Genomic DNA, 72,089 nt, shown 5'->3' on the forward strand with positions numbered 1-72,089 from the left:
ATTTTCAATCTTGTTAGAGATAACCAAGAACTATTTCCTTGATACCACCATATTTTGTCTTCCAGTCGCCATGGGACTTGATAAATCCTTCCAGATAAAGGTCCACAGTAGCAATTTTTAATTTACTCCTATATAACTACGATGCATAGAGTTGTGAAGGAGGGTTAGTGTTGTATGAGAACGAATAGAAACATGGATAGTTGTGTGGAGAAATGTCTATACATATCAACAATTAAGCGTCACACTCTCAGTAGTAGAGAATGGTTGATACAAACACCTCTTTTGAAGTAAGGACTTATTGCCAGAGGTATAATTATAAAGGTTGCCTTGAAACCTTAAGCAATATGGTGCGCTATAATTAAAGTACGTAAATTGATTAGTAATGTTCATTGCATGGAAATATGAGATATGTTCTTTAGGAAGGCCAACAGAGAGTTATGTCAGGGAAAGTGGTATTCAGATGCAAGGTGCCAATTTATAGTTATACTAGTCAAAGATAACCGGTTAACATGATGACTTCAGAAGAATTTCAATGACGATTAGAGTGCTAAATGTTGGTTCAAGTAGTATATTACCTTTGGATAGATGGAAGTGTAGTAGAATGCTTTAGTCGACATGTTGCGATTATATATCTTGGGCATTGATGTAGTCAGGTCAATCAAAGTTCTATGTAGAGCTAAAGTATGATAACAGGTCATTATCAGCATGCAGTTTTACAAGATATAGAACAGAAGAAAACAAAGGACCTTTATATGTCGATAAGAGTTAGTTAGTTAGTGTGTTACAAAGGAAGGTATGACTCAATATAAGATATCAGGATTTAGAAAAGTTGAATTTAAAGATCAAGATTACCCGGAGTAACACTCGTGAGACTGTGAAACAATTAAGTGTATGTGAACGCTGAAAATGGTAGTAGATAATGCTCAATCTTATAAATTGAGCAGAAGACAAATGACCTCGATTAGAAGTTAAGTACAAAGAAATAACGGTAGAATTTACCATGAATAAAAGTTTTAATTCAAGAAAAGAAGTTGGAGAAAACATTTTTGTATAAAGAGCCAAAGAAAGATGTACCTTGAGACTTTAGTTTCTGTCTATTATATTTTAAAGGATCAGTAATTTCGAGGACGCAATTCTATTAAGTGTGGAAGAGTTGTAACGCTCTATTTCTCATTAGTAATTTCAAAAATGATTTTATTAATTTGTAAGAATAATTATATGATAAGAGATTTATACTCCAATGAATTGTATTAGTGAATGATCAAATAAAATACTTTTGATAAATTGGAGGTGGTTAAATAATAAATAAAGAAAATAAAATGATGGTAATAATAATAATGTAAACATATTAATTAAATAAATGGATATTTCAAGAAAATATAAAACCATTGAGAGTAATAGCACTTAGGAATCAATAAAGAAAACTATTAAGGGATTAGGGGTTAAAAGTGTCAAACCAAAACTTTTGTTGTCAAGGATTTTGTTTAGAGGATAGGAATTGCCATTATGGGAAAGATCAGAGGCTGAAATGAAAAAACACATAAATTTATAGCAATTGATAGGATTCTTTTTGGGATCATTTTCTGCGACCGAAACCGTCTATCTCGGACCTTATTTAGCCCCACATCAACCCTAATCGACCAAAGATTTGTCTCGTCCATTGGCAACCTGCTCTTTATTCGGTGTGTTCGGCAGCCGAGACCAAAACGGGAAAGAGGGATTTGGCAAGAAGAAAACGCTTAGAGGGAGGCTGAGATCGGGAAGAAGGTTTGAAGCCAGCTGCCATCAAAGGAAGATGGTGGATGGACCATGTGTTAGCCTCACTTAACTTGAAGGTAACGAAACACTACAATTCTTTTCATCTTTTTCTGTTTTACCTCGCCAGTCACCTCCCTAACATCGCCACATGCAACCTCCTGCCGCCGACGTACCTTTTCTGCCACCTTAAACCACCATCAGGTGGCTATAGTCGAGTGGGTAAGTGCAAGTTCGAGATATCTCCAGTTTTCTTTACTTCTCTAATCATTAACTTTCATGTATGGGTGTGAATATCTAATTTTATTGCCACCACAACCATGAACCACAACCGGTAGCCTCCTGCCACCGATGAGGGGCTCCACCTGCCACCACAGGCCACCATGAATGGGTGGTAGTGGGTTTCTTGGTTTCTTTTGTTGCTACTGACTTTTAACGCTAAAATCCATGAATTAATTATTTTTCCCATTCAAACCAAAATTAGCAATGTACTTTGTGTTCTTGGTGGTTTGATCACCATTAACCACCATAACTCCACCATTAGATCACCGATTAATGATAAATCTGTGAAGGATTCGAATTGCCATCTATGTGGTGTTTTAAGAGCTTATGGGTTATGTTGGTAACTTAACCCTAATATGAGAACAAACTGATATATTATTGAAATTCCATAACTTTGAGACCTAATTAAGCCATGCATTAAGTCCTTTAGGAAAACTTCATTAATACATCTTGTTAAACCGATTTGTAATCAATTATGATATATAAACTCCTAAGGTTAAACCTTAACCATTAAGTCCTTAATAAAACACCAAAAGTGAATGAAATGCTAAAAAGACATGTTTTTCCAATTCTTTCCTTCAAATTTTAAAATCCATTCGAGGCAATTCGAACATCTAAAAATCATGAGACTTAATTTTGTGGAAAGAGTATTATATCTAGTTTCTTCAAAAGTTGAATAACTTTTCAAAATTCCAAAACCTTTAATGGTAAAGTGGTCAATCTTCTCATAGTGGTTTGTGTTCTCACAGATTTCATGTGTCGTCTTCTAAAAATCATAATAAATTCATCATAAATCCAAATGCCAAAATTCCAAAGCCTGTAGTTAGATATGAATGTATAGTTTCTTCCATATCCATGACTTGATTCAATTCCTGATAGATTTTTACAGTTTATTCCAAGAGTGTAAATTCGTACAGAAATCTACTGAAATATTACATCAAATTGTGATGTGCACCATTAATTCTACAATACTTCAATTAATGAGACGTCGAAGGATATGGTTAGGGGATAATGTCTTTGATACCATGAATTTATCCTTTGATTTAAATCTTGATCCTCTTAGAGTAAAAGTTACCACCTTTGCATGTGAGTCTAGAAAGTAACATCTCAAGATGGCTAACTTGTAAAATTAATTTAAATTTAATCAAAAAATGTTAAGATGAGATCCTTATATTACCGGGAAGCTTATAGAGGGAACTATATGAATAAAACATTATTAGAACCTAATTATGTATCTAAGGTCAAGAAATCAGACCCCGAACAGAACACTAAAACCAAAAAAGAGTTAAAGTAAAGCACATGAAAGGAATTTAAAGTATAGTTATGAAGCACAAGTTTAATAAGTGTTATAATTGACACATGGCACCACATAGAAAATGCACGTCATCACTTCCAACCAAATTCACGTTGTGCAGGAAACCATGTGTGCGGTGTGTAGTCAAAATTCAACCATAAATACGAGTTGAAATCTAATTGATTCCATACCATTCAAATGTTCCTCTCTTGAGTTTCCCTAAATTTTGAGCCCATTTTCCATTAGTTTTTCGAATAGCGAAGCCCCAAGTTCCCAGAAAGCTCGAAATCTTGAAGTTAGGAGGCCGAAGTTTTGTGAGCATAATTCTTGAACTTTTGTCTAGGGAATCTCTATAAGTTAAGCTACACTTAGTTCATTCAAGTGTAAGTTATAATTATAGTCATAGTCCTTATTATGAACCTCTAATTAAGATTTATAGGTGATTCCAAGTCTTTATACTAACTGAGCTACTTACGGGGGTGATGTTTAGGCTAGATTTAGTGAGGTGTTTAATGTGGGATTTCCAAACAGTATATCCTGTATACCAAACGAATGCTACATCCGATATGATCATACCAGGTTGTTCCTTACCTGATAGATCTTTATGTAGACATTGGGATTAGTAACAAGTCTAGACTATCCTTAGTTGCTCGGAATATTAAGCTAAGTGACATTCGTAACTAGGTCATGTCACAAGAAAATTTAAGGAGTATGGTGGAGCGATGACGAATTCTCTAGTCACCCACCTAAGTCAAGTGAGTGCATAGTTACTTTCATAGATAAAAATTATTTAGATGATTAAGTGTTATGTGTCCCTATTATCTGGTATGGGAAACTTATGTGTTATATGAAATTATTTGAGCCAATTTTATTTTACCATATATATATATATATATATATATATATATATATATATATATATATATGTATGTATTTTTATACTTTTAATATATGGCGTAGTGAAGGGTAAAGAGAAATTAAAACAATGAAGAGTGGTCAAGACTTTTATAGTACTATCAGATTAGTAATGCAGTTACCTAGTAGGGTATTTCTAGGGACCACAGACTATTCTAAGTCAAGTTAGGTCAAACGTGAGCAGGTACACAACCGGTAGATGTTTATAAGTTATATACGAGCAAGATTACTTCATGTAGGTGTCAGTCAATCTTACACGAGGCTTACCACCTGTAGGTGTTAACAGATAGTTATGCATTCATGTCTATGACCTGTAGGCATTAACAAATTGTACACGGTGGGTATATGATCTTTAGGTGGTACTGAGCTAAACATTGGCAACTATGGATTTAGTGCCTATTACTTAAACACTGCCAGCTACCGATTTAGTGTCTATTAGATAAAGATTGGGAACTATGGACTTAGTGACTATTTTATAACCACTAGAAGCAATGGACTTCATGCCTAATCCTTAGGAACAAACCTTAAGAACGAAATTAGAACGAGACCTACTAACATGTTGAAGAGAAATCCCTATAACAGTACTGTCAGCAACAATGACTATGATAACCCTTAGGATAGACCCTTACAGGATAAAAAGTAAGAAAATGAGGGTGGGTAATTGGGTTAGTTGTTTGATAATTAAACATATTAAATATATTATTATGGGTTGAAAACCCTATGTACTCATTAAATTTCCCAAACTAATGAGGGAATAAAGGAGATATAAATCTTTAGTATATTGAGATTATGTAAGTCTCCGTTTAGGCTTATGTTTCTTATATTGGTCATGCCATCCCCAGTCTTAATAAATCAATGGAAAATTTCTTTGGAAATAATTTTACGAGACCAAATTCCGCATTAATGAATAAACATTGTATTAAATAAGCATAAATAAAAAGTTTAAATATAACCATGAATTTGGGATGTCACAGTTTGTATCAGAGCATTAGTTTAAACGAGCTAGAAATTTTATGATTTCTAGACTTAAACTTAGAATTCTAAACAATGATTGTGAGGTGAGTGCCTATTTTATTTTAGGTACTATACCTAAATTGACACAAGCAATAAAATACATTAGGGGACATTCCTTAATTGCTACCATGTACTAAATGATTTATATTATTACATGCCTTAGGTTGCCTATTTAAATTGTTATTATTTGTTTAAGTTGAAAGGTTTGTTGCCGACCTCGGATTAGGAAATTTTATGCGTTTACGTTTTTAAACGTATAATTACGGTATTAGAACTGGCACATAACTTTTCAGAGTAATAAGGAGGATCATGTGTCAAAACCTTCCTTATCTATATTATATTCTCGATACACTGAACACTTGTTTTGGTGTATAGAACGCTTGTTTTGCTGTATAGAACATCATGATAAGGACGCATATCAGACTTTTTTGGTGTATCTATCAAAAAATATCATAGGTAATATCTATAGAGTGGTATCTTGCCTTTAGAATACGTAAAAGCATTATAGGTCTTAAGTACACCTTCAATTGGCGGGATGGTTGAACTTTTGGTGTGATTCCCAAAGTTGTCCCATCGTCTGGCGTTTCCACCACCAACTAAATTCAAGTAGAATTACTATTAAGGATATGCTTGGAAGAGTCCTAGTGTAGTCTAGGAAAATTTTTATGATTGCATTGACACATTCTTATGTGTTAAAAATAAGAACTTTGGGATTGGGAGAAAAATTTTAGGATATGTATGAGTAGGTGTTGAAGGTAGTATGAGTCCATACTATTGGAAACACAAGATCCATACTTGAACCAGGAGGAGTCATAAATTTACTAAAGCACTAGTAATTGATTTTGACTTTTTCATGTCTGTTGTTACCATCGTTTCTGTAATGACTAAGAGAATGAATGTATTCACACTATATCAAAATTCACAATGACAGCCCATCAACATCTAGCCCCTAACTCACGCTATGAGTCCAAATTAGGGTAAAAGTTGTTTTTACGCTTCTCAAGATTGGCCCAAAGCCAAGGCCCAAACTAGATGACCAAAGGCCCAAAATCCAAAACAAACATCTAAGGCCCAAATATGGCCCACTTTTCCAATTTGGGCCCAATTCCTTTTGTGAGCCTTCATCCAAGAAATTCTAGCAAAATAAAATCCTAAACCATAAAATCCAAATGACCCAACATAGCCCAAGATAAACAGAGCCAAAAATCGAAGCCCAAACGAAGAGGCGCAATATTTTCGTGTACGCATGGTGTACTCTAGAGGTATGCATAGCGTACATGAAGCTGCACAGAATCCATCATCAAGGTGGTAGATTGGGTACAAGGGGTGTACACCTCCTTATGCGTGGTGTACCGTCACAAATATCCTTTTTTTATAAGTGCTTAATGGCTTCAACACTTAATCTTATGCTTCAAATCCAAGGTTCAGAGGCATACTATGGTCATAAAGTCTCTAACATTATGACCATACATGTGGATAAAGCTCTTAATGCAAGTTCTTAATCTATTAAAACCTTATACAAGAAGTATATAGCCAAACTCGCTAAAGGGACCTCATTTTTATGGCTTCAAACCCCCCTCCCCTAGGGTCTGAAAGGATAGTCCAAAATGACCAAAGCCAAACATGCATAACAATGGGACTTTTGGGACAAAAAGAACATCATAAAGCTACGAAAATGAGATCCAAGCAAACAAAGCATATAGGTAGCAACTTTTATCTTCTAGAGCTTCCTATGAAGGTGATGATCCAAGATCTACAAGCTTCCTTCAACTACTAATCTCCTAGATGAAACTCCTTCTTCCTTAAGCACATAAAAACAGACTTTTAGCTCAAAACACTCTCTTATGGGGTTAAGGTTTTCCAAAAATGACTCAAGGGCTTGGAGATTGAAAAGATGAGGCTAAATGATCCATAAAGGTGCTTATATACCCCATAAACCCTAAAACTTAGGGTTTCCTTCAGACAAGAGTATGCGTAGTGTACATATGTGTATGCCTAGCATACTTGGGCAAACCCTAGTACCCTTAGCGTACTCACATTTATGCTTAGCGCACCACTCTTTCCCCTAAAATTACGATATTGCCATTAGGGCTTCTTGCGACCATTTCCTTCCAAAACAAGGACCAAAATGACATACTTTAAAACCAAGAGATGAATTTGAAAACTGCCTGAACATTGTGGTATTACATTGAGATCTTTGGCCATTATGGGTGATCTTGAAGAGCCTATTTGGTGGTTTTTGATCCATTGAAATGGAAGAGCAATCTTATGGTGATTCATTTTGGAAATCTAGCTTCTACCTCTTGGTCTTGCTGAGCTTTTGGACCTCTGTATGTCATAAAGCTATTACCTTTTTGCCTCTTGCATGCTAGATCAAGGTTTTGGAGCTTTTCTTTGCATGGTTGGGTTGTGTAGCATGCATGGGATGCATAAAGTTGGAAACTATATGAATCATTGAGTCATTTTCTGTATATGAGGCTTTGCATATGTGTTTTGGTGTTGGTTTTCGACTGCACGCATGAGTCTTGAACTTTTTACCTTTCTTTTGACCTAGATAGTATCTAAGTCATGAACTGGACATGCATGAATGAAAAGATAAGATTTGTATAGTCCTTTGGGTCAAGGAAGGTCCTCTGAAAGGTAACAAAGAATATCATAAAGGATTAAGATCTTAATGCTCAAAGTTGGCTAAAATAGGTCACATGATGTGAAAAATAGGAATCACATGAAGTGAGAAATGAGGTTGTCCCGATCTAAGAAATATGGTTGGATGAGTTGGGACTGTGTCGAATCGTAGAGTGGGGTTGGGTCGAGTCCATTCTTACAACATAACCAGAGAGTAGGTCACGATGTGAGGGTGAACTGATGGGAATGTTGACCATTGACCTTAGGCGTTGACTTTTAATTAGAGTTTACTTTTTATCAACTCTTGGTTTTGAAGGGTAGACTAAAGGTTTTCCTTGTATGATTATATAGGTATGCTGTAGCACTGGTGTAGCTGACCGTGAGATAAGCAGTAGTTGATTATCGATTGAGATGTAAGTTTGCTCACTATATTGTACGACACTAGGATATGTTATGTTCTTGCAGTCTTTGTGACTCATGTTGTATATGTTATATGTATGTGTTCTTGTTTTCTATATGTATGTGAAATAGACCAGGTACAGCCTTGAGCTGACATATGAGTTGAAAAAGACTCGGGGTGAATTAGACCTGGGGGTGAAATAGCCCCGATATGTCTTTGGGTCGACACATGAGTTGAAATAGACTCGGGGGTGAAATAGACATGGTGGTGAAATAGAGCCGGCACAACCTTAAGCTAGCAGATATGTATGGTATGCGGTATTTCGGGGAACTCACCAAGCTTCGTGCTTACGGTTTTCTGTTTATGTTTCAGGTACTTCCGGATCGAAGGGTAAGAGCTTCAGATGATTGCATCACATACTCCATAATTTTGTCTTATTTCACTTTGATGTATTAAGATGATTGATTGATATACTCTTATTTTCATTTATGGTTTTATGAACACATTTTGGTTGAGGGTTTTATTGTTATGAAAAATGAAATTTTTTGGTTTTGAATTTTAGGGATGTTAGAAGTTGGTATCAGAGACTTTGTTTGAGGGATTCAGGCATACTATTGGGTATTCCTAAACTCAAACTGAGGATTTGGTAGATTTTTCATAAAATAAATGTTTTACAAAAAGAGTTTTTCTAATAAAAGAAGGGGGTGTGGTGCATGCAATCGACCGAGCTCAAGTAAGTTTTCCTAAAATACACATCCATGTTTACGTTATGCTTTGAATTGTGAATATATGAATCGCATGCCAGATTAGGGCTATGGATCAGCTCAGGATTGCATGATAAAATGCTAGGAGAGATGACTTTGTATGCCCGTAGTATGAGCTTGTAGACTTACATGCTAGTACTGATAAGTTAGTGTTATGATGGCACGTTTAGGTTACGCTTGATTTTGATTATGCAAAGCTCAAATGTTGCTTTCTTTGTGCTTTTTAGGAGTTCCCATTAACATCAACTAACTAGTAAGTGAATATGTTAAGCTACATATTATTAAACCATATAAAATTAGAAGGTTAGGTTTTAACTCTATTGCACAGCTCTTGTTTGAGTCCAACTGTTGTAGCTCGAGACCTTTCATTCAAAGAATTTATGGGTGTTAGTGATATGTAATTCTATTCGTGAGCTAGTTAGAAGGAATTAGGGGGAGTTCCTTTTGTAGCTGATGGAGGAGAGTGGTGTGGTAGTTTCCCTAGGAAAACCTAGGAGACAGTTCAATGCCTAGATCCTTCTCTTTTTGAGGGTTCTTTGGATTGATAAGGGAGTGACCTAGAGAATTCGGTGCGATCCTTGAGGAAAGTATGGGTAGATGTGGAAGCTAGTATAGGCCCATACTACTGAAAAAACAGACCATCCATACTCGAATCAAGGAAAGTGATGATACCAGGAAGCTTGTAGAATGTGGGATTTCATGAATATTTTCTTATGCTTTATATGGCTTATTTTCAGTATGGTGGTCACTCAAGGAGGTTTTGGTAGCAGCTCTGGTTTTTGTGATGGTTCGGGTTTGTGCTCTGGAGCTGGACATCTAGATGATCAGATGCAGGAGTTTATTTTAGCCGAGATTACCCGCAATATTCTTGAACAAACTCCTATGATCTTTGGCATTGTCAATGAGGGTATTCTAGAGATTCTCTATGAGCACTTGGCTGTTTTTCGTTATGAGATAGTGGTGATGGTGGGATTACACTCTTTTACTTTTCGTGAGTTCCGAGCATGTGGGGCTCTAGAGTTCTTCGGGAAGAAGGACCCGATTGCGAGTGGGCATTGGTTGGCAGACGTCGGGAACGCTTTTTGATCTAGCCTTTTTCTAGAGGAGGCAAAGGTCAAATTTGCATCATGTCTTCTAAAAGACAGAGCTCGAGACTGGTGGGAGTAGGTTAGACATGCTTTAAGAGGTGAGGCGGTTGATTTGATGACTTTGGAGGATTTTTTATGAGGTTTCAGTTTGAATTTGTGCCTGTGATTGTGGTCTAGCATTTGGAGAGGGAGTTTCAAGACCTTCGCTAGACTACTGAGACGGTGGCGAAGATCACTGCTATGATCCGTGAGAGGGCGTTATTAGTTCCGCAGTATGTGGCGGCCAAGGAGATGAAGAAAGCGAGATACCACATGATGTTGATTAGCGATACCAGGCAGTTCATGAGTCGGTCCAGTTGCAAGACACTGGATGATATGATAGCACGAGCTAGAGACAGGGGGGTTGACTTGGAAATGGAGAAAAAGAGAAATTCGGATCAGGTTCAGAGCTCAGAGGGTTCGGACAAAAGGCCCAACGTTATTGATTGGAGATTGAGAGGCCAGTACGGTCGGGGCCGATGTGGCAAGTATGGCAATACACACGATAGAGCTTGTAGGGGTTGTGGTTCAGGCTGCTATAAGTGCGGCAAGACTGGGCACCTCAGTTGGGATTGCACAGCCACTACCCCGGGATAGAGTCTAATTTTCTTCCATTACAAGTAGAGGGGCCATAAAAAGGCTTTTTGTCTGAGTCTAGCTGCGGTAGGACCAGTTGCAGCTCCTGCTCTGACAACTTTGAGGATCACGGATGGCCGCCAGGGCAAGGAGGATACAACTGTTGTGAAGAGCAGGGCTATTCAGCTGACAGTTGAGGAGGCTCGTGCAGCACCTGACATCGTGATGACTATGTATCTTCTCCTTATCTCTTTATTTATACCGATTTTTCTACATATATCTGTATGTTTTGTTTTAGGACTGTTCCTTGTGAATCGTATCTTTACTTTGGTATTGTTTGATTCGGAGACTGCCCGATCCTTTGTAACTCTTGTGCTCAGCAAGAGGTTTGCCGATGCTATAAGGGAGCTGGATTGTCCATTAGTGGTTGAGATTGCTGATGATCGTCTTGTGTGAGTATCGAGGGTTCATCTGGGTTGTGTCTTGGAGTTGTTCAGCGAGCGGTAACCAATTGATTGGTTCCTATTCCCTTAAGTGAGAGAAAGTTTATTGTAAGGATGGATTGGCTAAGCCCCAATAGGGTAATGATTGATTGCAAGAAGTAGTTAGTGTGTGTCAGGACCTCAAGTGGGGGAGAGTTGGTGATTCAGGGATAGGGTGATCAGCGCAGAATGATTTTATGTTTATCAGCTAGGGTTAGGCGCTCCTTTTAGCAAGGTTTTTTTTGGATTTGTTTCCTAAGTGATGGATACTCGGGAGAAGGGTAAGGAGGCTGTGGATGAAGTACTAATTGTTTGGGAATATCCGGAAATGTTTCAAGATGACTTGCTTGGAGTGCCTCTGGAGAGGCAAGTGGAGTTTCGGATTTACTTGGTTCCCGACACGGCTCTGATAGCCAAACCACCATATTGATTAGCACCTACTGAGATGCAAGAGTAGTCTACAAAGATGCAAGATCTATTAGACAAAGGATTTATCCATCTGAGTAGTTCATCATGGGGAACATCGATCTTGTTTGTGAAGATGGATGGGTCGCATTGGATGTGTACCGACTATCTGGAGCTGAATAAGCTAACGGTGAAGAACCGGTATACGCTCCTGAGGATTGACGATATATTTGATCAACTTTAGCAGCATCTTGGTTTTCCAACATTGATATGCATTCGGTTTATCATCAAATGAGGGTGAGAGAGGAGGATACACAAAAGACGACATTTTGGACTCGTTGTGGTCATCACGAGTTCGTGGTGATGGCCTTTGGGCTCACCAATGCTCAAATAGCATTCAAGGATCTCATGAATCGTGTATGCATGCCTATGTTGGATCGGTGTGTGATTGTATTTATTGATGACATCCTCGTATATTCCAAGACCCAGGAACAACATGTGGAGCATCTGAATGAGGTAATGTAGACTATAGGGAGGGAGAGATTGTTTTCAAAGTTCTCCAACTGTGAGTTCTGGTTGCGTGAGGTGTATTTTATGAGGCACCTTGTCAAGCAGAGTGGTATCCCAGTCGATTCGATGATGAGGTGGGAAATTTGAAGGTCTTCATCTGAGACTCGGAGTTTCCTTGGATTGGCAGGATAATATCGGATATTCATCCAGGATTTCTCCACGATAACGGTTCCTTTGCCTCGGTAAACAAAGAATACGGTCACATTTGTTGGGGGCGTGAGTAGTAGGCAGCTTTTGAGTCACTGAGGCAGTGATTATACGAGGCTCCGATTCTTAACCTATCCGAGGGTGGTGAGGATTTTGTTGAGAGAAAAACCTGGAGACACAGTTGAACAAAAGTTAGAACAAGTATATTGCGGAATAGAATTAATCTTAAAGGATCTAAAAGCTCAACAATAATATAGTTAGAGTTAGGAAGTTAGTTGCGGAATTTAAAGAAATATAAATGACAACAATTGTAATATCAAGAATACACTTAAGCTGATTCGTAACAAGGAATGCGTTCACTCCAAGTTAATAAGGAAGATCAAACTTAGTGATTAAGTCTTATAGACTTGCTCTGGAGAGAGGTTATATTCAGATATGTTTAAGTAATGGTTGAGAGTAAGAAGAGTAAAAGATAGAGAAATGAAGAAGATAACTTAGAGAAATATATTAAGAATAAGTTCATAAGTTATCAGTAAGTAGTAAGAAGTGTATTCGATACAAGAGAATGAGTCTCTATTTATAGAGACTCTGAACTAGACTAAGACTCTATAAGCAGCCGTGCAAGGCATACTGGATAATAGAGTGAATTACATAAAAGTCAAGTAAAAGTAATCTAGTAGACTGCGGTAGCAAAAGATTGGTTGCGGTTGCAGTTGCAGAATTGACTCCGGGTGATGGATTAGCTGCGGGTGCTGAACCATTACGGTAGTTGAGTTCAAGAGGGTCACTTTTATGATTCAACAATTTCCCCCTAAGTGACTTCTTTAACTCCGGTTCAGCTATCAAGTTTGAGGAACTTGATCAAAATCCACTAAAATTTCTTGACATTTTCAAGCCATGTAATTCTCCTTGTAATCTCAAACTTGACTTCTGTAGTAGTATGCTTTGATTTTTCCACTGCGGTCCGGCATATGTCAAGTTGTTTCTTTGGCAGGCGATGCATGGCATTCATTGAAATCAAGTATTTGACGTTGTCTATTTTCCGTTTGAATATGATGCCAAGTTCCGGGAAGTTTGTTGCACCTAGTGATCTTTCTTCGTAGCCTTCGGTAAGCATTGGCACAGGTTCAAGTGGTGGAGGTTCAAATCTCTTGGGGATGGTGGGGTAGATGTCCGCGTCAATCTTCGCAAAGTCATAGACTGTGTCCCTTAAGAAAGAGTTGACTTTTTCATGTGCTATTTGCATCTTGGGGTGCTTTTCTACCTTGTTCTGAAACACCCTAGAAATAAGAAAAATTTCTTCTGGATTCATGCATGGGAAGTCTACCTGGGAGCGGATGTAGTCATGCTCCCTTCTGGTGAGAGTATACTGGACAAAATCAGCCTTCATGAACTTCCACATTTTGTAGTTCTTGACTGAGGATGGTATGTCGTTAGACCATATTTTTTCAATGGAGGAGGAATGTTTGGCATAGAAACGGTTTAATCTCTCAAACTCCATCGGTAGTCTTTTGTTAGTAGGAAGGTTGTTGTCAAAGGGCTCAAACACTGCAAAGTATTTGGCATTTGGTGAAATTGGAATGTCCCAGTACCTATAACAGGGGGTTCAACATATGTCAGATGCGGTGTATAGTCTTCATCCAGCAGCCAGCGGTGCAGATTAACCCATGAGTTAATTAGTGACTTAACAATCATGGTGTCGAATCCGCACTCTCTCAAGATGAGTTCGACTAACTTGGCTGCTTTCTAATCTTGTTTTCTTTGAGCTATGGCAGGGGAGTCTGTGGAGCTTTTGGATGACATGTTCACCTCCAAAGTTTTGAAGTGAGGAGGAGTCTCAGGTTTTTTGGTTGTGTCTTTAGGAGGTGAAGTTCGGGGAGTTGGAATATGTTGAGATGGTTACGGTGAAGGCCGGGGTGTTGGAATTTTTTCAGTGGTGATGGGGGGACTCTGATGGAAAGATGCGTTAGAGTGGTGGACTTGTTCTTCTTCTTCACTTCCCCCTCTTGAGAAACGCAACCCCGATGCATCCTCAAGTCATTGCTTTAGTCCATCCACCTTCGCACAAACTTCTTGGAATTGAGCTTTGAGTGTTTCTGCCAATTAGGAATTATTTGGAATGGTAGGGTTGAAGAGCAGCTTGTGTATGTCTTTTGTAAGCTGGAGGATCTCAGGACCATGGAAGTTGGAGGTAAGGGATTTCTGCAGTCTATTAATTGTAGCATGAAGAATAGAGATAGTGGACTCATAATGAGTATGAGTCTCATCTATCACTCTCTGAGACTATGCAACTTAACCCACGACGACTACTTGAAGATCCTTTTTAATTGCGGTCACCTCAGAAATGAGGCGTTCCGCGGCAGCCATGAAGTCCTTGTGGTCAGCCTTTCGTGAGTTGTCAAGCGACCGGATCCCTATCTCTACATTGACAGAGATGCGTTCAGCAGCCATATGCTCCCTTGTCTCCCGCCTTTCAATTCTTTCAATCACTGACTGCGGTCCTGGAATGTCTTCAGTTTGAGGGGATTTAACCGCGGCCAAGATTTGATCCACTTTGGCTTGAAGGCTTAGGAACTCCTTCCAAGTGACAACATTCTTCTTCTTTTTCTTCTTTGCCTTAGGCTTGGAAGTCGAATGCTGTGAGCCACTAGACTCCTCTTCTTCTTCTTCTTCAAACAGCATATGATCGTCGTCTGAAGGATTTGGCTTGTTGATTTCTTGGACATCTTCATCGTCAAGACTGAAGGTAGGGGCTGAGCTGAGTTCAATTGCGGTCCCTTCGTCTTGAGATGGATTTTCTGTTGGATTGGGAGGTGGAACTGGAGTTGGAGTAGGTGGAACCTGGGAAGTACCCGCGGTTGCGGCCGAAGCTTGAGCTTTCAACATATTTTCTGCGAGCTGATCCATCAGATTTTGAATCTTTTGCATAGTAGCTATGGTATTGGCATTATTGATGGCATTTACCCAATACCGAGCGATGGATTGAATTTCTTGTTCCTTTAGTTGCTGTTGCTTGACTTGTTGCTCCTTGCGAGCTTGGAAGGCCCTCTTGAAAGCTTCAGATTTCTTCTTGTCTAACTCAGTGACTGGATTGTACTGCAGCCATGAGTCATCTGAAGTATCACCTTCAAAACCTGTAACACGCACCGAAGTGTCCTTCGGGTCCACAGATCCTTGCACATTAGTGCTCACCGTGCCTAAACCACCTAATAAAGATGTAAGCAGAGTAGGATTTCCTAGGCTTCCTCGGTCTCCTTGACCCGTGGTCAAGTCTGGCGTCGGCCCAGTTCTGTCATGGGCAAAAGAAGTGCCCTGCGGTTAGGATGATGTTTGTAGTGTTTGGGTAACTGAAAGAAGGATGGAGCGCAACCCCTCAGGGGAAAAAGTATGCAATCGGGAAGCCCTAGAGACTTTAGGGCGAGAACCAGTGTCATCCTCTTGGGAATTCGCTGGGGGGAGTCTCCACGTAAATGGGAATCAGACTCAGGTTCTGAGTCTGAATCAAAAAGGATGGTGGTGTGGAATGGATTTGTGGGAACCCCAAGGACTACTGGATCCTTTTGGGAGGCTTCAGCATCTGTCCGGTCATGCATATGGCTAGTGAATTCGGTTGTTTTCCTTTTCTTGAGGATAGAAATCGGTTGTCTATCCTCGTCACTGACAGATATGGTTGGGGAAGGTTTTGACTTGCGTTTCTTGGTAGGTGTGGTTGGTTTAGAATCCCCCTTGTTGGGTGTGTTGTGCTTCCCCTTGGAAGCCAACTTCTTTCTTCTTTGAGAAAGATTTGATATAGTGGTGGCAGAGGGAACTGCGGTACCCTCGGGGTTAATGGATGAAGAAGGAAGAGGTGGGGTAGAAGGGTATGGGATAGTACCCTCCGTGGCCTCTATATGATCTTAGACATCAGAAGTCTCAAGACCAAGAAAGGTAAGAATGTGTGTGGGGAGCCTGCAGATAGGACCAAATAAAGTTTGATCAGAAGAGGGATTGTACCTTTTGAGATCCTTAGTGACAAAGAAGTTGATGTCATTGCCCATGTTGAGAGCAGCATCCACATGTAGATCAGAAATGCACAAAGACCAGAATTGAGCAAAGGTGAGCTCGGTTGGGTTCTCTCTGGGGGTGCTCTTTGGGAATGTATTGGAGGAAGTCATCCCAAAGAATCTGGCCATAATTGACATCGTGCCCTATGAAGATGCTCTAGACCAGTTCTAGCAGCTTTAAACCCATGTTGTCGATGCCTCTAGTTCTGCTGAACAGACAACGGATGACAAAGAGGCATACAAACTGCCAAATCACATGCATTTGGTTTTTCTTGGACTCACCAATCCCTCGGATCAGTTTTTGATAACCCATTTGGTAGAGTGCGGTGGTGATGTTAGATAAGGATGGTGTGAAGATCTTGATGGAGGGATGAATCAGAAGGTTTATGCCAGTTAAGAACTTCTCTTTGGTCAAGATGACCAAACAATCATTCATAAGGTTAAGATACACTTCTTGTGGGTTTTCCAGTGGTATGTATGCAGAAATAGCACACTTGAAGAGTGTAGAAACGGGAACAACGTGAGTGAATGCGTCAAATGGGCCAAACAAAATATGGTTCTTGAGATACGTGATCATTAGTTTGGTTGGGGCATTGTACGACTAATGATCTTCAAACACTGCTCTGAAGTTGCTTGAAGCTATCGTTGGAGACGTCGAACCAGTTGGATTCATGGAGCCTGAAGCCTTGGATTGCTTCTTTGATGCACCTGATTTCGCCATTGAGAGATGAGAAATTAGACTTCTTGTGAGCTTTTGGGAGTTTTGGAGAGTTGAGAGAGAACAATCGATTAAATAGAGAGCGTAAATGATTTTAGGGAAGAATATGGGTTTGTAAAGGAGGTAAAAGGATTTTAACCCTAGGTAAGAAAAAAGGGGGGTAAGAAGTTGAATGGGTTTTTTTTGGGGGGAATCAATGATTCTGGGATTGAATCTCAGCTACACGAAGATGAAACGGGCGTATTAGACGCATGGTAAAACGTCAGGTAATTGTGGGTTGATGAGAGAGAAAGTTGTAACTAATTGGACGTGGTTGGGATAGGAAAGGACAAGTTGAGGATGGATTTATTTAGGAATCATTCTTTTTGTCATCATCCCTAAAAGAGGTCTAATACGGGGTTTATTCGAAAAGGGAATGTGACAGTTACTAAAGGGAATGTTTTTATTTAATTTAATGAAGGATCATTAAATAGCACACAAAGATTCGAGAGTTAATGATTCTGTTGGAATTTATTTAAGATGATTACGGATGAAGTCATTATTGTGGTTGAGAAACTTCATCGCGGATGAGCAAAGAAAGATTTCAGAGAGAATCTATGAGAAAACACTTGTACAAAGGTTAGAAATAAAAGATCATTAAAACCCATGAGAGATACGTATGACATATGGTTGCGGTACCTAGATTGCGGTACCAAAATTATCTATCATATCTAATTCTCATTTAGAACCGCAATGGAAACCAATGATGGTTTGCGGTAGCTAACACTTCATAAAGAATTGCGGGTCCGGATTCATCATTCCGAACATTTGTAAGAATGCATTGAGTTTTGTAGAGTCAAGAACTTTTTTGAAAACATCAGCAATCTCTTCATGACTAGGAACAAAGATGAGTTCAATATTACCTTTAAGAATATGATCTTCGATGAAATGATACCATAACTCAATATGTTTTGTCTTGGAGTGCTGAATAGGATTATGAGAAATTGCTATAGAAATTTCAAAGTCACAGTAAATTGGTATCCGCAGAATTCTGTACCCATAGTTTAGCAATTGTGTCTTCATCCAAAGAACTTGGGAACAACAGTTGGCTGTGGCCACATCTTCTGTTTTTGCAGTAGATAGGGATACACACGTTTGCTTCCTTGAGGACCAGCTTACAAGTGTTCCTCCTAGGAATTGGAATCCACCAGATGTACTTTTTCAATCGAGCTGATAACCTGCATGATTCGCATCTGTGAAGGCTTGAAGACTGAAGTCATTGCCTGCGGGATAACATAAACCCATTGATTTTCTTCCTTTAAGATACCGAAGAATTTGTTTGGCTGCGGTCATGTGAGACACTTTTGGATCATCCTGGTATCTTACACATACACCAGTTGCCAAGACAATGTCAGGTCTGCTTGCTGTGAGGTACATTAGTGAACCAATGATACCTCTATAAGTCTTGTGATCCACAGATTCACCGGTGGGATCAGCAGAAATCTTATAACCGAAGGCCAGAGGCACCTTAGCAGATGAACAATTGTCCATAGAATACTTTTTTAACAGTTCAGTAGTGTACTTCTCTTGATGAATAAATATGCCTTGCGGTACTTGTTTCAAATGATGACCTGGAAAGAAGTTAATCTCTTTATTCATGCTCATTTTGAACTGGTTGGTCATGAGCTTAGCAAATTCATCTACCATGCATTGATCAGTAGACCCGAAAATGATATCATCCACATATATTTGTACCATCATAAGGTGGTCACCGTTTGCTTTTCTGAATAATGTGGGATCAATCACTCCTCTTTTATACCCTGATGAGACAAGAAATTCAAAGAGTGTCTCATACCAAGCTCTTGGGGCTTGTTTCAGGCCATAGACTACTTTTTCAAGCTTGTAGCAGTGATCAGGAAATTCAATATTTTCAAATCCTGGAGGTTGCTGAAGATAAACCTCTTCTTTTAGTTGACCATTGAGAAAATCACTCTTAACGTCCATTTGGTGTACCTTGACATTTTTTTGGGCTACGTATGCTAGGAAGATTCGGATTGCTTTTATGCGTGCTACTGGAGCATACGTTTCATCGTAGTCAATGCTTTCTAGCTGACTGTAGCCCTTAGCAACAAGTCTTTCCTTGTTTCTGATGACTGAGCCAGATTCATCTAGCTTATTCTTGAAAACCCATCTTGTACCAACAATAGTATGACCTTGCGGAAGAGGAACATGTCACCATACTTTGTTTCTATCAAATTCTTCTAATTCTTCTTGCATTGCAGCTATCCAGTCTAGTTCAAGCAATGCTTCTTTGATCGTTCTAGGTTCAACTGAAGACATAAATGCTGCATAATGGTAGTGATGAGATAAGTCCTTGGAAGACCATGTCTGGATATCTGCGGATGGGTTGCCAATAATTTGACCTGGTGGGTAGTCTTTTGTACATACATGAAGATGTGGCATCAGATGATCAGCAGCTGCGGTAGAAGGGATATCTTCGATGTCAGAGGAATCTGCGGTTAGGGATGGCAGTTCCCCTGGATTTGAGAGCATCCTGCTGAATCATCTTGATCTATTCTAGCATAATTTTCTTGACGAATCAGAGGTTGAGGTTCCCCTTGGAATGCGGATGGGAGTTCCTCTGGAACCTAAGGAGGTTCCCCTGGAATGTAGATAGGAGAGTGACAATTCTAGGATCGGTTCACGTGTCAATATTCTCTACGAGTTCATCATCTGAGTCCTCTGAAGGTTCGTTTGATGGTGAAGCTTCACTTCGGGCAGGAATGTAATCAACATCAGGTATTGGAATCTCAACGGTTGCAACAAGATCTGGAACAGAGCTTTCACCCTCAACAGGAGACGAGGAAGTATTGAGCGATACTACATCAGATAGAGATGATCCAGATACGTCAGCATGTTGTTGTTGAGCTGCGGGTGACATCAGAACTTCAAATAATCTCGCTGTTTCAATGGGATCAAATAGATCATCATAGTTGACTTCAACTAGATTCAAAGGTCCGGAAGCGGTTGGAATGTCACTTTCCATGATTGCAGTAGTTTCGGTGGACGGATGTGCGATGCGGATGTGAGAATCATCATATTTCACATCAAAGCTTTCAATGATCAACCTTGTTCTTCTTATGAGCACTCGATATGCAACCTTGTTAGTGGAATATCCAAGGAAGATACCTTCGTCAGACTTTGGTGCAAACTTGTTGAGTTGGTTTCGATTGTTGATCACGAAGCATCTACATCCAAGGATATGAAAGAAACAAACATTGGGTTTAAGATTGTTGAGACCTCCATATGGTGTTTTATTGAGATGCTTGCACACGATACTCCGGTTTTGAACAAAGCATGTGGTTGCTACTGCTTCCTCCCAGAAGTAGAGAGGAAGTTGGGCGAAGTTAAGCATGGATCTGGCTGTTTCAATGAGTGTGCGGTTCCTTCTTTCTACTACACCATTTTGTTGTGGTGTATAGGGCGCTGAAAAGTTGTGAGAGATGACTTTGGAAACTAGGAAACTGTTGAGAAGATGATTAGTGAAATCTGTTCCATTATCACTGTGGATGCATCTGACTGGAAGCTTGATCTGAAGTTCGATTTCTTTGATGAAGTTAATGAAGATTTGTGGTGTCTCTGATTTGAGTCTGAGAAAGAAGGTCCATGTGAAGCGTGTATAGTCATCAATAATAACTAGTATATACTTTTTGTGGTGAAGACTGGCTACGGTTGAGGAACCGCAAAGATCAATATGTAATAACTCTAGTGGTTCAGAGATACAAGAATCCATTATCAGAGGATGATTTGCTTTTGATTGTTTACCGCATTCACACGTTGGACAAAGGGTATCGTTGCTGAATTAGAGAATGGGGAGACCACAGACTAGTTCTCCTGTGACGAGGTTGTTGATGTACCGAAAGTTGAGACGAGCTAGCTTGTGATGCCATTGCTTGCAGACTTCGGATACAGCTTTGGACAGAGAGCACAGATGCGGTTTACCAATGATGAGAGAAACATCTAGAGGATACATCGTGCCTTCGGGGGCGAGATTTAATTAAGGAAGTACTTCGATCACTCGTCATTATGTAACAGAATTGATTGTAAAATTCAACGTGATGTCCTGCTTTACATAGTTGGCCAACACTGATAAGATTGTGTTTAAGGCTTTCTACATAAGCAACCTTCCGAATTGAAAAGTTCCTCGTAGTGAGAACACCGTAACCTCGAATGACACCATTTGCATTGTTGCCAAACGTGACATTTCCACCATTGCATATAGTCCTGAAATCCCAAAGGTACTCTAACCTTCCGGTCATGTGCAAGGAGCAGGGACTGTCAATTAACCATTCTTCTTCTTGTTCCTCCTTACACAAAGCCTGAGAATTACACGGTTAGTTTAGGCATCCAAACAAGTTTGGAGCCAGGGACAATTGATGTATTCTTAGATGATGCAATGTCCGAGGTTGCATGGACAAGTCTTTTGCCAACTTTTAGGCCTAGTCTTGGGTGTTTGTTCAAATTTGGATTCTTGCGAGGTTTTTGAAAAGTATGAGATTTCTGACTTTGATTTGATTTGACATGAGATAAAACCTTTTGACAGTTGCACTGACATTTACAAAGAGAAAGTTTGTCATTAAATCTAACATTGTGCTTGGTCAGCGGTTTATAGAGTGAATTGGACTTGGTATTAGTCCGAGGTGAGTAATTCTTGAAAGATTTGACATTTGGTTTCTGAAAAGATTGTTTTGAATGAGGTTTAGCACGTGTAAATCTTTGAGTCCATTTTGGTGATTTTCGTAGGATTCCCTTCCACTTGTTTTGATGTGATTTTAAAAGTGTTGGAGTGGGTAAAATTCCTTTCCAATTAGGGTCATTTCAAGAATAGACTTGAAAAACGTAGTTTCTCACAAGTTTGATGCCTTTTTGGATGGTGTCAGAAGTAGTAGGAGTGACTTTTGAAACTGAACTTCCCTTTGTTTTCATGAAAGAAGTGTTTTTTGAAATTCTCACATGTTTCTTATTTTTTGAAAAACTTTGTCTGCTTCTGCCTCGAGATCTAATTTCTTCTTTGAAAGCTCTTTTTGCCAAAAATTTTGGTGAACCGCAGTCATTGTTATTCAACGGCGGTTTCCTGAGATTTTTTGAATGATTTTGAAAGCATGGACTAGAATCATCAGAACTTGAGGATTCAAGAATTTGAGAGCATTGACCTACTTCAAAATTTTCTATAGGTAATTCATGAAAAATTGGCTGAAGAGTGCTAGTTCCTTGAACTGATAGTTTTGGTAAAGATGATTTGACTATTGCAGAGTAGGTTTTAGATGAGACTACGGTAGGACACTTCTGGGACATTTGACTATAGTGTGGAACACTGTGGTTTGAGGACAAAGATGGAAATTCCTTTGAGATTTTGGGGCCTTCAACAACAATTTCTTCATCAACTACGGATGAAGTTTGAGAATTTGAATGAGTGGTGTCACTGATGGGACTTTGATCACATGTGTGACTCGAATCCTCAGACACAATTTCCTCAATGACACAATTGTTGTTCAGATTGTGTAATCTACTGAAGTGAGTTTTGATATATTCGGGAAAAGTCTTGTCATTGACAAGGTAATGAAATTCTCTATTAGGAGGGACATACACTCTGTCTTTGTTGAACAGGGGTGAGGAATCCATTACGGTAGGATACCCATTTGACCAACCCAAATTATATGTATTGTCCACGGTTCCATTGTTTACCAAATTTTCAATAGCCTCACTTTCATTAAACAATTTTTCAATTAAGATATTTAAGCGTACAATTTCTCTCAGAGCTAAATCTCTCTGGTTCAAAGCTATTTCTAATTGGGTTTCACTTAACATTCTAGCATCTTTCTCTAACTCTAGATCCTTCTCTAACATTGCCATCTTAAGTCTCTTGTTATCTAGTATTCCTCTCACATGGAATATCTCTTGGGATGCAATGTTCTTCTCATCTAGGGCTTTGTTATAGTCTGTAAGGACGGAAGCACAAGTGTCATTAAGATCATCTATGTAGGATTGACAGTCATGCATGCTATAATTTAAATTTTGGATCATGAGTTTTACCTATTCAACGTTGCTTCGAGTCCCATCCTTTACCATGTAGCATTAGTTTTTTTCAACATTGCTGACCCATCATCATCCGCAGTGGCCAGCATGCAGATTTTCCCTTTTCCTTTAACACTGTTGATGGTCTCTTCTTCATCCCCTGATGACCAAACTTGATGATCTATTTTAACTTGTGCCACATATGCCCTTGCCTTATCTTTTTCTTCCAACTCTTGAGCCATTCTAAGATAGAATGCTATGTCCTTAACTACATTGGCCTTATAGTCTCTTGCAAAGTGATTTTCTTTATTGCACTTGTGACAAATCACAACATCAGTCTTGTCTTCTGATTGAGTACCAAATTCATTGTTTTGAGGAGACTGCGGTACCTCATTTGGTTGATTGTTCTGAGAGCCTTTAGGATATTGAGAGTGGTTGTTCTGAGAACTGAAGTTACGGTTGAATGGACGTTTGTTGAATTGTTGATTCTTGTGGAAAGAAGAAGGTGGTAGGCGGTTGAATTGTTGACTAACAAGAGTAATAGCTTTCTGAAATTCTTCTTCATCATCATACTCAAAATATGCTTCGTATGAATGTGTTGAGGTATCATACGATGAAGAGTAGGCTGATTGCGGTGGAGCTTGTGCTATGAGAGCAAGTGGTCCTCCGAAGTCAACACAATCTTTGAGTAAAGTGGATTCTTGTGTTTGGAGTTCTCCATAGAGTTTGTAGAGTGATAAACAGTGAATCTTCCTGTCACCTTGGACTATCATCTTGGCTGTAGTCCAATGTCATCCTAAGCCATTAAGGAAGTGTAGATTGGTTTCATGGTTCCAAACTTTCACCCGCATGAGCTTTGAAGTTGTTGAAGTCGTTAAGTTCGGTAGTGAGCTTCTTATCTTGTGCTTGTTCTGAGCCTTCGTACAGGTTCTTGCATACATCCTAGATCTCTTTTGCTGACTTGCAGTTTATGATAATATCAAAGTTGTCAGGAGCAACACCACAAGAAATTTCATAAAAAGCAACAACATTATTTTCCATTTTATCGAGATCATCCTTGGTGGGACGGCTCATGGTTGGTTGACCTCCTCCTAGCCTGGTTGTCGCACCGTCAGTTTGGACTGGTGTAAGGACTGGAATGTGTGGTCCATCTTCCACTAACCGCCATACATCTCTACCCAATCTTCTTAAGTACCTCTCCATTCTTTGTGACCAGTGATGATATTCATTTGCTACTAGTATTGGAGCTCTGTTAGAACCACCAACACTATTGGAGACATTCAGAGATAATGATTGTGCCAATTTTTTTTTAGAAATGTGCTTTAGTGGTATAGAAGGCTTAATGAGAAAATCAGAGTTCCGATATTCAAAAAGCAACCACTTCGGCTCTAATACCAATTGTTGAGAGAAAAACTTGGAGACACACTTGAACAAAAGTTAGAAAAAGTATACTGCGGAATAGAATTAATCTCAAAGGGTCTAAAAGCTCAACAATAATATAGTCAGAGATAGGAAGTTAGTTGTGGAATTTAAAGAAATAGAAATGATAACAATTTTTATATCAACAATACACTTAAGCTAATTCGTAACAAGGAATGCATTCACTCTAAGTTAATAAGGAAGATCAAACTTAGTGATTAAGTCTTATAGACTTGCTCTGGATAATAGAGTGAATTACATAAAAGAGAAGTAAAAGTAATCTAGTAGACTGCGGTAGCAAAAGATTGGTTGTGGTTCCAGTTGCAGAATTGACTCCGGGTGTTGGATTGGCTGCGGGTGCTGAACCGTTGCGGTAGTAAAGATAGGGTTGCGGTAGTTGAGTTTAAGAGGGTCACTTTTATGATTCAACAGATTTTATGGTATATTGTGATGTGTAGATCATAGGATTGGGAGCAGTGTTGATCCGCAAGGTCATGTTATTGCTTACGCTTGAAGGAAACTGAAGCCTCGTGAGCCGAGTTATCCTACACATGATTTGGAGTTGGGGGATGTGGTGTTTTCCATCAAGATCTGGCGACATTACCTCTATGGGATCCGCTGTACTATCTTCACATATCACAAGAGCCTGAGGTATTTGATGGATCATTCAAATTTAAACATGACGCATCGTAGATTTTTGGATGTGGTGGATTATAATTGTGAGATTCTTTATCACTCGGGGAAAGTCAACATGGTGGCCAGCGCTCTAAGTTGCAAGGTAGTCGCGGCTCTGATCAAGGATATGTGTTTGAGGATGTCGGTGATTACTCCATTTTTAGAGCAAATTCGTGAGGCTCAGGTTGAGGCTATGAATGAAGAACATTAAAAGAGTGAGCTCATAGTGGGTTAGGTGGCTTCCTTTGATTATGATATTCATGGGTTATTTACCCTTGATCGGAGGATGTGGGTTACATTTTGGGTGGTGTGCACCAGGTTTTGATGGAGGAGGCGCACAAGTTGAGGTTCTCTATTCATCCCGGAGCAACAAACATGTATAGGCATCTCAGTCTTGACTATTGGTGGCCATGCGAGAAGCGAGATATGGCCTGGTATGTGGAGAGGTGCTTGACTTGCATGAAAGTTAAGGTCGAGCATTAGCGACCTCATGGAAAGTTACAGCCGTTAGACACTCCTATTTGGAAATAAGAAGAGATTACTATGGATTTCATCACAAAGTTTCCATGGATAGCGCGCGGAGTGGATTCGATATGGGTCATCATGGATAGATTGACCAAGAGCGCAAATTTCATTCCGATCCAGGAGAGTATCTATGTAGAGAGGTTTGTTGACATTTACATCAAGGAGGTTGTAGCACACCATGGCTGCTAGTTTTAGTGGCTTTAGAAAAGGATGTCCATTTTACCTCCATATTCTGGAAGAGCTTTCACGAGGAGTTGGGTACTCATCTGCATTTCAGCACAACTTTCCACCCGCAGACTGATGGACAAAGTTAGCGGACTATCCAAACCTTGTAGGATATGCTTTGGGCATGTGTATTAAATTTCGGTTGGAGTTGGGATATGTATCGCCCTTTAGAGTAGTTTTCATATAACAAAAGTTATCACGCCATCATTCATCGACCTCCTTTTAAGATGATCTATGGGTGGAAGTGCATGACCCCAATATGTTGGGGTGAGTTTGGTCAGCGAGTCATTGGGAGTACTAAGGTTGTACTCAAGACTACTGAGATGATTCAACAGGTTCGGGGTAGACACCAGATCACTGTTGCAAAACTCAACGAGTTGTCCAATTACTCCTCTAAGTACTCGCTACTAGACCCCTTACCGAGGTGAGTTACAAAATCCCGAGTACTCCTGATCGGCCCGGAATTGAACTGAGCAGTTATGTAAACCACAATCAACTAGGTGATTAACATGTATAATATACTTAATGATTTATTATTTAACACGCACACACACACATGTGATTATTACTACATATATATCTTAAATTTTCAATAATTATTCACGAAATGAGACCATTATGCATTTTTTAGTTTTTGTGTATTCACATGTATCTAATTTTGTTATATATTTCAATCAATCTATGATTTTAACTTATGATTTTGACATATATAATTTCCCTAAAAATATTTCTACATGAATTACCAAACCTGAGTACTCCCAGAGTACTCCTGAGTACTCCTGAGTACTCCCCGAGTACTCCTGAGTACATCCTTACCGTAGTCCCCATTCAAAAGTTCATTAACCTTTCAGACAACTCATCATGAAATGCTCATAGAACACTTTCAATGTGGTCAATGTTCCTAGAATCCTGAACCATCTAGCTCGGATGAGTTAAGTCATCGTTTTCAAAAACAATCTACGGATTCAAAGAAACCGCAATTCAATCTCACTGACTGCGGTACACCAAAAACTTTAGCAAAATGGCTTTAAAAAGGGAACTCCAGTTCTATAACCAAATGAAGAAAAGTTTTTCGAAGAGACAAGTCGATGTTTCAATATTCAAGAGTCCAGAAAAATCAGTTTTTTCAAATCTTTTTAAAATCTCGACTATCAAAAAATCATGCAAAAAGGAATGTACAATTCCTCTGACCTTTCCAAAGAAATCTGACAAAACCCAAAAGTGAGAAAAGTCTTTTCGAAGCAATGGTTTTATAATATATTCCTTAGACAACCCAAAATGGATAGGAATCTTGCATACACCAACCCACCTCAAGTCACGTCAGTTTATTGCAATGACACATCCTTGGAAATAGTCACGTGCACAGACTGTAACAAGGCACCCTGACTCAAAAAGAAAAGGAAGAAATGTTAGATCTTATCATCAGACCGGTCCTAAACATAATCCCACGTCCTTTGGACCGTTGACTAAAAAACGCTCATATGACTTTCATCAAAATGGATTTTCTCGAGCCCAACCTCGTATTTTAAAAAACCTTCCTTTGTTTAAAGAACCTGTACTTGTCAAAACTCACATAATTTTCAGAAACCTCGTATCTATCATAGATCTTGTAACTTTTCAAAATCTCACAACACTCCAAAAACTCACAAGTACCCTAGTCTAGGACTTTAAGTTGATACTAAATCTGTCCCAGCAACCTCCGGTCATGCATCCATAAAAAAATTCATATGTAGCCCCGACCTCCAAACTTGTTTGGATGCCCAAACTAACCGTGTAATTCTACGACATTTTGCAAGGAGGAAGAAGAAGAGGAATGGTTAATTGATAATTCTACTCCTTGCACATGACCGGAAGGTTAGCATACCTTCGGGACTTCAGGCCAACCAGCTATGGTGGAAATGTCACCTTCGGTAACAACACAAATGGGATAATCAGAGGTTATGGTATCCTTACTATAGGAAACTTCTCTATTCAAAAGCTTGCTTATGTAGAAAACCTTAAGCACAATCTCATCAGTGTAGCTCAACTATGTAAAGCAGGCCACAGCGTTGAATTTGACAATGAGTACTGCTATATAATGACAAGTGATAGAAGCAACTGTTTAATCAAACCCAAATCCGAAGGGACCATGCACCATTTGGATGTCTCTCTGATCATTGGAAAACCGCAGTTGTGCTTTCTATCAAAGGAAGTAACAAAAGTCAGCTGGCTATGGCACCGCAATCTAACTCATCTTAATTTCACATATATCTATAACCTCGTCACTGTAGAACTTGTCCGAGGTCTCCCAATTCTTAAATTCAACATTCATACACTCTGTCTTGCCTGTGAATGTGGAAAACAATCCAAAGCAAGTCACCCAATGTTGATTGATTCCTCAATCTCTAACCCTCTAGAGCTCTTACACATTGATATTTTCGGTCCATCTACCGTACCCAGTCTTCTTCACAAAATATACATACTGGTTATAGTTGATGACTTCACTCGTTTCACATGGGTCTACTTCCTAAGAATCAAATCTGAAACTCCACAAATAATGATCAATTTTATTAAAGAAATTGAACTTCAGATCAAATTACCAGTGCGCCGCATCTGAAGCGATAATGGAACCGAGTTTACCAATCATCTCTTAAATAGTTTCTAGGTTTCAAAGGATATTAGTCACAACTTCTCAGCTCCCACACACCACAGCAGAATGGGGTAGTAAAGCGAAGACACCGAACTCTGGTAGAAGTAGCCAAATCTATGCTAAACTTTTCACACCTTCCTCTCTACTTCTGGGCCGAAGCAGTGGCCACAACAGGCTTTGTTCAAACCGAAGTATTGTTTGCAAGTGCCTCAGTAAAACTCCTTATGAGGGCCTTAACAACCGCAAACCAAATGTCTGATTCTTCCATATTTTTGGGTGTAAATGTTTTGTGATCAACAACATAGATCATCTAAAGAAGTTCGCATCGAAGTCTTATCAAGGCATCTTTCTTGGATACTCAACAAACAAGGTAGCTTATAAGGTTCTCATAAGACGCACAAGGCTAATAATCAAATGATTCAACGTCAAATTTGATGACTATTACGTCTACAACATCACTCCATCAACCACAACCAAAGAAATCCTGGAAAGTGATGTTTCTGCCTCTTTGGGTCCATTAAACATAGTTGAAGTAAAATATGATGATCTCTTTCACTCTGTAGAGACCGCTAAGTTATCCGAATTTCTTGTGTCTCCGGAAGGTCAACAGCAGCATGTCATTGTATTAGGTCCATCTCTATCCGATGCAGTATCATTCAATACTTCCACCTCGCTAGTTGAGGGGGAAAGCTCCACTCAGAATGAAGCGACAACCATCGAAGTTCCAATACTTGATGATGTAGCTCCAGTTCCTATCCGTAGAGGATCTCCACCCTCAAATGTTTCTTCTGACTCAGATGCTGAAAATATAGAGAACATTGACACAAGAACTGACCCAAGTATTATCACACTTCCAACAATCCAGGGAGAACCTTATCAGGATCAAGGGGAACTACCATCTCCAACCACAGAGTCTTCAGATATTGAAGACATCCCATCCACCTCAGTAGCTAGCCATCTTCAACCACAACTAGACGTATGGACGAAGGATCACCCACTAGTTGAAATCATTGGCAACCCATCTGTAGGTATATAGACTCGATCTTCAAAGGATTTATCTGATCACTGTCAGTATGCGGCGTTCATATCATTTGTCGAGCCTCGAACTATCAACGAAGCTCTATTGGAGCCTGACTGGATATCCGCAATGCAAGAAGAACTAAAAGAGTTTAAAAGAAACAAAGTGTGGCAACTCATTTCGAAGCCAAAAGGTCACACTATTGTTGGGACCAGATGGGTGTATGATAGGCTATACTTTTGTGGTTTGGGCTATAAATTCTAATGTATAGGTCTTGGTAGGATGCTAGAGTGTGTTGTGGTGGTCATAGCTTGTTAGTGGGTGTATGCGGCCATAAAGGTGTGTGTGGCCGCACATGCTATGTGCGGCCATACACGTGTGTGTTGCTACACACTTCTGTGCTGCTTCATGTGGTATAAATAAGTTGTGTCAATGTGTCAGTAATAGTGACGTATGTGTGCATGTCTTTCAAGGTGTACCTGACATTTATACATTATAGATGTGTGCATGCTTGATTTTATTCTCCTTCTACTCCTTCTACACTCTATTTGATTGTTTGCAATTCATTGATTACTGATTTGGATCTATAGATCGGGACTTACAATTGGTATCAAAGCGAATTCAGTGTCAACTTGAAGAATCATAGAGTCTGCGGTTGAAGATTATTGTGGTTTTTGAGGTGCATTCGTACTTTTTGGCTGAGAAACTGCTACTAATCATTGTTTTTACTAGTTTGAAATCGAAAGTCATTCAAAAATCTTGTATTTTTTGGGTGTGCAATTGGAACTTTGAAGGTGTGCGGTTCAAACTTTGAAGGTGTGCGGTTGGACTTTGAAGGTTTGCAGTTGAGTCTACGGTTAAAAGTGTGCGGTTGAGTGTGCGGCTGAAAGTGTGCGGTTGGAGTGTGCAGCTGAGTGTGCGGTAGGAGTGTGCTGTTGACATGTGCGGCCACACTCATTTTAATTAACGAAACTTTTGTTGTTCAAAATGGAATCTCAAAGCATGTCTGCTCATCATGAATTGGATGCTATTATGGGTACCTCTACTTCCATTCCCTGCTTGTTGTCAGCAGAAGGATTTCCTGAATGGAAATATCGGATTGACAAATACATCAAAATGAAGGATTTTAAAATTTGGGGAAGTATTCTGAGAGGTCCAATCCGTATCACAACAACTCTGGAAGATGGCACTATAATTGATAATCAAGTTGAAAACTATACCGATGTTGATTTCGAGAGAGTTGAGGAACAAAAAAAAGCTCTTGCCACACTCACTATGGCATTATCCCCAGAAATTGCTCAAGGTTTCCATTAGTACACTTCAACAAAGGCATTATGGGAAGCATTGATTGAAGTTTACGAAGGAAATGAAGACATGAAACAAAGTCACCAAGACATGTTGCGACAGAAGTTCAATATGTTTAACTATGTCTTGGGGGAGACTCTTGAAAATCAATTGCAAAGGTTTGTCACACTCACAATCGAGATGAGTTATGTTGGTGTTATGGTTACAAAATCTGAAATCAAGAAGAAGCTTTTGAATTCTTTATGAAAATCTTGGGATATGAACGTCTCACTGATAAAGAAAACAAAATATTTGAACCGTTTGAGTTTAGCTGAAACAATGGTGATAATTAAAGCTTGCGATCTCGATGATACACAAAGAGAGATTAATCATGTTAATTCATACTCTTCTGCAAATCTTGGAATCCAAACCACCAACAACACTCCTTTCTCAAGCTTCTCTACTTCTTAAGTTTCACAAGTATCTCATGTTCCTCAAGTTCAACCCTATGTGACTCATCAACCTACTTCATACTTTTCCCATCAATGCAAAGCATTCAAGTTTCTCAACCTCAATCCTTGCTTCAACAAGTTGTTTCTCTTGTTGTTCCATCCTCAAGTGCACCCATTCAGGCTCATTGAAATAATCCTCAATCTTTATCTCTGAAAAAAAAAAGATGAAAAGTTGGCTCTCGCCACTGGTCTAGTGAACTGTTACAATGCTTTTGTGTCCGGAGAACTTTCCCCATAATTATCATTTGTTAACCTAGATCAAATCCATCAAGAGGATGTGGAGGAGATGGACATCACATGGCAAATTGCTATGGCTGTTTTTAGGGAAAAAATTTTCTCCAAGATAACTGGAAAGAATAAATGGAGTGTGAAATCTAACAAGAAATTAGGCTTCAACAAGGCAAAGCTGAGGTGTTATAATTGCGATGAACCTGGACACTTAGACCAAGAATGTCCAAAACCAGACCGAAGAGATAATTTTAAGCGAGCTATGGTGTCAGTGAACAACAACTAGGGGTCCTCTGCAAACAGTCAACCTGCAAACTTGGCTATGGTGGCTCAATCCTCTGATTAGGAAGACCAGATTCAGGCTCTGAATATATTTCAAGATATAAAAATGCACATCTTGCCCGGATCAAGGATAGTGTGGAAGAAGAAGTAGAGAAGGATCCTTAAGAGGAAATGATGAATCTTCAATTTTCATTCATGGTGCAAACCACTCTAGAGCCTGCCAAACCTGAGGTCAGTGAAATTGGTTGCTCTCAATCTTGTATGAAAACTGTTAAATTCTTACGTGACTAAATTGAACTAATTAAGAGAGAGAACGAGGACCTTAAGTACGAAGGCTATACTCTTAGAAAAAATCAAAAGCCTTTGTGTGACAACCCGAAATTTTCATTTGTACGAACATCATCTATTCAATAGAAGCTAGTCCAATTTCTGTAAATTTCAGACTTGTCCGAACAAGTTTGTGTACATTAGGGTTTACGTTTCTGGACATATCCAGAGAATGGATGCTCCTATGATCGTGAAACTTGAACATTTTAAGTTTCACAATGTTATAGTCCGACTTCCGGAATAAAAATATTTTCTGTCAAAATATTCCAGGACTATAAATAGTTTTCTGAACTAAATTAATTCATTATTCACAATTCCAACTAGAGAAAAGCCAATTCTCTCTGACGGATCTTCGGGTTTTCATCCCGGATTGTGAGTCTGCTTTCCTAAACATGTTTTAATGCTTGCTATATGCTTTATAACATCATTTATATGTCCAAAACACAAGATCCGTGAGTTTACCGCCCAAGAACGTTCTTGGGGAGTAAACTCCAAAACGAAGCCAAATGGCTTCCTAGTCCTGATTCCGTCTTAGACAACGAGTAAAGGACCTTGTGTATGATCTTTATGGACCAAAATGCAACCAAAATCAACAAAGTTAGAGGAGTTTACGGCCAAAGAACTCTTGGGCCGTAAACCCCTTTTTAATGGACAAACATGCCCTAACTTGCCTCCTTGAGCCTAAGGACTTTAACCACTAGTACTTGTGCTTGTTTTGGACATAAAAACACTTCCAAATGAAAGAGTTTTAGGAGTTTACGGCCAAGGAAAGGATCTTGGGCCGTAAACCCCCTTTTCCTGTGTAAAAATCATTCCAAGCACACCTAAGGCCTTAAGACAAATTACCTTGCATACTTGGGACTAGAATGGAGAGTAGAACACATCAAAACAACTCCTTGAAAAGAGTTTACGGCCAATGAACATATCTTGGGCCGTAAACTCCAAGTGATGCCCTAAATGTGTGCATCTTGTCCCCATAAGCCTTAGACAAATTCATGGAAGCCATCCTTGATATTTAAGAGCCTCAAATCAATTTAAATCCAAGAGTTTACGGCCGTAAACTCTAGGGTGAATGCCTTTAGGCCGTAAACTCCCATATGGAGTGTTCTAGAGCCTTAAACTACTTCATGTGTTATTCCAACAAAGCTAGGAGTGAGCTAGGACCAAGATAGCACCACAAAACACCCTAAACAACCCTTTGAGGAGTTCACGGCCATAAACCCATGAGTTTACGGCCGTAAACTCCAAGATGTGGGGTTTGTTGGGTGGTAAACTCCTATACAAGGCCATTTGATGTTTCAAACCCTTTTGCCTTGTCCCGTAACAACTTAGATGCAACCATTTGAACCTTAAACACTCATAAGAGTGCTTACATGTTCCTAATTGTATTAACTTACTTTGTTAAGTTATTATGTGGCTAATTAGTTATATATATGCTTATTATATGATAACTAGGCTCGTACGTGTGAAGAAGTCTCCGTTTGACACTTAGCACGGTACCCGATACCTCAATTCAAGCGACTCACCACAAGTGAGTTCATACCCCTTGAATCAACCTTTGAAATGATTTTAAATGTTTTAAACACTTTATGGGGGGGATACAAGTCAAATACTTATAGTTATTGCTTCAATCACATGTGATTGCCTTTAATCACATGTGATTAATAACTAGGAAAACAACGATTTTTACCAATGTTCAAACTGTTTATCAAACTGTTTCACTTCAAACGTTTTACAAACTCTTTTTACTTATCAAATGCTTTTATTAAACATTGTTCTACTTCTTATAAATTGCATGCCCATATACGTATAGATGTATAAATAATGTTTAAAAGGCTTAGGAAAGCCACCTATCCTATTTCCTTTTCCTCGATTTGGATGTGGTCTGGTGGAGCTTCGGGTGACCATCCGAAGGTCGTTTCAACATTAATTATATATAATATATACATGTATAGGCATAAAAGTACTTCCATATTCATATTTATCAGTACATCATAGCTTGCTACCATCGGGGTAACACAGTACAATACATATACAATGATGCTAGAAACAATACATATACATATACTAGAAACAATACATATACAATGATACTAGAAACAATACATATACAATGATACTAGAAACAATACATATACAACGATACTAGAAACAATACATATACATATACTAGAAACAATACATATACAATGATGCTAGAAACAATAGATATACATATACTAGAAACAATACATATACAATGATGCTAGAAATAATACATATACATATACTAGAACGAGAAACAGTACATATACATGAATACTTTATTATTGTGATTTAAATCGGAGCATGACTTAACTGTCATGGCTCGAGTTGTAGCCAGAATTCTCTTGGAGGGAGAGCGTTGAGTTTGCGTATAGATCTATACTGGATTGACAATCCTACACCTTGCTGCTAGCTACAGCCGGACCTGCAGGTCTGCGGGTGCCAAACGTCATTCCGTTATTACGACCATTCATTTGTCGTTGTTACTAGTCGATAGTATGGTGCAATTTATCACGTAATGCCTAAATAAAATCTGGTTTAAGGTAATTAGTACCGCAGTAGTTCTTATAATACAAAGGCTACAGTACTACATTAATTTACCCATTACATATTTTAGTGATAACCTCACTTACACGTTTATGTACAAACTATATTTTGATAAATGATAGTTACATTTGTGGAGATTACTCACTTTTACATCAAGCGAACATACAAAACAGTTAAGCCTTGGTAGAAGACTTCTTTAATAGAAAATATAGGTTTTTCTGAGAGATTCAAACTTTTACAAACAATTGCAAACTTTTACATACATTTTACAAACTTATACTTGATACATGTTCAAACATTTTTGAATGACATATACAGACACTAAAATACTTATGAGCTCACCAGCTTAATGCTGATAAACTCTTTCAAAATAACTTGTATTCTCAGGTCGTCAGTAGACAGGTACCGAGACCAGCTTTTGAGAAGATGGAGCGCATTCAAGACTCATCTTATTATTTTGATATACGTTATTTTTGGTGTCTATAATGTACAGAACACGCTTGAATTAAAATTATATATTTAATGCAATGGATGATGTTGTTTGCTTATTTACATTTACTGTGTTGTGATACTTACATGACGTCCTCCGCCCCAGAGCGTTTCCGCCGTTCTTGGTTTTGGGGTGTGACAGATTGGTATCAGAGCATTGTTTATAGTGAATCAAGTATATCAACCCATAAAAGATATACTAAACTATAAAACACTCTGACCAAGAGTCTATACTTAAAATACTAAAATATTTAATTAAGTATACTAGTCTACATTCATACTAAAACCAGTGTCACAACGACAAGAACAAAAGTATTACGATTGTTAAATATCACAGGTAAGCTCGGGGATATATGGTCAGCCCTGGGAATGGCATAGCCTGATCAACTATGCTGGTCCGAGGAGTGATTAGCATATGCCCTAGAATGGTTGTGATGTGTTAACAAGTCTAAAAACTTACCAACAATACCACAAGAAGATTCAATAGAACTTAAACTTAAAATACTATAGGTGTATCCTCTCTTCTCGCGTAGATTTAGATGGCTGGATTCCATCACGGCGACCCGTACTTTCCAAATGAAGGTAACGCAGGATGGATCGAAGCAGAGTCTGACGATGAACACCCAATTCCATTGGATGATCATCAAGCTGAAGGCTTCTCAGATGGATCAGACTCTGAGCCGGAAGTCAACAACCTACCTCTAGTAGGTCAAGCCCCGAACAACAACCCTCGACCAGCTTTTCTAGGTCCCACTCCCTTGTGAGTAGATAACTTGAATCGCTGGAGTGAAGAACAGGGTCAACCCTTACCATACTTTGGGGACCGAACCTTTTACAACGTCAGCGATGGTGGCTCTGCTGACCGAGCTCTACCTGTCCTTATCCGTAGGATATCTCGTAATGTCGAGCAAGGTCGAGCAGCCATCGACCGAGTCGTGGAGATTGATGCCAACTCTGGTGTCAACACAGTCCGCATTTGCCGTCTCGAAGAAGATATGGAACGGACCCGGAGAACCAATGAAACTCTACAGCAACGTCTGGTTGCCTCTCAAGCTGAGGTCATGGAACTTCGAGCTCGTCAAAGAGCTCATGAATGACACCTTCAAGAGGTGGTACGTCAAATGAGAGACCTCAGGGTTCTCCCAAGGAATACTTATCGCCATTAGATGATGTCTAGTACATCATTATCTTTTGGGTTAAGGATTAGTCTTTTAACATCTGTGCTCTAAGTAGCACTTATCTGTAAAATATTCCTAACTTTCAGTACTCTAACTAGGAATCTAGGAACTGTCAAACTTTCTGTATGATATGATGTAAGACCTACTGTTAGGTCAATTTTCATTAAACTCGTTACATTAGTGATACCAGTATTATTTGACAACTACCTACTCTGTGGGATAAATCTTTGCATTTGGGTTTTCTTACACATCATTCTGGTTATGAACACAAACACTCATTCAATTGTTGGGCTATGGTTAGTTAGTCCATGTTCATTCGCACATTTCTTACAAATTGATTCTTACCACTTTTCTCATCTTTATAAACTTATAGTTGAAAGATGCCTCCTCGTAAATCTCACAGGGCTAGGAATAATCCTGTGCCTCCACCGCCTCCTCCACCTGCAGCCATCGATACTGCCGCTCTGAACGCTGCCGTAGCTACAGTAGTGGCAACTGCCATGGCTCAGTATCACTCATCGGATGCTAGCAGAGGTGGAACCCCGGTTAACTCCATTCCGGTGGAAACTCTTGTGCGCTCGAGAGAGTGCTCTTACAAGGATTTCACCAACTGTAAGCCGAAACCCTTCCATGGGACCGGCGGAGTCATTGCCCTTTCGCAATGGTTCGAGAAGACTGAATCAGTCCTCGAAATCTGTTCTTGCCCTGCTGCGTGCAAAGTCAAATATGTCGCATGCACCTTCGAAGGGAAGGCACTGGCGTAGTGGAACAGCCACGTTAAATATCTAACTCTCGTCGTGGCCAACGACATAGGCTGGGATACGATGAAAGACCTCATGATTGAGGAATACTGCTCGAGGAGCGAGATCCAAAAACTGGAACAAGAGCTTTGGAGCCTGACCATGAAGGGCACCAACATTATTGCTTACACTGCCCGGTTTAGCGAACTGGTGGCCCTCTGCCCGAATATGGTTCCCACTGAAGGGAAGAAGATTGAAAGGTACATATGGGGGCTAGTTCCTCCGTATCAGGGGAATGTCTTAGCATCCAACCCCGCTACCTTCGACAGTGCCAAGCGACTGGCACAGCGACTCATTGACCATGGTGTCAAAACCCCTACAACCAGAACAACCCTAGCCATCTCAGAACCATCCAAACCCGCTGACACCAAGCGGAAGTTCTGGGATGACAAGAAGAGACAGCGAGCTGCCAAGAAGCAGCAAACTGTGGCTGTACATGCCGCAGTAACCCCTGCTGCTACTGCACCGACGAAGCAGTATGCTGGAAGTTTGCCGAAGTGCAACAAATGCAACTTCCACCACAACGGCCCCTGCCGTGAAATGCAGTGCTCTAACTGCAACGGGAAAGGACACACCGTCTGTTTCTGTAAATTTCCGGCGCAACCAATCACGCAAGTCCCTGGCTCTGGCGCGAGCCCAACTTGTTATGGATGTGGCAAAACAGGCCACTATAAGAGGGACTGCCCTAAAGCGAGGAATACTGGAGGAGCAGGGAGGGTACTAGCTATAGGCCACGGGGAAGCAGTCGCTGACCCGACAGTGGTGACTGGTACGTTCCTCCTCGATAACTCCTATGCATGCATTCTGTTCGATAGTGGAGCGGATCGAAGCTTCGTAAACCACAAATTTGCTCGCATGCTTAAACCACAACCACACGCACTTAAAGAACAATTCACAGTAGAAATGGCTAACGACAAAACAGAAAACACCAGTAGCATATACTTAGGGTGTATCCTAACCCTAGATAACCATTCATTCCCAATCGACCTCATGCCGGTCTCAATAAAAAGTTTCGACGTCATCATCGGCATGGATTGGTTGAGTCTACATCGCGCCGACATCATGTGCTTCGAGAAAGCAATCCGACTAAACCTTCCGTCTAACGAAACTCTTATAGTCTACGGCGACAAACCTGGTGTGAGTCTTCGCATTATATCAAGTATTCAAGCACAGAAATATCTGCGCAAAGAATACCACGCATTCCTTGCTCACGTCGTCGACACGAACCTCGAAACGAAAGAACTCAAGAACATTCAAGTAGTGAGTGACTTTCCCAACATTTTCCCAGAAGAACTACCTGGATTACCTCCGCAACGACAGGTCGAATTCCGTATCGACTTAGTCCCAGGAGCTACCCCAGTAGCCAAGTCTCCCTACCGATTAGCACCAGCAGAGATGCAGGAATTATCTGGTCAACTTAACGAACTACTCAGCAAGGGCTTCATAAGACCAAGCTTCTCACCTTGGGGAGCACTGGTCTTGTTTGTTAAGAAGAAAGACGGATCATTCCGTATGTGTATCGACTATAGGGAACTCAACAAACTGACGGTCAAAAATCGTTACCCTCTACCTCGCATAGACGATTTATTTGACCAACTACAAGGGGCGAACTCTTTTTCTAAAATTGATCTAAGATCCGGATATCACCAGTTACGAGTGCTAGAGGAGGATGTTCCAAAGACAGCCTTCCGAACTCATTACGGACACTACGAGTTCGTGGTGATGCCATTCGGATTGACCAATGCGCCAGCAGTTTTCATGGACCTGATGAACAGAGTATGCCGACCTTACTTGGATCAGTTCGGCATCGTTTTCATTGACGACATCCTGATCTACTCCCGGAGTAAGGAAGAGCATGGCGATTACCTCCGACTAGTTTTAGGAACTTTATGAACGGAGAAACTTTATGCGAAGTTCTCGAAATGTGAATTTTGGATCCGAAGAGTCGAATTCTTAGGACACGTGGTAAGCGAAGAGGGAATCCACGTGGACCCCTCCAAAATTAAAGCCATTGAGAACTAGTCAGCACCGAAAACGCCGACAGAAATTCGTCAATTTCTAGGTCTTGCTGGCTACTACCGCAGATTCATTCAGAACTTCTCCTGAATAGCGAAACCTCTTACAACCCTGACCCAGAAAGGCGTGGCCTTTGACTGGGAAGAGAAACAAGAGAGAGCGTTCCAAACGCTCAAACGAGCCTTGTGCACCGCGCCAATACTATCTCTCCCCGAAGGGATAGAAGACTTCGTAGTCTATTGCGATGTATCGAACCAAGGGCTCGGGTGTGTTCTGATGCTACGAGGTAAGGTCATCGTCTACGCCTCTCGACAGTTGAAGACACACGAAGTTAACTATACGACACACGATCTTGAACTGGGAGCAGTAGTGTTTGCTCTGAAGATCTGGAGACATTACTTGTATGGAACGAAGAGCACTATCTTTACCGACCACAAGAGTCTACAACACATATTCGATCAGAAGGAGCTCAACATGAGACAACGACGGTGGGTCGAGCTACTCTGTGATTACGAATGCGATATTCGTTATCATCCGGGTAAAGCCAACGTAGTAGCAGACGCCCTGAGTCGGAAAGAATATTCTGGTCGCAAGGTCAAGTCACTATCAATAACCATCCATTCACACTTGTCTAGCCAAATTCAGGCGGCCCAACTTGAAGCCATGAAACCTGAAAATGTGACGGGTGAATCCCTTAGAGGAATGGACAAGAACTTAGAAGCCAAGGGTGACGGAGCCTTATACTTCATGAATCGGATTTGGACACCGAAACACGGTGGTTTCCGAGACCTAGTCATGACCGAGGCGCACAACACTCGGTATTCCGTCCACCCAGGTTCAGATAAGATGTATCTGGATCTTAAAAAGCTATACTGGTGGCCTAATATGAAAGCAGAGATTGCTACCTTCGTAAGTAAATGCCTTACTTGCGCAAAGGTAAAGGTCGAGTACCAGAAGCCCTCTGGTTTACTGCAATAACCAGAGATCCCAGAATGGAAGTGGGAGCGGATCACTATGGATTTCATAACCAAGTTGCCCAAGACAACGAGTGGACTTGATACCATATGGGTCATCGTTGATAGATTGACCAAGTCTGCACACTTCCTACCTATCAAAGAAACCGACAAAATGGAGAAACTTATGAGAACATACATTAGGGAAGTCGTACGATTACATGGTGTACCTATATCCATTATCTCCGATCGAGATAGTAGGTTCACCTCAAGATTTTGGCAATCACTGCAACATTCCCTAGGAACAAGGCTGGACATGAGCACAGCCTACCATCCACAGACTGACGTACAGAGTGAGAGGACAATCCAGAATTTAGAAGATATGTTGCGTGCTTGTGTTATTGACTTTGGAAAAGCGTGGGATACTCATTTACCCCTCGTCGAATTTTCCTACAACAACAGTTATCACACGAGCATAAAAGCAGCACCATTTGAAGCTCTCTAGAGCCGAAAGTGCAGATCCCCTCTGTGCTGGGCTGAGGTGGGTGATACCCAATTAGCGAGAGGGCAAACTTCCGACAGTACTCTCACTGGTCCGGAAATCATTCGGGAAACGACAGAGAAGATCGTTCAGATTCGGGAACGATTGAAAGCCTCTAGAGACCGACAAAAGAGCTACGCTGATAAACGCAGAAAACCTTTGGAATTTCAGGTGGGAGACCGAGTCCTTCTCAAAGTCTCACCCTGGAAGGGCTTGATACGCTTCGGTAAGTGTGGGACGCTTAATCCTAGGTACATAGGGCCTTTCGAGATTCTCGCAAGAGTCGGCCCCGTAGCTTACAAACTTGATCTACCCGACACACTTCGTAACGTACATTCTACATTCCACGTATCTAACTTGAAAAAGTGTCTGTCCGACGAGACTCTCGTAATCCCACTCGACGAGATCGAGATCAACGAGAGCCTCAACTTCGTGGAAGAACCTGTAGAGATCATGGACCGTGAGGTCAAGCAGACGAAGCAAAGTTGTATCCCTATCGTGAAGGTTCGCTGGAACGCCAAGCAAGGACCAGAATTCACTTGGGAACGCGATGATCAGATGAAACTGAAACATCCTCATCTCTTTGCTTAGTTATTTGTAACTTCTTATTTGCTTAAATTCTAATTTCGGGACGAAATTCCTTCTAACGGGGGGATGATGTGACAACCCGAAATTTTCATTTGTGCGAACATCATCTATTCAATAGAAGCTAGTCCAATTTCTGTAAATTTCAGACTTGTCCGAACAAGTTTGTGTACATTAGGGTTTACGTTTCTGGACATATCCGGAGAATGGATGCTCCTATGATCGTGAAACTTGAACATTTTAAGTTTCACAATGTTATAGTCCGACTTCCGGAATAAAAATATTTTCTGTCAAAATATTCCAGGACTATAAATAGTTTTCTGAACTAAATTAATTCATTATTCACAATTCCAACTAGAGAAAAGCCAATTCTCTCTGACGGATCTTCGGGTTTTCATCCCGGATTGTGAGTCTGCTTTCCTAAACATGTTTTAATGCTTGCTATATGCTTTATAACGTCATTTATATGTCCAAAACACAAGATCCGTGAGTTTACCGCCCAAGAACGTTCTTGGGGAGTAAACTCCAAAACGAAGCCAAATGGCTTCCTAGTCCCGATACCGTCTTAGACAATGAGTAAAGGACCTTGTGTATGATCTTTATGGACCAAAAAGCAACCAAAATCAACAAAGTTAGAGGAGTTTACGGCCAAAGAACTCTTGGGCCATAAACCCCTTTTTAATGGACAAACATGCCCTAACTTGCCTCCTTGAGCCTAAGGACTTTAACCACTAGTACCTGTGCTTGTTTTGGACATAAAAACACTTCCAAATGAAAGAGTTTTAGGAGTTTACGGCCAAGGAAAGGATCTTGGGCCGTAAACCTATAGAAAATATAGGTTTTTCTGAGAGATTCAAACTTTTACAAACAATTGCAAACTTTTACATACATTTTACAAACTTATACTTGATACATGTTCAAACATTTTTGAATGACATATACAGACACTAAAATACTTATGAGCTCACCAGCTTAATGCTGATAAACTCTTTCAAAATAACTTGTATTCTCAGGTCGTCAGTAGACAGGTACCGAGACCAGCTTTTGAGAAGATGGAGCGCATTCAAGACTCATCTTATTATTTTGATATATGTTATTTTTGGTGTCTATAATGTACAAAACACGCTTGTATTAAAATTATATATTTAATGCAATGGATGATGTTGTTTGCTTATTTACATTTACTGTGTTGTGATACTTACATGACGTCCTCCGCCCTAGAACGTTTCCGCCGTTCTTGGTTTTGGGGTGTGACACTTTGAAAACTCACTTAGAAAACAATACAAAAGATTTTAAGAAATTGCAATAGGATTACAACAACTAGAGTGAGAATTATGATCATCTCAAAAGAAAACTTGCTGCTATAACCGCTGCACTTGACGCATTGAAAAACCGATTTGAAAATTTTGAATTTAATTTTAAAAAATTCGATGGGTCAAGTGAAGTAGTTGCAAAAATGATCGTGGAACAAATGCAGTGGAAGGACATTACTTGTGGTAACTAGATAAAAGTAGGATTATGATTTGAGAGAGTCCTTCCTCCCTTCAATCATAACTACACTGCTATTCCTCTATCTCAAGAAGAAATTGACAGAGAACCTTTCATGTTTTGTGGGAAATCAACTTCTGAACAAGCAACATGGTCTAATGATAAGATTTTCGATACTGACATTTCTACCTCACTTGCAGATATGTCAGTAGTTCAAGGGGAGCAAGAAGCTAAAAAGTTTGAGTCGAATACTTCTATGTCTAAATTTGGTGTTGAATTTTGTGATGAATATGTGTTAAACTATAACACTAATGTTTTTGTTTCTGGTGGTGTGTTGTTTCAGACTGATAATTTTGAAAATAATTGTGTTGTTCCTGATAAAGTTGCTAAATCTGATTCGAGTGCTTCTACATCTTTAAGTTTGCTACACAATCTAGTACTTATTCTGGAAAATGTGAAAGTGCTAGGAATGATAATAAAAGATAGAAATATGACAAAAACAGTACCCAGTCCAATGATAATAAACAAATTCACTTCAATTTTGGTACTGCTGGTCATATTGCTAGAAACTGTTTCAATCGAATGTATGTGCATTACTTGTCACAAAGAGAAGAGAATGAATCTAGAGGACGTTCTTTAATTAGAAAGTCCTCAAGAACTCACTCTCGAGATGATGACTGGAAAGCAAATCAAAACAAGAAAATGGCAGTTCTTCATAAGAACAAACAAGTTTTTAATAAAAATGCAACCAATTTGCCAAAATCGATCAAAGCTAAGCCAAAGTCGATTTCGTCAAAATGCAGGTCTGGGTCTTTAACATGTTCTAGTAGAAAATCCACCTGCTCAAAGGAAATTGAAAATAAATTTGTTTCAAAACCTAAATTTCAATGGATGCCAAAATTAAAGTCTAATCAGTCATCGTCATCCTCTGTATCTGCTGTAAATGAGAATTCAAATTTTGGAAAAAAAAAAAAAAAATATGTGAATGTTAAGGGTCCACCCAGGATTGTAATAACCTGGGTCCCCAAATCTAAATGATTCTGCTCATCGTGCAGGGACGTTTATGGAGGAATGTCGTAAGACCCTGGTATGTCGACAGCGGCTGCTCCCGACACATGACGGGAGAAATCTCCCAATTAAGAAACATTCAATCTTTTAATGGGGGCTATGTTTCCTTTGCAGGTGTAGAAAGAGGAAAGATCACTTAGAAAGGAACCGTTTTCAATGGAGTGCTAAGTTTTGAGAACGTTAACTATGCTCCCGAGTTAAAGCATAGCATGTTGTATGTTTCCCAAATCTGTGACAAGGGTTTTTCGACACACTTCACCAATATAGAATGTGTAATCTTAAAGCCTGGCATTGTCATTCCAGAAGAATGGATTCTTATCAAATCAAAGCGGGATGAGAATGCCTACATTATTGACATGAACAACAACATTCCCGATGAAGTCACTTGTCTCTTTTCAAAGGTTTCAGAACATAACACTATGTTGTGGAATCGTCGACTTGGCCATGCAAATGCAAAGAATCTGATCCGTCTTGCCAAAAACAAAATGGTCTGTGGTCTACCCGTCAGAGACTTCATCACTTTTGAAAAATGTGTGTCATGTGCTCAAGGTAAACATCATCGAAAGCCACATCTGTCAAACTAGGTCAACTCCATCAGCCAGGTGCTCCAATTGTTACACATGGATTTGTATGGTTCGGTCAATGTCCTCATTATCAATCAAAATTCATATTGTCTCGTTGTGACAGACGAATTCTCTCACTTCACGTGGGTTTTCTTTCTATCCAACAAAGCGGGGATTGCTGAACTTATCAAGAAATTCATTGTAATGATCGAGAACCAAACCAACCACCGAGTGAAAGTGCTATGCACATATAATAGAACAGAATTCAAGAATGTTGTTCTTGATCATTTTTGTGCTGAGAAGGGTATAGTGCATCAGTATAGTTCTATTCGGATACCACAACAAAACGGTGTTTGCTGAGCGGAGGAATCAAACGTTACAAGTCGCAGCGAGGACGATGCTTTGTGATTCTAAACTTCCAATTTTCTTTTGGGATGAGGCGATCAACACTGCTTGCTACGTTCAAAATCGTGTCCTGATCAACAAAGCCCAGATGAAACTCAGTATGAGATTCTATTTGGATACAAGCCATCTGTTAGCCATTTGAGAGTATTTGGTTTCCCTTGCACCCTTCTTCACTTGGAGTCAAACCCAAAATTCATTGCAAAAGCTGATGACTGTTATTTCGTCGGATACACTGTTCGTACTGCCTATAGGGTATACAATAAGAAGACAAAGAAAATCGTAGAATCTTTTGATGTTCGCTGGCTGGAAGAGAACGAAACGGTCGCTAGGGTGGGTCCTATTGGCTGTTTGACTAAACATCATTATTCATATCATTTAGTGTATCGTCTGATTACCAGGCTGCGTCTACCTCTGGTTCAAAGAATATCATTGAAGACGATGATGAAGAAGTTGTCTACAGACCACCATTGGTTTCTGCTACTGATCCCCCAGTCGTGTCATCTGTTCCAATCCTTTCTCAAGAATCCTCAACACATCAATCTGCTCTAGATGTTGATGCTACTACTCTAACTTCAATTGAAAGAGAGTTCATGAACCAAGATGCTTCCGTTGTTACTCAAAATCTGATGGAACTTCTCTTTCCCAATTAAATTGCTGATGAGTTTGTAGCAAATCCATCAAACAAAATAGTTTCATCTACCGTGGACTCTTCAACAAATGAAGGAGCTATTAATATTCATAATCTTCCTGTTTCAGTCAATGACATCAGTCAAGATATATCCTCTCACATACAGTGCGATAATCTGATCAAGAATGTCGTTGGCCAGCTGGGCGACGACATTAGAACTAGAAGCCAGAGTGGAGACGTCAACGAATGTCTCTATTCTTGTTTAATTTCTCAAATGGAGCCCAAGAATGTTGAAATGGCTTTAAATGAGCCCAACTGGGTGGACGCAATGCATGACGAGCTAAATCAGTTCCAAAAGCTTCAGGTTTGGACATTGGTGGAATTGCCTAAAGGCAAGAAGTCTCGACACAAGATGGGTATTTCGGAATAAGCATGACAATTCGGATGTAATTGTAAGAAATAAGGCGAGATTGGTTGTCCGGGGGTTCAGACATCTAGAGGGTCTTGATTATACAGAAGTATATTCTGGTGGCACGCTTGGAGGCTATTTGTATCTTCCTAACTTATGCCTCCTACATGAACTTCACTGTCTATCAAATGGACGTCAAGATGGATTTCTTGTATGGCAAGGTGAAGGAAGAGATCTATGTTTATCAACCTCCTGGGTTTGTCAGCTCGAAATTTCCCAACCATGTCTCCAAGTTAGACAAGGCTCTATATGGGCTGCATCAAGCTCCTAGAGCATGGTATGGTACTCTCACAGAACACTTGCTCAATCATGGCTACTCACGCGCCACTATCGATCAGACCATATTCATAAAATATGTTGGTGCGGATCAGATTCTTGTAGAAATCTACGTAGACAACATCATTTTTGGGTCAATGAGTCCACAGTTATGCAAGGAATTCGAGGCCGTTATGAAAAAGAGATTCAAGATGACTTCGTTGGCTGAAATGACCATGTGTTTTGGGCTTCAGGTCCAACAACGTTCAGCCAGAATACTACTCCATCAAGCCAAATATGTGGAGGATATGTTTGAGAAGTTCGGGTTCAGAGACGCCAAACCTGCTTTGACACCCATGGTGGAGAGACCCCTACTAACCCCTGATATTGAAGGTGAATCCATAGATCAAACATACTATAGATCGATGATCTGTTCGCTGATGTATCTGACTACAAGTCGCCCAGACATTATGTTTGCGGTCTGTCAATGAGTGTGTTATTAGGCTAATCCTAAACTTTCTCATCTTACTGCTATCAAAAGGATTTTTCGGTACCTCAAAGGCAGCCCAAAACTGGGTCTTTGGTATCCGAAAAATTATGAATTTGATTTGTATGCTTTTGCTGACAGCAATTATGGAGGCTACGAGCTTGATAGGAAATCGACTTCAGGCGGATGTCAATTTCTAGGTGATCGGCTGGTGTCCTGGCAGTGTATGAAACAGAACACTGTCTCAACCTCAACAGCAGAAGCAAAATACATGGTTGCATCTGCTTGTTGTTCTCAAGTCATATGGATCCAACACCAGTTGTTGGATTACGGTTTGAATTTTCAAGAAACCCCTATATTCTGTGATAATGAGGTTGCGATCCAAATTGCTAAAAATTCGGTCCAGCTCTCAAAAACCAAGCACATCGACATCAAAATTCATTTCATCATAGATTGTTATGAGCGCTCGCTCATTCGGCTAGAAAAGCTTCCCACTTCTAATAATGTTGCGGATTTGTTCACAAAGTCGTTGAACAAAGCTCGATTCGATGTGCTGGTAAACTTTTTGAAAATGATTCATTTTGAGGATTAATTTTTGTTTAGGTTAGTTTAAATTTGCACATTTTAGTGATATCATTCTCACCCATGCACAAATTTAGGGGGAGTAATAATCAAAAACCAAACAAAACATAAAAATTTCAAAAAAAAAATCCAAAAACAATAAAAAAAAATCAGAAAATGAAAAAGATGTTGCTGATAGTCTTGTTTGTAGGTGATGTGTTGGGAAGTGAGATCAACAAGTGATAACAGGCAATCTGAATCTGTGTAAGGTACCAAAGCTGAATTGTCTAGGCTTTGTATTCGATGCGCTGCTAGGAACAAAAAGTTTAATGGACTTCACTAGGTACAGACGAACTTATGGAATCTAGAAACTTGATCAATCTTGACCTAGGTAGTTCCGTTTAGCCTGACTATATGACGCTTGGGTAAGTTGAGCAGGGAGATATTTATGAGAATCCATCAGTCACATTAAAAGAAACTCATATCCAGAACTATGGATTAACTTTTCCTCGATGTACGGATTCTACCCTTAATTCCGGTATTGATAGAGAGACTGGGGAATTCCGATAAATTACGTCTGTAGAAAGTTATTTTGTTTCTTTCCTACCGTTAGTCATATGTTTCCTCCTTTGTATGATCGAAAGATCCGACCTGGACCGCAACATATGCAACTCTGTCTCTCTGCATCTTCTACCTATGCTGTTCTTTCTGTCTGTTAGTCATATGTTGTCTCCTTTACGTGATTAATAATCTGTCTGGTACACAACATATGTAACCTTCTACTTCTCAATCCTTCTAAGACTCTAGTTAGTCATATGTTTCACCCTCTATGTGACTAGAAGACATCCAACCTAGGTGTACAACATATGCAGTCTAAATCAATTCTCACCTAAACTAAGGAGTATCTCAGAAGTTCTTGATTATTGGGGTATATCATGAAGCGGGAAACACTGTAACACTCCATTTACTATTTAATAAATAAATAAATTAATGAACGAATTGAAGCCCTAAAATAAATAATTATATGTCAAAGGTTGGCCTCGAGGAGTTAATTGACACACTTTAAGAGATTGGGGGTTAAAAGAGTAACATATGGACCTTATTTTAAAAGGTCTTGAAGAGAAGGGGGTTGTTTGGTAAGTATTATACTCAAATTGTAAGGAATTTTAAGGCTGAGGGCTAAAAAGGTAACTATGGGGTTTATTTCAAAAATATTTCTGAAGGGAGGGACTATATATGTTGCCGCCACTTTTCCTTCTCTATATGGTCGGCCGCCACCCTCTTGCTTCTCATACCATCGGGTTGTCGTTGTGCCACCGCATTGAAGACGGAAACCTCCATCAGACGTCATGGCAGCGGGAGATCGGAAGAAACTCACCCCGGAGCGTCGTCGTTGCTATTTCTCGTGGAACTCCCCCCATTTGCGTCTCTTCTGTTCCACCACCAGCCTGCCATTTCATTGACCATAATCGTTCGGGACCAGTCGCCGCCGTACTTATTCTTCTTTCTTTTCGTTATGTCGCCGATAGACACCATTGTGGTTGCTTCAACTGATGTTGCTGTCATTACGCACCAACTGGTGGTTGCATCCAAATTCTGAGCAAGGTCCCGTCGGGGTGTGCTGCTGCTTGACTGAGAACAAAAGGAGATCACCGCCACCACCGTGAGGTGGTGACTGTCGTTCCAAAGCGGTTGTTGTCACCATCGTGGGCTACCGGGAGGGTGGCTGGGTACCCCTCGCAGATCAGAAACAAGATGGGATGGGTGTGTTTCTGCTTTTCTTTAGAGGGTTTGTGGGTATAATGTAGATTGGCTGGAAAACCGAGAACCACCACCACCGTGAGGTGGTGGCTACCGCCATGAACCACCATTGTGTGTGTTTAATGTAGTTACTATGTGTTAATTTTTTTGAAGGCATTGTAAAGTGTAATTAGCTAATGTATAATGAAAGGAAATTGAAAACCACCACCTTAGGGTGGTGGCTGCCGCCACCGGCCGCAGTGTCGGGTGGCGGTGTGCCTTGTTAGATTGTGACTTGTTTGGATGTTTGGACAAAGGGACTATCAAACCCTAATGGGCCCAATGAGGTTTAATGGGCCTAATAAACCCTAATGGGCATAATGAAGATTAATGGACCTAAAAGCCCAAACAGATGACTAATGGGCCTAGTGAGACCTTAATGAGTCTAGTGAACCTTAATTGATTAAAAGACATATCAGTTGGGGCTAAAAGACTAAGATGGGGTTGGAAACCCTAATTAGGGTTTAGAAAACCCTAATATTGGATTTATGGGCTTGGACTTATTGGGACCCACTTTTAAGCCATTGGAATAATGGAATGGTGTGATTAAGCCCAATCACACCAAATGACTTATTTAGAAGAATGATGGACTTAATGTATTAAGTCCTTAATAGATTAAGTATTTAATGGGTTAAGTGAGAAACACTTAACCCTAATCGTTATTTTTTGTGAAACCCTAAATTCATATGGGTGTATTGTTGGGCCATCCATTGGGCCTTGATGATTGCATTATTCAATGGGCTATCCGAGATCAAGCAAATGGTTTAGAATAATTTAATGGACCTAGGGTATGGCCCATGTAAGGGGCTTCAGCCCAATTTGGAAAATTGGGCCACAGATGGGCCATAGTTGGGCCTTAATGACTATATGATGTTGGGCCCCAGAATAAGACCATGTATAGTCTTGGGGCCAAATTGGAAAATTGGGCCATATGTTCGGCTTTGACTCGTAGTTGACTTTTAGGCCTTTGGATTGGGCCTTGGGCTTGGATAACGTTGAGTTAGGGGTAAAGTAGTATTTACCCAAGTATGTATTTATGGTTATGTGTAGGCACCCAGTTATTAATTGGATGTTATTTTGGTCTTGACAGCTCGGGAATCTGTCAGCCAACAGCTGGGGTCGAGTCTGCGGGACTTCAGCAAGTGTGGGATTGTGTCTTTGGGACTTCAGCAGTGTGAGGTGGGTTACCTTCCAGTAGCGGTGGGTCTACGGCCACAATGCCGGCCCACCAGTAGGAGTTGTATGTTAGATGATTGTCTTTGTGGTATCATCTAGGTTTGCTACTACCTGATATGTTATATGTGATAGTAGTAGAGTTCGGTTGTTAGGACCGAAGGGTAGGTCAGATACCCTAGATATGTCTGACAGTATGTGATGATATGTTTATTTGTTGGCATGATATGTTATGATATATGTGATAGTAGCAGTATGGGTGAAATAGTCCTTGGTAGTCGGATGAAATAGACCGACGGGTACGTTAAGCACCCCAGAATGCCTTGACCTGGGTAAGTCAGACACCCCCGAATTGTCTGACAGTACATTATGTTATGTTATGTGGTAGTAGTTGGGGTGAAATAGTCCCCGGTAGTCGGGTGAAATAGACCTACAGGTACGTCAAGCACCCCATAATGGCTTGGCCTGGGTATGTCAAACACCCTAGAATGGTTTGACCTATGTACGTCAAACACCCCAAAATGGTTTGAACTGGGTAAGGTAGACGCCCAAGAATTACCTGACAGTATATTGTATGGTATGTGGTATGATGGGGGAACTCACTAAGCTTTGTGCTTACGGTTTTCAGTTTTGGTTTCAGGTACATTGTGTTCAGAGGAATGCAGTCGGCTCGATCACAGTGCATCACACTACGTTTTTCGCACTTGAAATCCTTGGGGTCTGCCACTTGGGTTTTGACAGGTACTTTGTGCTTACGGTTTTTCAGTTCTGATATGGTTTTATGATACTATGTTTTGGATTACTGACACTTGGGTTTTCATATGAGACGTTATTATCAATGTTTTTATGTTGATGGTTTTATGTAATAACATAATTAAAATGAAATTTTTGGCCTGTATTTTTGGGATGTTACAAACACATTCTAGTACAATTAAAATTTAACAATTATAGATTGTCTGTAGATCTCGCTGCTCAACTTAGGTGGACAACAATATCCTTAGTCGTCGTCAAATAAATGGTCCTTAGGAAGTTTTATCTAGGAACATAGGATCAGCTTGTCTTGTCACTTATAGCATGTCCACAATTTGTCACAACTTTTCGTGCTTAAGTTGACCACAATAAAGGAGAGGTACTGACAAATGGAGAATGATTGTCCAACAACTTTGATCCCACATCTCAAAAAGTTATTAATTTCATATAAAGGCGACATTTAGGTTAAATTCAAATTTTAATATAATTTTATTTTTATTTTTATTTTTAATTTTTATTTTCATTTTAGGATTGGTAAATCTTAGAAAATATTTTTATTTTTATTTTTATTATATATTTATTTCTATTTTGTAATTAATCCTCAAAAAGTTTTATTTTTAAATACATTTGGGTATTGGGCTTTTATTTTTAAAAGGTGGTAAATGGCAGTCCAGATTAAGGAAGGCATAAAATGGGGTGTGCGGTCAAAACCCCTCATTTTTTCCTCCACTTGAGATCGGCCGCACACAGCTCCCATCCCTCTCTCTCTAAAAACTTCAAAAACCCTCATTTTTCGTGAAATTGAATCCTCATAATCGTAAGAACTACGAAATCGGCTCTCATAATGCAATTCTTAAACAAAACGATCTTGAAGCGATGGTTAATTGAAGGTTTAGGTAGCAACTGTGTGTGTGCGGCCTCACACGTCGTGTGTGGCTGGACCGTGTGCGGCTAGCACTATGTGCAGTTGGAACCGTGTAGAGCTGTACACCGTGTGCGGTTGCACACATTGTGTGTGGCTGGATCTAGGTGTATGGATGTACACCTAAAATTAACATAATTTTTTTTGTTTAATGGAAATATCTTAATTTTTATAATGCTTTAATTTGTGTTTTTTAAGAATATCATGGGAGATCTTGAGTTCGCAAAAGTGCACAATTCAGCCATCTTTCTTGAAGATCCTCTGATGGCCCACAACGATCCAAAATTCATTGTCGATGGTCTAAGGAAATGGTGCTTGGTCTCTACTTTCACCACTAGTCCAGTGATTTATCAAAGATTGATTAAAGAGTCTTGGAGAAGCGCATCGGTGGAAAGAAATGATAATGATGAGAAATATCTTGAGGCCACTGTGCAAATCATTCGAGAATCGTTGCAGGTTAATGATAAGCCTGAGTTTTCAGTGGAGATTGATCTGGAGCAAACCCAAGAAATACTGGATCATATGGGTTATGAAGAAACATTTCCTCCTACTATCAAGAAGTTGTTACCTCCTTGCTGGAAGTATCTAGCTCATGTGTTTGTGTGCTGTATTTCCGGGAGGAGATCATGACCTAATGAGATTTACCTCTTCAACACTGTAGCCATTGCAGCCTTAGCATCGGGAATTGAGTTCAACTTTTTGAAGTTCATTATGCATGAATTAATTCTAAACATTGAGGGAAACAAGCGGGATAAGTTCTTGATGTACCCTAGGTTCCTGCAAATCATCATTAATGTCATGGCCCCCGAGATTGAGAGAGGAAATGAAACTTTGGATCTCAAGTCTATCGGTCCTAGCGCTTTCGATTTAATGAAACAAAATCAAACTGGAAAATTTGTCTTTGAAGGAAAATTTTCGTTGATAAAATTTGGGATCTTTGCTGACGATAGTGACCAATCAAGATCTGAAAATCTCTCTAATCCTACAGGAACCGAGGATGTCGTAATCACGGTTTTAGAGCCTGAGAATAAAGAAGCTCATGATTCTCCAATGGCAATTGTGGCTGGGGAACATGACCAGCTACATAGTGTGGAGGTTGAGGGACATTTTAATCAAGAAGGAGGTGATGAGGATTTCAATGGAGATGGTGATTTCTTAAAAGACTTGGATTTTACTGGTATCAACAACGACGACATTCCTTCGGGTCTTGACCTTAATCTAGATGATGATGATTTTTGTACATTACTGGGATTCGATGACATGCACTTTAGAAAGGTTAATGAAGTTTCTCAACCAGTAACTAAGACTAAGTATGATGTTAATGCTCTCAATATTTTGTTGTCTTCTTCAAAACCAATGGAAGATTATTCAAGTCTAAGAGAGGTGGATTTAAAGATTCCTCCCCTTGATACTAATGTATGTGCTTCTGTTCCATCTCTGATTGAACCGACACAGCCACAAACCTCCTTGTCTTCTCTATAAGGCAGGGAGTGTTCATTCAAATCCAAGCACCACCGGTTTCATCGATTGTCACCACCACAACTGTCTCTATATCATCACTATCAACTGAAGAAGGTCCAAGCATTGTGTATGAAGCAAGCGGATCATCTACTATTCCAGAATATATCCCCACATGGCCCACTCTAGGTGAAGCTTCTATCAGGCTAGCTAAGAATTTGGCTGAGAACATTTCAGGTTCTCCCTCCCGAGGAAAAGACATATCTTTGAGGAAGAACATTCAGGGGATGATAAGACCTTAGTGTCTAAGCTTCGAGAAGAGATTGTAATTCTAAGACAAGAAGTCATTGAAAATAACATATTGCTTGAGGAACATGATTCGTACATCACGGAGCTTCGAGAAAGGGATGAACTAAAGACAAAGAAGATTTCTGATCTACAAACCGATCTTGGTTTTTTAATTGCATTTTATTTTGGGTTAAATAACAAATTGGTTGAAGCTTTTGGCGATAAGTTTCAGTCTCTTTTACAACAACCTCATGGGACTAAAGATTCTCCCATGGCTCCCACCCAGTCCTCAGAAAGAGATCTTCCTGTTAATCAACCTCCTCCAAGGACAACAACCATTGTTGATCGCTTCGAAAAAGAGCCTGATAATGCAGATCTCGGATCACGATCAAGCATGGAAAAAGGACCATCACTGCCAATAAAAGTGAAGGATTACTTTTTATGAAGAATTTGAATGAAAATCGCAAAGCAAAAGATCCTGTATTGACAGTGACGAATCTTAAGAAAAGAAAGTTTTGTGAGGAGTATGGTGATCACTCTAAGATCAAGATGTGGGCCTTTGACCATGAAGTGAACATATGGCTCGTAAAGAGAAACTTTGGAGTTCCTGAATACTACCAGAGCATCCATGACTTCAACTCATGGACGAAAGTTGATCTTGCCGAACTTTCAAGGGCCCCATTTCACAATCCTTCACAGGATCCCAGTGTGACCAACTTCAAATGATTCCTAGACAGGTAGGTCAAAGAAAATTTCTCAAAGATGAAAACTGCAAAAGCACTATACAGAAAAGATGCGGATGTTATTGATCCTGAATCTTGGAAGCGAATGAACATCATACTATGGCCAGCAACAAAACAACTGAAAGAAATTCCTATCCCTCAACACTACCATGAAGGATTTCTTGACGAGATGGAATTTTGGGCATATGATGATGAAATTGCTACTGCTGCCATCAAGTCCAATAATAGTGAATAAGTACTAAGGCTTGTCAATGCAAAAGATCTTCTCAGATTCAGAGAAAGAAACATTCGTACCTTGGCTCGTCACCACATCATTTGTAGAAAAGAAGTGATGGAGGCTGCTACCAAGGAATTCACTAGAATGGTTGCTACAATCATTAATGGAAAATTATGGATGGGATCAATGGGAAAATCTAACCTGAAGCTGTTCGAAAATCCTGGAGAATGAAGACCAAGTCTATACTAGCCATAAACCAATGGGGAGATTGATAGGCAATACTTTCGTGGTTTGTGTTAGGCATTCTAATGTATAGGTATTGGTAGGATGCTAGAGTGTGTTGTAGTGGTAATAGCTTGTTAGTGGGTGTGTGCAGCCATACACGTGTGTGTGGCCGCACACGCTGTGTGCGGCCATTAATGTGTGCGCGGATGCACACTTGTGTGTTGCTTCACGTGGTATAAATAGGTTGTGTCAGTGTGTCAGTAATAGTAACGTATGTGTGCATGTCTTTCAAGGTGTACCTGACATGTATACGTTATAGATGTGTGCATGCTTGATTTTATTCTCCTTCTACACCCTGTTTGATTGTTTGCAATTCATTGATTACTGAGTTGGATCTGTAGATCGAGACTTACAGTGTACAAGAACAAATTATATGAATCTGGTGTGGTAGTCCGAAACAAAGCGAGATTAGTCGCCAAGGGGTATAGTCAACTTGAACGTATTGACTATGATGAAACATACGCCCCCGTATCACGAATGGAAGTCGTCCGCATCTTCTTAGCAAACGTAGCTCACAAAAACATTAACTTACATCAAATGGATGTGAAGCGTGCTTTTCTCAACAGTGAATTGAAAGAGGAGGTTTATCTTCAACAACCTCCTAGCTTCAAAAGTATTGAATTTCCAGACCACTGTTATAAGCTTGAGAAATCGGTCTACGTGATGGGTTTTGAGCATTCTAACACTTCCTAAGTGTACATGCAACCCTAATAACCTTGGATCTATGTTTGTCTAATTATCATGCAAAGTTGAATTCCAAGGCTATATTCCTATCTAGCATACATGGGGAACAATTTTAACTTAAATGATAGATAGAATATCTTACCTTGTTGTTGCTTGTGTTCCTTGAAACCTTATGAGCCTAGCACCCCAAGTGTGATGCCTCAAATGCTTCACACAACACCAAATACTCTTGGAAAGAATTATGAGAGAATGCACACTTCTTGAAATCGGCCAAGCCCTCTTGTTTCCTTAGTGTAGCCGATTTTGATGCAGAATGAGATCTTTATATAGTGTTGACACATCTAGGCTTACACCATGTAAACCCTAATGTGTCATGACTCTTCATTTCCATGACCCATGGGTTTGTAACTCCCATGGAGCATCCATGGAGCATTCTATGGGTGGAACCCAACTTGATAATCCATGGAGCCTCTTAGCCCACCATACAAGAAATGGATGATTTACATAATCAACCCATATATTTAATTAGTTATCTTTTGATCATTTAATTAATTCTAAATTAATTCTTGATCAAACTAATCAAATAATATTTTTAATATATTAGAACTTATAGTATATTAATAACCTCCAAGTGTTATTTCTCTCATTTAGTCTATTCGATTGCATGGTGTCATGCAACCCAAATGGACCATGCTGGGACGGGTCAAGTACATACCAGAAATAGTTATGGACTTAGACACCTTATCCAACAGTCTCCCACTTGGATAAGTCTAATAACTATTACTGCAAGTATGACTTCAGGAACCGATCAACAATCGTAGCTCTTTTCAAGGTTTCTCGGAACTGAGAAGATGATGGTACGCCATTTAAGAAAAGTGATCATATAATCCTCTGTTCTAGATATTAGTCGGACAAATACATGGAACAATGTCTTACTTATTGCCCAACAGTTTGTATCCCGATTTCCGATTTGTTTGACAAAGAACTTAATTGAACACATCAACTTAGTTCTGACCGGGCCCGGTACATGGGTCAAAACAAAATCATCGAGGGGCCCAGATATCAGCTTCTAATCCAAGAAGGAACAGATAAACTTCGACTCATATGTTTGTTCTACCACTCATTGAATTACACACAAGAGCACGATTTATAACATCGAGTTACCAATGCGTTTTCGTACAATCAATGCATAACCAACTTGTAAGTAACAAATCATATATCTAGGTTTGAAGACTTATATGATATTACCATCTCACGATCACTCGAGATAGAATTCCATGAAGTGATTCCAGTGAGCGTGGGTTGAGTCCAATGCTCAGAACTTATGAGCACTCATGATTGTTGTAGCATTGTCTAACACCTTAGTCTTCTGCAACCAATCATGACAGTCTTGATTCATACCTACTTCCGAAATATGACCGACTGTGGAGGTTTGAATAATATGTTATACCAAACAAAATTATTCTGGAAGTCAAAACATGCAAAAGAAATATAGTAAACGATTGAAAAGAGATAGCAACAATTTACTCATAAATAAAACACCTTTTATTCATCATCTAATGTCAATTACACTTTACAAATTTCGAGGTTATCTAACTACTAAATCTAATATCATCCTTCAGCCCTATGCTCCGAGCATGCTGGAGATGCTTAACCCGAGTCAGTCCCTTCATGAGGGGATCTGCTGGGTTCTCATCCGATGATACCCTCTTTCCCACGAGGAGTCCTTCTTCTATTCGATGTCTAATAAAATGGTAATTTCTGTCGATGTGTCTGGATCTCCTGTGATCCCTTGGTTCCTTGGCTAAGGCAACAGCGCTTTCACTATCACAGAAAATTTTCATTGGCTCTTTAATAGCAAGTACAACTCCAAGGTCTCCGATGAAGTTCTTTAGCCATATAGCCTCCTTTTCCACCTCGCTTGCTGCAATATACTCTGATTCACAAGTAGAATCTGCCACTGTCTCTTGCTTGGAACTCTTCCAAGAAATTGCTCCTCCATTTAGGGTAAAGACCCAGCCTGACTGAGAGCGGAAATTATCCCTATCAGTCTGGAAGCTAGCATCACTATACCCTACAACTCTCAATTCATCACTCCCACCGAGGGTAAGGACCCAGTCCTTAGTCCTTCGTAAGTACTTGAGAATATTCTTTACCGCAGTCCAGTGTGCCTTGCCAGGTTTCCCCTGAAACCTGCTAACCATGCTCAGGGCAAAGGCTACATCAGTTTGAGTACACGTCATAGCATACATGATCGAACCTACAGCCGAAGCATAAGGTATTCTACTCATTTCTGCTATCTCAGCCTCAGTGCTAGGGCTTTCTGTCTTACTCAATTTGGCGTTACTCTGGATGGGTAACTCTCCTTTCTTGGAGTCCTACATGCTGAATCTTTTCAGCACCTTATCCAAGTAGGTACTCTGACTAAGTCCAATTAGTCTTTTACTCCGATCTCTCAAGATCCTTATCCCTAAAATATAAGTAGCTTCACCAAGGTCCTTCATAGTGAAACACTTCCCAAGCCAGGGCTTTACTTCCTGCAGGGTTGGAATGTCGTTTCCTATGAGTAGTATGTCATCCACATACAATACCAAAACGCTATCTATACTCCCACTAGCCTTGACATACACACAAGATTCATATTCACTCCTAGAAAAGCCAAATTCCTTGACCTTTTCATCAAAGCAAAGATTCCATCTGCGAGGTGCTTGCTTTAATCCATAGATGGATTTCTCAAGCTTACACACTCTATTAGGGTACTCGTTGCTGACAAAACCCTCTGGCTGACTCATGTAAACATCTTCAGCCAACTTTCCATTAAGGAAAGCGGTTTTGACATCCATTTGCCATATTTCATAGTCATGAAATGCAGGTATGGCTAACAGAACCCGAATAGACTTAATCTTGGCTACCGGAGAAAAGGTCTCATCATAATCCACTCCAGGAATTTGAGAGAAGCCCTTTGCAACCAGTCTAGCCTTATAAGTGTGTACTTTGCCATCCATGTCGGTCTTCTTCTTGAAGACCCATTTGCACCCTACAGTCTTACGACCTGGTACATTCTCAACCAAGTTCCAAACTTAATTGTCAAACATGGATTGTATCTCGCTATCCATAGCCTCTTTCCATTTAGCAGACTAGGGGCCTGCCATGGCTTCCTCGTAGCTGTTAGGGTCATCTTGACTTACTAGTGTCCCATCACTAATAAGTGTCTTACCTTCTGTAGTAATATGGAATCCATAGTAATGCTCAGGTGCACTCCTAACTCTCATGGAACATCTCAGAGGTACAGATTCGTCAATTGACTTAACAGGATTTTCCTCTTCAAGTTGAGGGCTAGAGTTTGAAGTTCCTTCACCACTTGACTCTTGAATTTCTTCAAGATCAATTTTCCTTCCACTGTCTCCTTGGCTTATAAACTCTCGTTCTCGAAATACTCCTCTTCTTGCTACAAAGACCACATTGTCACTAGGTCTGTAGAAGAGGTAACCAAAGGATTGTTGTGGGTAGCCGATGAAAATACACCTCTCGCTTCGAGGTTCAAGCTTATCATGAGTCTCGCGTCTCACGAAAGCCTCGCAACCCCAAATCTTGATGTGGTCTAGTTTAGGTACTTTACCAGTCCACATCTCGTGAGGAGTTTTTGCAACTTTTTTTGTAGGGACTAGATGAAGAATATGGGCGGTAGTCTCTAAGGCATACCCCCAGAATGAGATTGGTAGCGAAGCTCGACTCATCATGGAACGAACCATGTCTAACAAGGTTCGATTACGCCTCTCAGCCACACCATTCAACTGCGGTGTCCTGGGAGGTGTCAATTGTGAGACAATCCCACACTCCCTTAGATACTCGAGGAATTCTGAACTAAGATACTCACCACCTCGATCGGATCGAAGCATCTTAATGTTCCTGCCCAATTGATTCTCGACTTCCTGTTTAAATTCCTTAAACTTCTCGAATGTCACTGACTTATGCTTGATTAAGTAGACATATCCATATCTACTGTAATCATCAGTAAAAGTCAAATAATAACGATTAGCATCCCTTGTGGCATGTTTGAATGGTCCACACACATCCGTGTGTATAAGGTCCAACAAACCTTCACCCCTTTCACACGAGCCTGTGAAGGGTGACTTTGTCATTTTTCCAAGTAAGCATGATTTGCAACTATCATCTGACTCTAGGTCAAACTGTTGGGTTTTGAGCATTCTAACACTCCTAAGTGTACATGGAACCCTAAATACCTTGGATCTATGTTTTCTCTATTATACATGCAAATAAGAACATCCAAGGTATTATCCTAATCTAGCATACAAAACAATGAGTGTAACAAGATAGAATACATACCTCTTTGATGTAGAAAGTCTTCATGAAGCTTGAGTGCCTAGCCCCAATAGTGTGGAAGCCTCAAATGGAATCACAATCATCAAAACACTTAGAATAACTTGAGAGAGTTCTACACTTCATGAAATCGGCTAGCCCTCTTCTTCACATTCTAATGTGATTCTTGTGGCCGATTTTTGTCAAGAATAAGATCTTTATATAGTGTTACAATTAGGGTAAATCCTTAATTGTCATGGCTTTCCATTTCCTTGGATCCATGGGTTCAAATACACCATGGAGCATCCATGGACCATCCTATGGGTTTTAGCCCAACTTGATTATCCATGGAGCATTAGCACACTATATAAGTATGGATGATTTACACAATCAACCCATATATTTAATTAGTCTTCTTTTGATCACTTAATTAATCCTAGATTAACTCTTGATCAATACTAATTAAATAATCTTATTATTCTTATTATTAATATACTAGAACTTACAATATATTAATAACCATAAGTGTCTTATTTCTCTCATTATAGTCTATCCAAGTGCATGATGGTATGCAACCCAAATGGACCATGCCGGGTCGGGTCAAGTCTTACCAATTATAGTTATGGACTTAGACATTAATCCAACAGTCTCCCACTTGGATAAGTCTAAAACTATTATTGTGTATGACTTCAGGAACCAACTGGCAATCATAGCTCTCAAAAGCTTCTGTCGAACTCTGACCTTGTAGATGAACTCTGACCTTGTCAATGACTTGTCCATTAGATAAGGGATCATATAATCCTCTATTCTCATGATATCAGCTAGACAAATACATGGAACAAAGTCGTACTTATTGTCCAGCAGTTTGTTTCCCGATTTTCGATTTGTTTAACAAAGAACTTAATCGAACACATCAATTCAGTTCTGACCGGCCGGTACATAGGTCACAACAAAATCATCGAGGGGCCCAGATATCGCTTCTATTTCTAGAAGGAACAGATAAACTTCGACTGATATGCTTGTTCTACTACTTGTTGAATTGTACACAAAGGCACGTTTTATAACATCATGTTACTGATGCGTTTACGTGCAATCAATGCACAACCAACTCATAGGTAACAACTCATATCTCTAGGTTTGAAGATTTATATGATATTACCGTCTCATGATCACTTGAGATAAAGTCCATGAAGTGATACAAGTGAGTGTGGGTTTATTCCAATACTCATAACTTATGAGCACTCATGAATGTTGTAGCAACCATTGCCATGACTTAACCCATTTAGCCATCTACAAACCCGATTCATGACAGTCTTGATTCATACCTAGTTCCAACATATGAACGAATGTGGAGTGTTTAAATAACTTAGTCATTCAGAAAGAATAACCTAGCTATTTTGGAAGTCAAAACATGCAAAGTGAAACACAATAATAATCGAATCTAATATGGTCTCAGAACCCTTTTGAATATAAATAAAACCACTTTTTATTTATCACCATATTGATTACACAGTATTCAATGTTTCAAATAATCAACTTAAGACTTGAATAAAAACAACACTCGTCCCATGCTCCTAGCATGTACACTTTGTTTTTCTAAACAATAGTTATGCCTTACCCTAAGTACGCACACTATGTTTGTCTATGATCCTTACATTGTGATGTAGATCAATTGAACATGATTCTAATGATACTCATTTCACAATCCCAAATCCTTATTGTAAATGCAAGAATTCCAAATTCATGTCATTTACTGAAATCTGTTAGATTCTAAACTTATATGCATTGATCCTGTTGTAATGATTATTCACAAAGTCACCAAAACCTTGTCACTAGTCATTACAGAGTATTCCAAAGAAGCTCAACTTCTATGGAACGGAAGTCTCAAATTCAAAGTACATTTCTTTGAACATCCTTCTTGCATTAAGGTTTTCTAATCTTACATAGATTGAATAACTTCCACCTATGGAGACATTTCCATAGTCCCATTTTGACTATCACTTCTGAACAAGAGTTACTTTTTTTTCAGAATATGTCAATACGGTCCTGCCAAAATTAACACTATACTTCCAAATGTCCCTGAGCAACCAATCTTTAGCAAACCTCAGATTGTCCTCGACAATTGCTTAATCACTTTAGTCATATCCAGTTCTAGACTTTTCCCTTCTAAATGCCTTAAGAATTTGGAAAATTTAGAATGGATGAATATTATAGCACGTGAAATCGATCCTATATCCGAAGCATATGGGACACGATTCATGATGTTTGACATAAAGACATGATACTCGACCAGTCTTTTGCTACAATATTTTTTATTTGCCATGTTTTCAAAATTTAACTATGAAGAGGGATGCCGTAGTCATAATTGAATTTTGAGAACACAATATATATAGAATTTTCTTAAGTCGAACCATTTAGACATAAAATTCTTATATATATTCTTGACTAAAGATGATTAAAATCTCAATCTAAGCTTTAGAATTGAAATGAAGTATAATTTCCTCTCCCTTAATTATAGCAAAACAACTTTTCAACCCTTGCAACTTCACGGATTGAAACTTTGTTTTCTATAATTAACATTGCTAGCTTGCAATACTAAACGTAATAATCATGCTCCCACTAACATGATGATTATCAGCATAACACTTATGCTCCCACTAGCTTTGATATATTTCCAGAAATCTGCTGGACTTCTGAAATTTAGATTCATACACCTTTCCGTAGATAGCTCAGCTGTGTGTCTAAGCAATTTCAACAACTATGAAAAGGGATGTCGTAATCATAGTCTCAATTGCTTAGGCATTTTCCATATCTCACAAGTCCATGTTAGTGTGCCGGTTAACCACACGCGCTCCACTAACGACTTTTGAAAATGCAAATAACACAATTGATATCTACGTAAAATCTACTTAGTGAAAGCGTTTCCTCACCATCATTTTCATGAATCGGAGAGAAACCTTATGAAACTTAGATTTTATAGTGTATGAGTTCCTATCCATGTTAATTTGTCAAAACCATAATCATAAGACAAGGTTAGTGACAAATTCAAACTCATATGGATTGAACTTGTTCAATCTTAATTTCTTGTCACCTTGGTAGCACAAGGCCCACCAATGCTTCCAAGTTGAACTGTGATAACTCACATGCAAATTCAACTTATTTGTAGTAGGTACAGAAATAAGAATTATGTCAACACGATAGGTTGCAAACCTTAAGTCGTGTGCTAGTGATAAATTACAGGTTTCACTCTTGATTAAATCTTGAAACTCTTTCAGGATCTTTAAGGCTCCCACTGTCCCCTTGACATATAAGTTTTCCTAGTCAAGAACCATTCCTTGAGAAAACAAATATTCAAGGGATAGTGCGGATTCTTATCAAAACTAACACTTTACACAATTGGTCTTAGTTGGTCTTTGTCTCATCCAAGACATCCCAACTTACCAATTTCAAATGTACAAGAGTAGAAACATTTCACACTACATTTGATAAGTGTTTTAAACCTTACTTTATGTCACTCAATGTTACAATCTTGGAGTAAGACTCTAAGACTTGTATTGGAACGAAGTATGACTCATCTTCTTGATCTTAACCAATCCAACAATTCATGACCTCTCTTCTTATCCATAACAATGCACTAAGACGTCCTTAGAGTATGAATTTGTGATGTGGTTTCTAAATCATTAAGATGATCATAAAACTGATACTAAAGTACTCTCCCATCTTTTCAGATTTGAGAAACTTTTATCCTTCTGCCTAATTTGATTCTTCTTATTCGCTCTGCCATACATTGGAACCTTTTCAATGTTACAGAATTATACTTAGCCTTATAAGTGTAATCATATTTACTAATCCTTAGTAAATCATGACAAATAAATCTTTGTGGTGGACCTTGACCAGTGCACACCCAGTGTACCTAATTCCTTAGTCCTTCAATTGACTCACATATACATGTGATCAAAGAATTAGTCTTAATTTTTCAAAGATGAAAATTCTCATTCATCATACAATACAACTTGTATGATTCCAAGTTTCTGTCCAATTGAAACTTGGGTGATGAAAAACCTTCTTTATTTGGTAAATTCAGACACTACCATAAATGAAAGAATCAAATCCACTTTCCAATATTGCTATTACTGGAAACATATAAGCAACAATTTTCCACAGATGCCATTGTAAGGATGTTTTTAAAATAAATAAAATTAAAACCCTTTTTTTCTTTATTTTAAAACTTTACAGAAAAACTTATCCTTACAATCCACATGAAAACCTTGTTGTTATCTATTCACAAGCAATATATTATAACTCCTAAGAACTAGCTCAAGAATCCGATCTTCAAACTACGCGATAGAAATCCATCTATGCGATCAGATTCATAATATTCTTTCTTTAAGTTTCTTTACCTTTTCTTTGATTCTTAAAACATCACCATGTGACCCAGTCACATCATGTATCAAGAATCTCAGAATAGAAACTTAGCAGAGTTAGATAGTGGACTTTACCTGAAGTAGAGTCAAACGTATCGACTTTAACATCCTTAGGTAAATTATGGCAGCTTTGCAACCAATGCCCCTTTCTTTGGCAATATAAACATATGGACCCTTTGATAATGGTACACGAGACTATCACAAACTTATTTTTTCTCTTTACCATTTGGCCAACCGAGTTGACTATGGCCGATCCCTTTCCATTGGGAAGAGAAATGTTTTTCTAAATATTCAATGCTACCATTGCCAATGTCAATTTAAGGTTTGGGAAGTTGATCTTCTAATAAAATTTGTTTTACTAGTGTTCCAAATCATTGCTGATTCCGCAACACAAAGCAAATAGATAAGATCATTAAGGGTCTTTTCATAGTCTTTTTCATAGGTGTTCCAAAAGAGCTCACTATGTGACTTAGAAAGTGATTGAACCACCAACTTTCTCAAGACTTTGACAACCAACTCTCCCGGCTTGTCAATATGTGACTACATCTCCAAGATGTGACCACACCAAGACCTTTACTTGCCAATAGGGCTCGAGTGACTTTAAACTTTTCAAGAACTTGTGGGGTAGGGAGAATAATTGGAGGAGATAGAGGAAGTGAAGCATGATGTTGAGGAACATCATCTTCAAGAGATTTGGGAAGATCATAAATGTCTAAACCAGACATGTTGAGGGAGATATTCAAGATAGTTGATTTAAAGTCTTTAATATGACACCCAACATGAAATATTAAGGCTAGGACCCAACACAATATTTTATAACTTGGAAGAAGGATGCTGTAATCCAAGCTATAGAATATTTGAAGGTAGGCGAATGACGATTCACCAATTTCCACCATGAAAAACAAAATAATTTATTAGGTTTTAATTGGATTTGAAATTCCTATATCTTTTGAGATTCATTAAACTTTTCAATGGCATGTTTCAATCTCGAGTGTGCCCTCTCAAATTTTGTGATTGGGATGCCGAGGATCACAAAACAAGGTGTGAATAACCATACCAATTCACTTGGTACCCTTAATATTATCACCTAATCAATGTGTCAGTTAACCACACACGCTCCATTGATCTATGACAAACATTAAGTCACCCTTCGTGGTCCTTACTAGTCTAAGTTAGTGTGCCGGTTAACCACACACGCTCCACCAACGATTTGGTAAGGTACAAAGTGTGAATTCCATGGGCTAGCACCAAATTCACATTTTTCCTAAAGTAACTAAGATTGGGAATTATTAAGATTTTAGTTACTTAGTATTTATCATTAATACTTTTAATGAAGGGAGAATTTAAAGTCACTGTCCTACCCGTTCGGCTAACGCCCCTCCACCGATCAAGCAAGCGGTGGGTGAGAGTATACACCCATTAAGTCACCATTTTATAGGCAACAACCTTATACCCACCTTATAGACCGGCTTCGTGAATGAGGCCTACTAACGGTAAAACGACTTGTTCTTATATATATATATATATATATATATATATATATATATATATATATATATATATATATATATATATATATATATATATATATATATATAAAATTAACCATTAATGTTATAAATAGTATAAGTGTTGAATTTTAACTCTTTAGAATTCTAAGGGCTAACTTGGAATTAAAGTATTAATAAGAGAAAACTTTTCAAATTCCAAAACGTGAGGGCAAGTTTTGAAACTATTCAAAACTAATTAATTCCATAACTTATGTGTTTAAAGTAGTTTTAATCCAAAGAACTCTTCAAGTGCCATAACTTACGGAAGACTTTAAACTAATAAAAGAATTAACTTTTCTTTATTTTTATAACATATGGAATTAATTAAGGTTACACTTTTACTATTTAATGAAGTGACTCTTCAACTTCCATAACTTGAGGACAAGTTATGGAGTCATAAAAAAACAATTCAATGACACAAGACTCTTCATTTTGTAACCATTACCAACTTTTATGAGTTTTATGAGTCTTTAATGTGACTCTTCATGTAGCTTGAGGACAAGTTACACAAACACATTTTATACTCAACTCTTAGATTAAAATGGATTGAAAACAACTATTTCAATTAACTTTTCTATTAATCTAAGCAACTCATAAGAACAAGATAATTCAAATCAAACTTTCTCATGTAATTAGTCTAAACCTTAAACTAATACAAAACATGAATCTATTGACAATTATCTTTAAAAATGGATTAGCATGAACATTACCACACTAAAAACAAGTTTATAAGTTCAAAAAGAACTTAGGGTAATGTTCCTAGTCGATTTCTAGCCAAAAACCTCGAAAATATGATGTCTGGGGGTCCAACTCGTCGAGTGCATGAACCGACTCGGCGAGTTGGATCGTTTTGATCAAATTTTTAGGCATGGACTCGCCGAGTCCCTTGATGGACTCGCCGAGTCTGATGATCAAACAGCAACACTTTCGATTTTTTAAGCAGTTTTGCAGGTATAACAAGAAAACAAGCCTAGTCTCTGATACCACTGTTGGGTTTTGAGCATTCTAACAATCCTAAGTGTACATGCAACCCTAAATACCTTGGATCTATGTTTTCTCTATTATACATGCAAATAAGAACATCCAAGGTATTATCCTAATCTAGCATACAAAACAATGAGTGTAACAAGATAGAATACATACCTCTTTGTTGTAGAAAGTCTTCATGAAGCTTGAGTGCCTAGCCCCAATAGTGTGGAAGCCTCAAATGGAATCACAATCATCAAAACACTTAGAATAACTTGAGAGAGTTCTACACTTCATGAAATCGGCTAGCCCTCTTCTTCACTTTCTAATGTGATTCTTGTCGCCGATTTTTCTCAAGAATAAGATCTTTATATAGTGTTACAATTAGGGTAAATCCTTAATTGTCATAGCTTTCCATTTCCTTGGATCCATGGGTTCAAATACACCATGGAGCATCCATGGACCATCCTATGGGTTTTAGCCCAACTTGATTATCCATGGAGCATTAGCCCACTATATAACTATGGATGATTTACACAATCAACCCATATATTTAATTAATCTTCTTTTGATCACTTAATTAATCCTAGATTAACTCTTGATCAATACTAATTAAATAATGTTATTATTCTTATTATTAATATACTAGAACTTACAATATATTAATCACCATAAGTGTCTTATTTCTCTCATTATAGTCTATTCAAGTGCATGATGGTATGCAACCCAAATGGACCATGCGGGGTCGGGTCAAGTCTTACCAATTATAGTTATGGACTTAGACATTAATCCAACACAAACGACTCCAAGACTCCATCCTTTTGGAGTTGGCCTATGCGTTTCTTGCTTATATGTCGAAGACGACAATGCCATGATGATGCTTTATCCAAGTTATTATTATTAAACGAATCAATACACCAAACATTATTTCCTAAGTAATCTACCACAGATACAGCTTCATACACACCATCACAAGGTAATGCTTTAAAATAAAGAGCATTATTAAAGAAAGCATTAATCGAACCAACTTCATTATCAAATGAAAAGGTGAAACCTTGTGTGTACAATGCATGAAAGAAAATAATATTTCTTGCCATTTCTGGTGAATAACAACATTTATTCAAATCTAAATTTAACCCACTACTTAGTGATAAAGTATAAACTCAAATCTTGGTGACAGGTGTAACTTTCCTATTCCCCATGATTAAGTTTATTCTTCCTTGCTCCACATTCTCACTTCTTCCTAGTCCCTGCAAGTCACAACAAATGTGAATACCACAACCGGTATCAAGGAACCAAGATTTCGAATGGGGTGAGTTATTAGAAATGATAGTGTAAATACCTGCATGGTCGGGTTTAACTTTCCCATCCTTCACATCTTGCTGGTATTTTGGGCAGTTCCGCTTCCAATGTGATTTTTCATGGCAATAGAAGCATTCAGCCTCTTTTGGGTCAGAAGAAGGAGTGACAAAACCTTTCTTGGTTCCACTTGAAGAAGAGCCATCAAGGGTCCTAACCTTGGTACCCTTTGAAGAACTCTTTCTCTTCTTCCCTCGACTTTTCCCGATTGCCAAAACCGGAGTGGAGTTTGGAGTAGGAGTGTTAACAACCGACTTCCCCTTAAGACCTGATTATGCGGTCTTGAGAAGTCCCTGAAGTTTACTGAGTGTGACCTCTTTCTTATTCATGTGATATGTCATGCGGAATTGATCATAGCACGATGGTAAGGAGCGCAAATTTATATCTATTGCAAGCTCCTCAGGGAAGTTCACATTAAGCTTCAGCAATCGATCCATATACCTTTGCATTTTCTGCATGTGGCTCGTGACAGAATCCCCGTCCTTCATCAGGGAAGTTCATCAAGGTTGTTATCATGGAGCAGATGATTTCGTACCTCTCTTGTCGTGCACTTTGATGGTATCTTTCCATCAAATCTTGGTGCATTTCATAAGGGTAGAAATCCTCATAGGACTTTTGGAGTTCTGTTGTCATTGTGGCCATCATGATGCATGCTACTTTCGTAGCATCCCTTTCATGTGCCTGAAAGTCAGCGATCTTCTGAGGAGTTGCAGTGGTCTCATCAATCTCCTTAAGCTCCTTGTCGAGGACATATTCTTTGGCCTCGTAGCGGGTAATCATCTTGATGTTTCTGATCCACTCATTGAAGTTGGATCCATCAAAAGTGACTTTCCCACACAAGCTCATAAGAGTAAAGAAGCCATTAGGATTCGAGCCAGAAGCAACATTGTTTGAAGACATCTGAAGGAAGAGGACAAGATTAGTTTAGATATTAAGATAGTTCTTAATAAAACACCCACATGTAATATTAAGGCTAGGATCCAATCACAATATATTATAACTTAGAAGAGGTATGTCGTAATCCAAGCTATAACATATTTGAAAGGTACGTGAATGACGATTCACCAATTTCCACCACGAAAACCGAAATATTAGATATTAGGTTTTATGATTGGTTCTCAGAAGTTCCTAGATTCTTCGAGATTCAATGAACTTTTCAAAGGCATGTTTCAATCTCGAGTGTGCCCTCCAAGTTTTGTGATTGGGATACCGAGGATCACAAAACGAGGTGTGAAGTAACCATGCAAATCACTTGGTACCCTTAAAGTTTATCACTCAATCGATGTGCAGTAAACCACACACGCTCCATCGATTCTATAATAAATCTTAAGTCACCCTTTACCTACCTTGTTAAGTCCAAGTTAGTGTGCCGGTTAACCACACACGCTCCACCAACAACTTAGACAAAGTGTAAAGTGTAATTTCATGGATTAGCACCTTATTCACATTTTTCCTAAAGTAACTAAGATTGGGAATTTAGTAAAACATTTAGTTACTTTATAATATTTATCATACTTTGAATGAGAATTTATAAGTCCTTGTCTTACCCGTTTAGCTAACGACCCTCCACCAGTCAAGCAAGCGGTGGGTGAGAGTAGACACCCATTAAGTCACCATTTTATAGGCAACAACCTTATATGTCACAACTGTAAATTTTGAGCCGTGTAATCTATGCATTCAACCTAATGTGAATCAAAAACTTCAATCAAATACAAGATACGAGTACTATAAGTAGTCATCAAACGATTGGAGACCCTAGAAGTTCTTGTTAAGTCCATTTAGGACTAGGACTTCCTTATTGGATCCAAATGGACCAATGACCTTCCAATTGGACTATCATGGGTTTAGGACCCTAATTGGGCTCTAATTAGACCCACATTTGTTTATTTCAATATTTTGGGCTAGGTAGAACCTAGGATGAAATAAAACACAAGTTTAGATCCATAATTTAACCTAACCTAGCTTAATAAAGCATAAAAATCACAATTTTATTTTATAAGGCCAATAAATACCCTAAACTACCTCTAATGTTGGGCTTAGGGGCAAAAGCCCAAATTTTTCCTTTTTCCCTTCATATTCTCGGCCCAAGGCCCAAATCCAAGGGAAGTTGACTTTGGTTGCCACCTCACTATTGTCCATAGGATCTCCATGCAAGATATTTCCTTTTCCCATGCAAGTATCACTTCAAGATCACATCTCTTCTCTCCTCTCTCTCACTCTCGGCCATATACACATACACACACCAAAAATATCTCCATTTCTCTCTAGATTCACTCAAGAACTCCCTTCCTCCCCTCACCAAAAATCTCGAAAATTAGGGACTTTCCAAGAGGATTTTGCAAGTAAATCATCACCTAAGGTAAGATTATGCATAGATCTATGGTTTAAATTCTTTTGTTATCAAAATCCTTTCCTAATCTATGCAAAAATCGTGATCTAGCATCCTAGAACCCTCTCAAAACTCGAGATCTTCATCAAAGGGAGCCAAGGCCAAAAACACTTCATTTTTCCTTCCATTTTCCTTGCAAAACCGAACCAACACCCCAAGGTGAGCTTCATACCCCCTCTTTTCTGTTTTCACTTGTTTTTGGGGGGAGAATACAAGTCATATGTGTAGATCTATATGTATTTGTGTGCCTTGTATGATTTTTATGCTTATATGTATGCTTTTATGTGTTTTTATGTTGGATCTAGCCTCAAAACTCATCAAAACCGAGATGTAACTTGTGCTACATGATTTTAACTTCAAATATATTTCTAAACACTAAGTGCTTCAAGAAAAATTGGCTAAGTAGTTAATGATAATTTCTTTGGGTTAAAAACACAAATTTTGGGCCTAAAATGTGAAAAATGCAAAAATAAGGGTCCAAAACGACATTTCACAGATTCTGATGGATGAAGTGTGCTAAAACAGTTTTCATAAGTAAATTTCTGGAAATATACTCATTTAGTGAACTAAAATCATAAATTTTAAGCTTAATGGGCTAAAATTGTAATTTTCGGCCCAATAAGGCCCATTATGCAAATTTTTCTGTTTTGGAGGGCCAAAACCGTAACTTTCTGTAAAACAGTGGACTATAAGTGTTCCAACTCCTTTTCAAAGGTTAAAAACGCTTTTTAAATTTAAAAAGGGCCAAAGTTGCAAAATTTTTCCAAATTGGGCCAAAATTGTAAAAGTTGCGAAAAGAAGGGGTTAAAACCGTAAAAACTGCATTTCCAGGAACTTAAACTGTTTTTATGAAAAATATGTTGAAAAATATTAATTTCAATAATTTTTGGTATTAAAATGTCAAGAAAAATAGTTTGAGGACTAAACCGGGAAGTATTTTATATAAAGGGTTAAAAATGTAATTTTTACAAATGATGAGGGGCTGAAAACAGAAATATTTCAAGGCTAGTTCAATATACACAATTTGATCAAATAATGGCATCGTGACTATCAACGAAATACAAAACATTACAATACCAAAAGTCGTTGTTAAACGAATTGGCTCGGTCTCGAGCCAATAAAAATCTACAACTACTAACACTACAACTCATACAAGTAACGTTTGGTTATACATACACATACGAGTGTGCGCAGACGTCTATGCACCATCTTTGGGCCCCACAAGTGTAAAATCTTGTTCGTTGAGCCTAGCTAGCTCAATGACCTGATCTTAAGGCCCGAAGACATTTTTTTTTACGGAGTGTTGGGTTTTACCGATCCGACACAACGTAAATGGACTTTCAATGGCTTGTTTACCACCGGTCCCCAAGGGTCCTTTGGTCTTGCTAGTAAGGTCTACATTTTATGCG

Source organism: Lactuca saligna, chromosome 2 (genome assembly GCF_052625555.1).
Source record: "Lactuca saligna cultivar CGN05327 chromosome 2, ASM5262555v1, whole genome shotgun sequence".
NCBI lineage: Eukaryota > Viridiplantae > Streptophyta > Magnoliopsida > Asterales > Asteraceae > Lactuca > Lactuca saligna.